The sequence below is a fragment of the Scomber japonicus genome, chromosome 7 (genome assembly GCF_027409825.1).
Source record: "Scomber japonicus isolate fScoJap1 chromosome 7, fScoJap1.pri, whole genome shotgun sequence".
Taxonomy (NCBI): Eukaryota; Metazoa; Chordata; class Actinopteri; order Scombriformes; family Scombridae; genus Scomber; species Scomber japonicus.
In genome coordinates this window covers 20,016,196-20,088,284 of record NC_070584.1, presented here as the reverse complement: position 1 = coordinate 20,088,284, position 72,089 = coordinate 20,016,196, and the positions used below count along the sequence as shown (strand labels likewise).

Genomic DNA, 72,089 nt, shown 5'->3' with positions numbered 1-72,089 from the left:
CACGCCTATCCCAGCCTCGCAAACTGTTGGCAGTTTGTTTGTTTGTATACAAAACACGGAGATGATGTAAACAGGCGATAGGCCGTCTCACAAACTGTGATTAAAACCCAACTGAGATACACATTCTGAATGCGCTGTGTACAATGAATGCTCCTAAAACCTGAATAATCAGCATATCTCACATGGAAGGAGGTCTAATCTGTAATATCCAAATGTATTATACTGTTTTACAATCCATTTTAAATTTGGAGTATTAGTATTCATGTAGGAGTCAGTGTAACACACTTGAGATTTGACTTGATATTTGGGCTCTTTTTCTATTATTTCTGCCTGTTGGCTTATTTTTCCTGACTGGTTTGTCCACAGCAGGATTTTAAACAAGTAAAATAATAGTGCACTAATAGTTTTAAGTTTCAAATTTGCTCACCATTAAGACGCATGATTATCCATCACGAGGGATCCATATTTTCTGTTACCAAAAGCACACAGTCCTACAGTCAGCATTTTAAAATGTAAAGGTTGTATGTAGCTTTTATAAACCAGACCTGTTAGATGTGCGTGCTGTCGTACAGAGGACGTAAAATCAGTGTCAGAGTCCCAAATTTTAACTGTTTGACTCACCTGATGAAAACATCAGGCCAAATATATTTTACTACCAGTGAAAAAAATCAAATGTTTTTCTGTGACACATAAACGTTTGTTTGAATATATTTAGTTGGGATTGAGGTTTTACCGAGGGCCAAATGATGTATGGATATTTTCAGTTTGGTGACTTAATCACATTTACTCTATTCAATCCTTTTCTGGTTTTCTCACCAAGTGCAAAAAGACATTATAGACATTAGTTTAGAACACATTTCTTAAGTGAACATCTTCAGTGCAACACTTCAAAGAACACAATATTCTCATCACAGTCAAATCACAGTAATGAACGTCAGCATTGTTTATACATTCAACTTTTTATTTATTTATTTGCTTGTTTTTCTCTTCAGGTGATCACAAACTTGTTTTTAGTAAAGCTTGAAAACCAAAACAAACTCCTGAGTGTCAGAGCTGCTGTAGCATCCAGAGGAATTGACTTTGCTCAGCATCCGCAACCAAATGAAACGATTTATTGACCAACCTCAGCGTGCGTGTGTGTGTGTGTGTGTGTGTGTGTGTGTGTCAGTGTTCCCTGCGGGTACTGAAGTGTTGAAGGGCGATGCTACCTTCCTGTATAAAAAATTGATTTTGTGGAAAAAAAGAAAAAAAAAAGTTTGGAGAACAGTTTGTCACAAATAATATGAAGAATTGAAAACGTATTCTTTAGATGGCAGCTCATCTTGTGATGTTAGGATTCTCTTCAACAGCTTAATGAGGACACAGCGGATGATTTAGTGTATCTGCAAAGTCTTAAATGGCTTGGGTCTGTTTGTAAGAGGCACAGAGCAGCATGGAGGAGGCGTACAACAGCAGGTAATGGATTGAACATCTCTCTCCTCTCCGGTTCCTTGTGCATCTCCTCTGATACACTACCCTTTGTTCATGAACAAGGTCAAGATTGAGTCTTGATTTGCTCTCAGTTGTCAAAGACTCAACAACCCTGTGTATCAAACTGAAGCTCTTTATGTTTTTCAATTTAAAAATGCTGCCTCTCCGTAAGACAAGTACACAATCACATAGATTTTAACACTATAGTTATTATTTAGACACTTTTATACTCCGCATGTTAGACGACCAATATGGTGCAACTCAGTTAGCACATGCAGCTTTTCTGGCACCAATATTTTAACAAAGCAACCTCGAATAACACAATTGGCGCTTTTCCACTATACAGTTCAAGCACTACTCTGCTAGACTCGGTTTGGTACAAGGAACAACCTTTTCCATTACAATAGTACCTACTCAACGTGGGCGGGGTCGTCATAGCACGGCTGCGCGAAACTGCCGTGACTTTGTTTTATACGCCACACAAACACATAAACAATGGAGGACATGGAGGCAGTGGTGTACTTGCTGCTCCGCTTGTGCTTTTTGTCACACACAAAGCAAGAAAATTGAGCCGTATGGCTGTAACGCTGTTGCCAACATTTAAAAATGCCGGGTTTGATTCTTGTGTGGGACAGCTCATGACTCTTCCAGTGAAGACTTTCTGACCAATCAGTGGCCGGCAGTCTGTTGATGTCACACAGTATCGGCTCGGCTCGCTTGGAACCTCACCAGAGCAGGTACTGAAAAAGTACCAGGTACTAGGCACTATCCCTAATCAGGGCTCTAGACTAACTTTTTTCACTGGTTGCACTGGTGTGCCTAACTTTTTTTCTTAGGTCTAAAAGTTAGGTGCACCCTTTTTCAGAGTTTCAATGTGAAATGTATTAGAACCAGTCACAAATGCACTATTGCCGGCCATGGTCTTCCCACACTCTTTACAGTAAATGCAGTGCATCTTATTATCGGTTTTACTGTAGTATCTTACCCAAGGAAACTGGTCAAGCCACTCTCTTCGAAATGTATAAACTTTCCTCCTTTTAATTTCGACGGGCTGTGGCTCGGAGTCAATCTTATGTGGCTCATTATCTGATGCCGTCTCCTTGACGAGGGCTTGACATAGCCTGGGAGGTTGATGGCTCCGTGTCAGAGCATTTTTAACATTTTTACAGTGTTCATTTCTACACAGAGCCAAATGTTTCAAACCTCACTCTGCTTACCCAAGGTGCAACATACGAAGGAAACAGACTCTACTGCCCTCAGATTTAGCAATGATAGCGTGATGTATAAACCCTCTCTGAGCTAAAAATAGCACAAAGATGCAACACAACAAATACTGTCCCTGAATTGTCCCAGACGCCATATCTTTGTGTCCCAGGTGCTATTTGTATTGTCTCCAGGGGATGGGGCATCTTTTAATGTCGAGCGCTTTGCAGAGTAAGTTGCAGGAGAGCTCAATGAAATCAGAGGTGGTTTTACCCAAACCAGATAACTCCCTGCACCACCTGAAAGTACAGCTTCAGGGTTTGGCTCAGTTTGTTGTAGTCCAGAGGATCACAGTAAATTAGTCGCAGTGGAACCATGCGTGTTTATCTGCCAGTTAAAGCAAATGCCTCACCTCCCTGAACTAGAACGGCTGGTGTTTGTCTTCATTCAGTCTTTGTTGCTGTCTACTTCCCCCAGAGGATTTGACGGAGCAGCGAGTATTACTGGGTCTAACTTTGTGTTTATTTTGTCTAGTGTAAAAAGATCTGATGGTTGTACAGACATCAGGGGGATCAGGAGCGGGTGTGTCGCAGGAAGGACGGACGAAATAAATATCAGCTCTTGGAAAAAGCAAATGATATCATAGGATACCTTATTCGCTCACAGCTTATCAGCGCTCCCTCAGACCCTCTCTCATCCCTGGTGGTTTACCTCGACACAAAAGCAAACACCAGGTCACTTCTCAAAAGTAGTCAGCAGCCTTATTTGGTCCAGATGACATTTTGGGGCTCTTATGTCTGCGTGATCCCAAAATAATGCAGCCTGAGTGTAAACTGGGGCACGTTCAGTCCTAGATTAAATCTGGTTGCTCTTCTCCCCAGAGTAATCTATGGGAGGTGGTGATGGGTGGGGTGGGGGTGGGGGGGTGGATAGTGGGTGGTGGTCTGTCCATTTAGCCCTCATTTACTTCTCACTGCTTTTTTTCTTTGACTGTCTTACAGCAAGAAATCTCAGAAATGGGACGAGATGAACATCCTGGCCACTTACCATCCTGCCGACAAAGACTACGGCCTGATGAAGATCGATGAACCCAGCACGCCTTACAACAGGTCAGACTCTAATCTTTATCTAATTAATAACATTAATTTACAAGTATAGATTGTAACTCTACAGTATTTACACTTTAAAATCATTACGTAGCCAGTTTGGAGCCCTGGGAGTTGATTTAGTGTGTTTTGGTGTCGCAGTGTCTCAGCAGGTTTGTAATCCAACACGTCATGGTGCTGCAGGGAAGGTCACCCTTTATGGCTCTCTTTCCTGTCCTCTTTTCCCTCTCCCCTCTCTCCGCTCTCCTGCCTCCTCATCCTCTCTGTCAACTCGTCTGTGAGGCAGCGGTTTCTGTTTGTCTGTGCTTCATGCCTCGCCCAATCTTTTTTTACTCATTTAAAATCTCTCCCTTTTTAGGATGGTTGGGGACGACGAAGATGAAGGGGCGCTGAGCGACTCGGATGGCCACACCTCACTCGCAGCTGATGACCTGGCATCAAAGTAAGGGTTAAACGTGAATGGAGGGAGACGAGAAGATTTTTATCAGGCACAGACACCTTTTATTTGACAGTTGACAGACAGGACATAATGGGAGAGAGGGGGGGGGTGTGACATGCAGCAAAGGTCCTCCGGGTCCAGGGTCCGCTGTGTACGTGGCAATCTGCTCTTAACCACCCGACCACCTGCACACCACTTTTTAAATTTTTTTTTATTACCTGTAGGTACTGGTACAGCGTGAGCAAAGAAAGGCACAGTACTGGGAAAAATGTGTGCTCTCAGGTGTAGCTGAGATTAGCCACACCTGAACACACACTTCATGGTTCTTTCCCACCAGACTTTGGTCTAGTAGAAAACTGATATGGACTACTAATGGACTACTAATGCAGTCCATTAGAGTCTCATTGGCTTCAAAGAAAGAGTTTGGGCAACACAACATATCAATCATTTTTAATCTTATTTATTTATTATATCTGGAGTATCACAATCCTGCATGTTACATATCTTAATGTCAGTAGTGGACTAAAGAGAAGCAGATAGCTAGTGCTAGAATCCACTCATAATCTCCCAGTTAGTGACTGTGTTAAGCCAAAATATACACATCTGCGTGTACTCGAGGGTCCGCGTGACATAAATTTTGTCGTCAGAGGGTTTACATATCTGTGACCACAAACATCCATGTACCTCCAGTTTGTTCGGCCACTACTGCTGTCGTCCTGTAGATACTGATCTACTGCACGTGTTAACACCAATTTGTCATATCTAAAGCATCTGTATCAGTATGAACAAATAGAGATACGATTGAAATTCTTGATTCCCATGCTTTACAATAATTTTTGGAGAATGCAAACACTCAAAGCCACAACACAGGTAACAAAAGAAGAATAAATGTGCTTTGCTGAGATGTTTAACCTCTTTTTAAAAAACTATTTTAGTTGCAAAATGCTGTCATTGTTTGTTTGAGGCTGTATTGTCAGTTAGAGAAATGTATTTATTTACCTTTCACAGAGACCAGTTACAAAAAATCAACAATAAATATAACAACAAGTAAAAACATAAAATACAACATGCATGCCTCGAGAAAAGTTGAGTTTTTAGTTTTTGTCTATGTTACAGAAATGTGTTGGTTAACAATTAAATGTGTTAACTTTTACATTTAATTACTACAGCCACAAAGCACGAGCATGACATTTGTATCATATGTCATTTACGTCTAATTGTCTCTATATTATGTGTATGAAACTCGAACATTAAATTTGGATGCAGCAGGGTCACACCTCATGTCTGAGTTTTTCAAAGGTTTCATGTAAAAAAGAAAGTATGAACTGAAACTTGAGGAACAATTAGTTAATGACAAAACAAAATATTACCAATATATCACCACAAGCGGAGGCAAATAAGGTCTTAATCATCTCTGATGGTTCCAACGTAACTTTACAGGTGTTGTGGTGTTAATAAACGTTTGTCTATCAGCGCTGTCTTCTGGGTGGTAGTGGAGCCTAAGAAGTGTATGTGCTGCTTATGTAACGGGATTGGATGAGCAAGATGAAGTGTTTGAGTGCGTGCGCCACAGAGAGGATAGTGATTAGCTGCAGGCCTGCGAGTCAATTAACCGCCTTTGTTTACTCCCACACAGAGTGCTTTCCATTGTTGTACGCTAAAGCCTCCAGATACAGTACAACAGCTGCTCTTTTCCTCCTCCTCCTATTGTTGTATCTCTACAACTTAGAGAGCTTGCTTAAGAACATATCCAGAGTGAAGGGTTTTATGTCTCAAACAGACCAGGAGAAGTTGATTCATGCTTTCATCTCAAGTAGACTCGACTACTGTAACGGTCTTCTGACTGGACTCCCACAAAAAAGCATTAAACAGCTGCAGCTCATTCAGAACGCTGCAGCTGGAGTTTTAACCAGAACAAAGAGATCAGAGCACATTACTCCAGTTCTAAAGTCTTTACACTGGCTCCCAGTCAGCTATAGAATAGATTTTAAAGTTCTGATACTGGTCTACAAATCACTGAATGGTTCAGGTCCAGAATACATAAATGACATGTTAGTAGAATATAAACCCAGTAGAGCTCTGAGATCTACTGACTCAGGTCAGATAGTTGAGCCCAGAGTTCAAACTAAACATGGTGAAGCAGCTTTTAGCTGTTATGCTGCACACAACTGGAACAAACTACCAGCAGAACTGAAATCAGCCCCAACTGTGAACATTTTTAAATCCAGGTTAAAAACACTTCTCTTCTCCTGTGCTTATGATTGAGCTCTTTTAAAGCACTTTACATTTTAATCTTTCATTTGCACTCTATGTCCTTTTAATGATTTTAAAGATGTTTTAATGTTTCCATATGTTTACTATTATTGGGTTTTATTTTTATTTGTCAAATTGCATGTTTTTATGTTTTTTTTATTTTATTTCCAATTCTTACTGTTAAATGTTAGTTTCATGTAAAGCATATTGAGTTGCCATTGTGTATGAAATGCACTATATAAATAAATCTGCCTTGCCTCGCCTTACAACATCCACTCTCACACTCTCCTTTCATCTATCACTTATCCAACTTAGCTTTTTTTAAAATCTTCACTCATCTCTAATTCCTTGCATCACTTACACTCACTCCCTTCCTTCCTGTCTCTGTCCTCTCCAGTTTTGGATGTCTGATGCTGTTATTGGTGCATTTTGAAGCAGTAGAGAAATCGACTAAGTCTTCTCTCGTGGTGAATCAGTTAGTTGGAGTACAGTAAATGGGATCTACCCCGGGGCAGTTCCAGCGCTCAGCCATAAACCATTATTCATTTTGTCCCGTGCTGGTAAAGCTCTTTGTGAGTGTGAAAGATGGGGATAGTTACTTGGTTATTTTTGTCTCACGCCTGAGCACTTGCACACACTCTACTCACTCTCACTGTGCCTATTCTCTCCTCCCCCTCGCCTAATATCACATCTCTCCATCTGTGTTCCTCCCATGTCTTTTTCAGAAGTTTCCTTTATCTCTCCAAATTTACTTCAGGAGAATCTATTGAACCTATCTCCTGTTCATGTTTTCATTTAAAACGTTCAAATGAAAATCTGGTGAAAAAAACACAAAAACTAAAAAGGCAGAAAGGAAACTAAAATATTCTTAAGAAGTGGCTAATTGAAATTTCTCATCACCTTTTTTTCCTCTTTACATTCAAGGCTGTCGGCGGCAGAGGGCTCAGAGCCTCGCTTCATGAAAGAAGCAGAAGAGGAAGAGAGCAGTGAGGAAGAAGAAGAGGAGCTGACTCCTGAAGAACAAGGTGAACTAAGATATATTTTTATATATTGATCCACATCCATCCCTACTAGGGCCGGACCCCAATCCAGTGTTATCAAGAATCGTCTTGGAGTGCAATCATGTGTATTTGATGTCGGGCCAGGTGATAAAATGATCTCAAGCGGGAGAGCAGTAAAAGTTATGATAACTTTTTTTGCTCAATATGGACTGATCTAACAGCCTCATACACAGCAGAAATAAACTTTCCATTTTTTGGTTTTCACATCACAGCTCACACCCATTTCTTAGCACAAAGCATTTATTGAGCTACTGGTGAAGAAAGTGGGTGTCCTCTATGTCTGTGTCCGACGAGGCTACACTAGCAGGACAGGGTAAAGTCTAAAGGAACCCTCACAAAACAATCTGCTCTAACTCATGGACACGTCTCTCTAATAAAGACTTTCTGTCTGCAACTGAGGAACAGTCATCACCCACCATTGTTTTATAACGAGGCTACTTTCACTGTGGACTCACAAAGCTAAACTGCTAAGCTAGGTTAAGGACAAAGCTAAGTAAACCTCTGTTTGGCAACAAAATGCTGGTTACCCACCAACACCAGTGTCGTTTCATGAAGAAAATTGAACAAGATGAAGCATATTATTGCTGGATTTTAATTTTGCACTTTTTACTGCCTCTAAAAGTTGAGAGATGTCCAAAGGAATTAGATGCGATAGTCGTCACAGCTTTTAGTTTTATTTACATGATTCTAATAAAGGGAAGCTAACTTGTATTGTTTTTTTTAGGCAGATAAAACATGTCTGCAAAGCGAAATGTTTACATGGTTCATCATTCTCTTTATGTTAATAAAATATTTTAAAGTGAAACTGAGGAACCTTCCAGTTTCTTCAGGCTTATCAAATCATATATCGTGATCAATATCTATCGATCAATATGGAAAAAATGATTGTGATAATATTTGTTGCCATATCGCCCAGCTCTAGTGTGGTCTGTGTTTATCAGTATCCATGGTAACAGCTGTTTTTTTGGTCCATGGTGCATCACACAGTTCACCTGTGTATTTTGATACCGTGTCCTCTGCAATTGTGAGGGGGACTCGTTGCAAAGTGACACTCTGGAAGTGCTGCTGGACGGATCGTTTCTTTTGACCTTTCACTGACTTTCCTCAAGACCCACACACGCACGGACACACACACACACACACACACACACACACAGTGTCGTTATGCTTTCGACCTGGCTCTGACCGTGCTCTTCAGTGTCTTTCCGGCAGGATTCATTTTGGCTGCAGAGTTTTCAAGCTTGCCTGTTTATTATTTATATTTCGCTGTGTAGGTAAAAGCAGGACGACAGTGGATCGATACGATCCAACTGCAGAGCTGCGGCATCTAGATATGCCAACTTATGCCACCTACAGGAAGAGTGTTGGATTTTTCTTTACTTTCCCAAAGGTAGATTTTTGTTGGGTCAACACAAAAATGCTCTGCAAATACTCACACAGTCAAATTACTGAGGGAAGGAAGATAGTTAAAATAATTATAATAAACAATTAAATGTGGTCTCTCAAGTCTCCATTTACAAATAATTTAAACCTGTAAATCTTCTCCTGTGGCTCTGAATCTGGCATCTGTAGGACTGTGATCAGTACTAGTTCTGTATTCATCCAAAGTGATGTGAAATTTTCTTTCTCTGCAGCCAAAAAGAAGCATTTTCAGATGATGAGGAAGATGCATTACAACGAGGGCCTGAACATCAAGCTGGCCCGTCAGCTCATCGCCAGCGAGCTCGAGGAGGACGAAGATGCAGACGAAGAGATGAGGGATGACACGGAGGAGACGGAGGAGATCAGTGTTGATCCACCACAGGAAGGTAAGGAGAGAGCGACTGTGGTCCTGCGCACATCTAGATGCATCATTTGGACAGTTTCCAGTTCAGCAGTTTTTCAGAGGGTGGGGTAAAAGCGCAGTGGTTCATAACGAGAGCCACTCAGATTTTTTAAAACTCAGCCAATAAAGATGATTTAGATTGTTTGTGCGCCGTCAGTGAGGATGTGATGAAATTAAACTGCATGCTGCCGTTTGTTCTGTAACTCAGATCAGGAATTGGTTCTAACAGCTGGATTACATGAACACAACGGCAGATAATTAGGGATTGGGTTTATAGTGTTTAAAAAAACACCGTAATCTGATTTGATGCTAATCTAGTAAATCTGCCTACTTATATTTAATAAGGAACATCAAAATTATAAAATGTTATCAGGCTGTCTTGAGAATGAAATACTGATGTCAAACTCTTTTTTTATTCATGACCTTGATCAGTTCAGTGTTTGTTTGCAGGATCAAAGTACGAAAAACAGTAAAGAAATGATGAAAATACGACACTTGCTTTTTTTTTTTTTCTTTCCCGTATATCTTTGTAATCTGAAATGTTTGTCTCTCGTTCGTCCTCCAGCTGATTCTCTGGACTCGTAGACGAGGCCTCTCTCCCGCCTACAGTACCTGTGTGTCGGCTCAAGATCCAAACAGACAACGCCGCCGTGCTCTGTGTTTCAATGCCGGGCCGAACAGCAGACCCCGCTTCATCACCCATATAACAACCCAGCCAATAACCTCCCAGTCACCTGTCTGTCTCTACTATTCCTTAGAGTGCAATATAACCTTCAAACACACTGGTTTTTAATCTTCCAAACTCAGAACAACACACAAGCGAAGACTGTCGGTCCCCTCCTCGTCTCCCCTCCTGTTGCCAAGAAACTCCCCTATCCCCTCCGACCCCTCCCCTTCCCCTCGCCACCTCTTCCGGACTGGCGTCGCACTGAGGAACATGTGATTCTGACCGTGAAAAGAGGATTGAGGCCTGTTTAAAAAAAAAAACAACAAACTGCCGAATAACCAGGATTCCTGTGGGGCTGCTCCTCAGTACTTCTGCAGGCCACAGAGCCAGTACGTCAGCCCTGAAGGAGGCCACGGGAAACCCCACGGCCTCGGAAAAAAGGCAAATCTGAGAAACGACGACGGTGCTTGTACTGGCTGCAGCTCGGATGGCCTTCGTTTTCGTTTTAGCTTTGTGACTCACCACTTTGTTGCAGTTTCTCTTCACCTTCAGTACGATTCGTGATCAAAGTCGGGAACCTTGACGATCAGTTAGGTTGTTTGTTGTTGATTTTTATTCATATCTTAAAGGGTTAAAGTGGTCTGTCAGGTGACGATGCGCCATCAGAACAGAATTGAGTGATACATGAGGTGCGATATTACTTTAAAACAGTTGATATAGACAAAAGATAACTAAGCACTGAACTGAATGCTCTCTTACAGAAATACACAGATAAGTGTTTTATTGCACCAGTACTTCACAGCTACTTTCTGTCTTTATGAGAAAAAGCACAGCACCAAACGTCATTTAAAAATCTGGCAGTTTCATAAACATGCATACCTCATAGAATTTGAATTAAAGGCCTTTTCCAATAAGGAGTCCACTGATTAATTTGGCATTTCGGTTTTCCATCGAGAAGAACCAGTAACGAATATTCTGTTGCACATCACAGTAGCCGGTAATCAGTTCTGAAATGATCAAAACTATTTAAAAAAAAAAAAAAAAGGAGTCACGGCCCCTGTGTTCTTCCTGTACGGAGCAGTACGGTATTTTTATCGGCACTTAAAACATTTTAGCTCTTTGAGATGGTCGGAGGGGCAGTATTTAAGTCTCACAACCTAGGTAAAGCACTGATGCTACTGATGAACAGGACACTGAAAGCTCTCCAGTCTTAAACAAGTTACAGCTCAAAAAAACAACGCTTCACTGTGTTCACGCTTACATCACCTCTGAGGAAGGTACAATCACCTAGTTTGAGTCTGACCTCTCACTCGGCTGATACGTCACAATGCTTTTTTTAATTTAACGTCTGATCTACTTGAGTGTCTCGTGTGGGAATGTCAAAGAAAGACGTCGATGCTACTGAGGCAGCTTTTAACAGCTGTGAGGAATGCAGGATGTCGGCAGCAGAGTTTAACCACTAAGGTTTATGGAGCGGGTTCAAGAATTTTTGTAATGTTTAGGGTTCCTACAAGTGTCAAATCTTAAAATATTGTTGAAACAGATTAAAAGTATTTAAAGGGGGAGAAGAGAAAAAAAAAAAAAAAAAAAGGTCCTAGTGCACACTTTAATTGCACATTTGTTTTCAGATACTTCACACTGTACACCGTCACATTTAAGGAGAAGATTGCAAGAAAAAGTGTGCAGGAACTCCATCTTGTGTTGTGATTTTTCTTTTTCTCTTGTTTGTTTCTGACCCTTTAAAATTTCTCACTGTGATCAGATGTTTTGAGCTCTGTCATGAAAATACAAAAAAGATCTCTGACCAACCGTTTGACTTCTGCAGACTTCATTTCCCCCTTTTGATGTTTTTTTTTAGTGTTTGTTGGTGTTTTCTCTCCACGATAAAGGTAAAAGAAATCGTTTCCAACCACCAACAACAACTCAACAAACATCCGAGCAGTGAATTATCACTATCATTGTAAAAAGAAAGACGTATATGTCTTGTCTGGAAATACAGATTTTTGATATCATCGTTTTCTTTCTATTTTGGCCGTTGAGTTATTAAAGACACACAGCTGCGGAGAAGCTGAAGCTTAAGAATTGGTTTGAGACTGACGTGATCACCTGTTTGGTGGTTAATACCTGTCGAATGTGCCTCTAATGTATTTATGTACATGTGTGTAATATGAAGAGGTGATGCTCCATATTACTCATTTTCTTTTTCTTTTTTAACTTCTCCAGAGTTGTTTTGCCTCATGTTTCCACCATCTTGCTTTTTGTTTGTTTTTTAGTTTTTAAAGGATGATAGATGATTATTAAACAGTCCCGACGACTCTGCACTGTGTGTCTGTCTCAACATGACGTGGATCTTTAAAAGTCGTTTTTTTGCATTTCCAGTTTGCATGTTCTTTAATCATAAGATGGTGTGTGTTCGGTTTTTGTTTCTGTCTCCCATCATTAATAAAGTTGCTAGGAACTGTTTGTGTGCGGTGGCTTCTGTTCATACTGAAAGATGCAGAAAATCAACACTTCACATGTGCAAATCTCTGAAGGAGAAACATTTGAAGGCGTCTTTCTCATGATGTCATATACACTGTACATTTGCAACTTATTCATTTATTTCAGCATTCTGTCAAATCATACAGCCAACATAAATATATAAATAAGTATATTTGTAGTTTAGCTTATCCTCATAAAAATGGTGAAGGGAAAACTTAACTTAGTGGAAAATACTCCTTTTCATATTATACGGCAATGTTTTTATTTCAGTGTTTGAAGTAATGACTTAATTTTACTACAATATGAGAATACTCTGTCAGAGGTATGAACACTGCTGTAGTTAATCCATCACAACTAACCTCAGATCTGCCTTGTTAAGATATTAACTTGCTTTAAATTGTGATTTGAGAAGGTTTTCTTTATTATAATTATATATCAATTGATCACAAATTATAAGTATATACAGATACCAGTGTTGTGGAGTAACTAGTTACATTAACAGTGTTACATAATTGAATTACAAAATAAATGTAACTAATCTGTTACAGCTACTGAGAAAAATAATTAAATTACAGTTACTTATGAAAATGTTGACGATTACAAAGGGGGTTACATCTGAAGTAAGATCTTTACGATTTGGCTCAGGAGGAGGGTTTTTCCCCTCATTTTTTAAATATTTAACATGTTATTGAACACATATATTGATGTTTTTAGTTCTTTGAAATCAATATTTTTTATATTTTGTAAATAAATCATGGCGTGAACTTAAATGGTGTCACAGTACCAATTTAGCCAATGCCAGACTTTTGACTTTTTTCATAAAATATCTTTTCTATTCCAAAATCTACATAAACTAATGATTACATTTTCAGTCTTGTTTTATAAGAACATTTAAATTGTCAGAAAATTAGAAAAGTAATCAACTGTAATAAATTACATGACTTAAGTAATTGAAATATTTACATTATGCTTATTACATTTTAGATAGGGTAACTAGTAATCTGTAACGTATTACATTTCCAAAATAACCTTCCCAACCCTGGATATAATTAATATTACACTATTACACTCTGGTCTAATCTTGTAACTCTTAATCTATTCATAGACTAGTTTGTGTCATTTGACTCGACAATGACTCTATGATACCACCTGATGGCGCTGTTAAATAACATACCCGAGTACATTCCCGTTGGATTTCTAGTAACGATAATAGGCTAAAGGCTGGACTGTGTTTATGTAAGGATTATCCTGCATGTTTGGTCAAGTGTTGATTTTACGGCTAAATTTGAACGCATCATTTGCTGTTTCATTCAAACGTAAAAAAAGAGCGTCAATGGATTTATTTCACCCTTTAATAAAATGACAGCCTGATGACCTCTTCGTCTTGTTAACGTGCTAACGCAGAGGAAATATATTTTAAGGGCGGTTATGTAAAGAAATATATAACATAAAAGACGGAGGAGTAAGAAATCATAGTAAGAAATGACGGATTGTCCCAGCAGCGTCAGCTTCAATCCCAATGAATCAGGAAGCTCCCGTCAAATCAGACAAAGATTGTGGAGACAGAAACAGAGGGATCACTCTTTTCTCATTTTCATCGCCTTTCCTCCCCGGTTTTTTTAATATGGCTAATACAGTTTAATACTATCCTTTTTTCAAACAATTATTTATTCTTTGTTGAGCACAATATACAACAGAATAAACAAAATATTATTATTTTTTATATTTATTGTAGAGACTCAAAATAATATATTATTTCAATTAAAAATAATGTAAATGACGATACCCTAACAAAATAAAAAGGTTTATTTACAATGCTAAAAATATTGATAATATTTGTATACACAAAACAGGAAATAATACTTATTTCCCCCTTTACTTCATGTATATGTTTTCACAATCGAAAAATAAACATTATATATATGTACAGAAATACAGGAGAAAAAAAATCAAAGAAACAAGCAGGAAAAAAACACAAGTAAGAGTAAAACAAATTCTGGCAAATATTGAAACTCAAGCAGACATGTTATAAAAGGTTGCCATACACTGCTAAAATGAGCATTTTAAGTGTATTTCACTAGAAGAAATGGCCACAAAACTTAAAGCACCTTCGATTCGGATGTTTGAGCTTCACTGTGCAGAATACAGCAGTAACATAGAGAAAGATAGATAATAAAGGTTCATGGTACTTCACTGCTTGAAGAGTGTGACATCCATCACATCATCATGAAGATTTGGTAAAAGTTTCTCTCACGTTCTGCCTTTGTTTCTCTATGTATGTATCTTCATATATCTATCTATGCTTATCTATGAAATTCAGACATCTTCATATTTAACCAATGATCATTCTGCTTTCATTCCTCCAGTCAATCTGTCTTTGGATGCTGTTCTTTTAAATCCCCCTCCACTCAAAAATGAGTTTTACTTCCTGTTCCTATGGTTGACTGTTTGTGCTTCACTGTGCAGAAAGATGAATGTGCCGAATTTGACACTTAAAGCTTGTTTTCATATTGATCCATTTAAAGAGGAGAATGTTTCTCTGCAAATTAAAGGGAGCAGATATATGAGCACATGATCAGATCTCTGACACAACTAGTTTAGAAAACAATCATGGTCAAATATCAATTGGTTTTGGTACTTTTAAGCAACATGGGTCCTAAAAGCAACAGCTGGTTATACTGTAGTCCTAAAAGTTCTATGATGGGCACAGGGCTGTTTTTAAGTCTATTGATCCTAGTCCAAGAGAACATGCACAAAATATACAACAAAGACAAGAAGTCCCTAAAAGTGCTGACATGGACTGGATTTCATTTCTTTCTATAATTTCTATCAACAGTCACTGAGTCAGTGGACCTGTCTCCATGACAACTGAGCAAACAACACCTGCTGATGCAGAAGGGTGATACTGTTGGACAAATCAACAAGGTTATGGTTGTTTTGTCAAGCAACTATTTCCAGGACTGCAACTAACAATTATTTTTACCATCACTCCATCTGTTGATTTGATTTTTCAATTGATTAGTCATTTGCTCTGTTAAATGTCAGAAAATGGTGAAGAATTGTGACTACTGTTTCTTAAAGTCCAAAATGGAACCTAAAATGTCTTGTCTGTCTGTCTGTCAATCAGTCTATCTATCTATCTATCTATCTATCTATCTATCTATCTATCTTTCTATCTTTCTATCTATCTATCTATCTATCTTTCTATAAGCAAATACTGTGAAAAACAAAAGTATATATATATATACACACACACCTTAAAATATGCCCTGAGCCAAACTTGTATTTATATTATTTCATTACTTAATTTTCTTAATAAAATGTGTATCTACTACTTTTGTTGCCAGTATTGTTTTTATCCTATATGAGGTCATTGGTTTGATTAGGGGTCATGCAGCAGTTATGGCGAAATAACTAACTATAACTAACTGGGTTTTTTTTTGGAGAAGGGACTGTGTCACCATTTACAAACAAGCAATTTAAAAAAAAGAATGGCTGTGCAAAAGCACATTGGCAGTGTTGGGGATTAACTAGTTACATGCAACAGTGTTACGTGCTAATTACAAAATTGTAGAAATGTAATCCATTACAGTTACTGAGATAAATGTGTAATTAAATTACAGTTACTTGTGAACATATTGATGGTTACAAAGGGGGTTACATCTAAAGTCAGATCTTTAAGATTTTGCTCAGGAGGGTTTTTTGCCTAATTTTTAATATTTAACATGTTACTGAATACATATATTGAGAATTAAAAACAATATATTTTATATATATTTTGTAAATAAATCATCATGACGGGGCTTAAATGGTGTCACAGTACCAATTAAGCCATTGCCAGACTTTTTAATAAAATATGTTATATTCCAAAATGTACATGAATTAATGAATACATGTTCAAATGAGAGCTAAATCTTGCTTCATAAGAAATGATCTCCTTTATATATCATGTCAGTATTCATGAAAACACCTGAATTTAGATTTTCGTGCTTAATAGGTAGCTACACTTACCCTAACAGCTGAAAATATCTGCTCGAAAAATAGAAAAGTAATCAAATGTAATAAGTTACTTTACTTTTTAAGTAAATAAAATACATTACATTTTATATAGGGTAACTAGTAATCTGTAACCTATTATATTTCAAAGGTAACCTTCCCAACCCTGGGCAATCATCCTGTGTTTTGAGTGGGCGGCCCATCCACTGCTCTTATAGAGGATCTTTGTGTGGGTCTGTAGTATCTGCGTTGAAGAAAGCTCCTCTCCCACTGGCTGCTATGACCTAGCTACCCGGACGACACTTTTTCCTCTCCAACCCTGACCGCTGCCTCTCCAAATAGTTTTTGTTGCGTTTTTTTTTTGGGACAAATCTCACATTGAAACAATACGCTCGTTTATGGTCTCATTGCTGACACTTTTTACTCGTCGCTGCTGTCCTCTCAGGGCTAGCTGGCGGTGACAGAGAGGAGCCAGCTGGTCGGGATAGAGAGGCACAGGAGGAGAGTTAGCAGACGAGCTAATTAGCCCCAGAGACTCAGCCTGGATTACTGCCTGTAATCAAACAGCAAGTCTGTGGGTTTACTCACACTGCGGCAACATGAAGATAACTGTGGATTTCGAGGAATGCTTGAAGGACTCTCCAAGATTCAGGTGAGTGATGATGACCATCCCTGCACCCCTCTTTTTTTTGGGGGGTTTTGGTTGTGCGTTCATTTTTAGTTATCCTCAAAGAAAAAGTGTCCAGCTAGCCGTGTGCTAACCTGAGCTAATCAGCTGTTTGTTTGCCTGCCACTTTTTCTATTTTCGTCTCTAAGAAAAGCTGGGGCCGGCCGAGGAGGGAAACCAAACTCATTGACCGTACCTCACAGCTTTATATGAGCTGGGGCAAGATTTTCAGCTCTTGTTTTCTGTAGATAAGTGATATAAAGATGGAGAATGCAGGGATGCCTGTAGCCTTGTTTTTAATTGCATGTCATCCCCAGTTTTTTATGATTATGGAGTGTAATAGTTGGTAGTGGACAGGAAACAAGGGTTTATAGCTAAAGTTATTGTCAGTATCTTTTCATTTATTAGTTATTTTCTCTATAAAGAAAATGCCAAAAAGTAGTTACCAATCAGAATTTCAAAGCCCAAGTTGACATGTGGTAGATGACATATAAAATGGTTTGACTGCCCAACTAACAAAACCAAAACCCAAAGATAGTTAGTTTTATTTCATGAGACAAAACCAGCAAATAGTCACATTCAAGAAGGTAAAAGCGGGGATGCCCTAAAATGATTTGATCAGTAACTAATTGTTTAGTGAAGTAATGGTTTCGCCCTATCAGCCATAATAGATCCCTAAAGTCACCACCCATGGTCATCATGTCATCATCTTATTTAAATAAGGGCTGGAGACGCTCCGCACTGTAGATGAGCTCTATCCTGCATTTGTCAGGTAGTCGGCATTCATCTTGTTGTATTCCCGTTGCCAATGTCGCCTCTGACATCATCACTCAAAAACCTATTTTTAATTTTTTCCTTTTCTTCAATACATCACGCCTAAAAGCGCCATTCAGAATGGGATGTTTGCTCTCAACTTCCTCCTCACTCGCCCTCTGTGTTTTCTAAGAGATTTTGAAGAAGAGTCTTTCTCCACCCCCCCCCCCCCCCCCCCCCCCCCCCACTCCTCCTCTCTGCTGTCCTTCTCCCTCGGCCCCCTGCTCCCTCTGCTGCTGCTGCTGCAACATCCTCTCTCACAATAACGAGGAACAGATGTTAGAAAATTGTTTGCGGGAGAAAGATACGTTTATTTTCTTAATCAGAGAATTTCCTTTATTGTCTGAAGAAAAGGAAAATTTGCAGTCAGTTGTGTGTTTGCAGTCGGCCGGTCTAACACTCTGACGCACTCCTCTGTGTGCTGCCAGGACTGGTGAAGGAGAGAAGAGGGTCCACGTCATTATATTATTTTAATAAATTGGGTAAATTCAGCCAAACAGTCTGATTCCTTAAATATTCACAAGTGTTTCTTTAAAGCACTGACAGTGTTTTAGATGCCAGCTCCTAGTTTGTAATGTGTCATTCAGCCTGTGACCTTTCTTTCTCCCTTCCTTTGCATCGTCATCACGCTCATATTTTTTGATCGATTTGTTTTTAGCAGAGAGCGCTGAGTCACGGCAGACAGTTTTGAAGTCATCAGGGATGTACAGTTTATCATAGCGGAGCTCGGAAACGACCTCAGCCGAGCCGCAGATGGGTTGTGGTTGTGGTGGTCACATATTGTCAGAAACTGAAACCTTTTTAAACCTCTTTTTTTTTTCCAGCAGGCTCCACATAATATCTCTTCTGTATTGAAAGTAATTCATCTGTAACATCCTGATCATTAACAGTGAAAAAAACAAGTCACCAATTATAGCCACCTCCCAAAATCTTGAGTGAATTTAGGAAACTTTATAGAGAAGATTTATATCAGTGATCAGAAGGAAGTTTGCAGTAGTATTAAAAGGTCCAACACGCCCTTGTTACACCCACACATTAAAAATAGTAATTATAACTCACTGTGTGTCTTACCTCAGTCTGGACTTGACTGACACTTCCTGATGCTCCAGCAAGTCTGACAAACCCGTTCAGGTGGAGAAGTTACACCTCTGTTATTCGTGTTTGGAGTCTGATGACCTTGTCTGACCCCAGCACAGCTCCCACCCTTTCTACCTGAGTAGATGTGTAATTAGCTCTAAGATATAGGTGCAGCATCAGTCAGATTATTGTAGACAACTTGGAGCTGAAATGCCTATTAATCAATTAGTTCTGTAACTGTTTTTTATTATAATTGATCAATTGTTTAAGTAGTTTTTACAGCAAAAATCCCCAACTTTAGCTAGCCTGATTTATGAGGATTCTCTGGGGTTTTTTCCTGTCTCGTGATAAATTGGGAAACTTTGGTGTTTTTAACTGTTGGGTTGACACATGACTGATATCAGGGGGAGTTTTTTTACATCGTGTGGGGAGTTTTCACCATTTTCTGAAACATACATTTAATATATCAAATGATTCATTAATGAATTGAGAAAATATGCAGATTAATAATGAAAATAATGAGTTGCGAGTTGACCATTTACTCCTGCCGCCTCTTTCTCTTTTCTACCTCACTCACTCTACCACGTGACTCACTCAAATGATTAAGCCTTCAGCAAAAATATTTGTAACAATAACAAAAGTCGCTGTATCAAAAACTCAGTTTGATACGCAGCTTCTTGCATAGAGGAAGGGCTCAGATGTTTTCTTTACTGATACTTTACTGTCAGATTTACTGCACTCATCAGATTGATTGAGATTTAGACTGTAAAGTAAGAATATGGTCTTGAAAATGATCATCATTGATAAGTTTGTTCACTCTCAGGTCTTAACACAAATCATAATATTCTGCAAAAGCGATCATGGTATCAGGATGTGTTTGATATTATGTCCTGCGTGTCTGTAACATTTAGCTTTTGCCTCCTAAATATCAACCTAATGTACACTCTCTGGTCTCTGCTCAAGCTGTTACATTTCACCCCATGTGTCTCTAGGTCTTTAGTGGCCTTTACCCTTCAGGAGCGTCATCTGATCACTGAGGGGTTTTTCTTTTTGCAGCACAGTTTTTCCACTTCGATCATCATCGCTTTACTCATTTTTCCAACCCCCGCTCGTTATGTTTGGCCAGAGAGGGAGGACATAGCGGGAGAGAAAGACAAAGAGAGAGAATGGATGAAAACATGGAATATACAGCAGCGTGAGCGTGGAACAGCTTCTCACTCGCTCAACATCTGTTTCCATTTTGGTGTTTTTGCTTTCAACTTAATGCCAGAGAATATGGAGCCCCCAAATGTGGAGAGGGTTGTTTTCAAGTGGTAATCTGGCACACCCCACTTTTTTTTTGTTGCTCTCATCCTCATTTTAGTCAGGAAGCTGTCTTTGGTCATAAACCATACTTTCAGCCCGGAGGAGAGATGCACTAGTGCAAAAATTCTGTATTTTTGGCAGTAAACCCGAGTAGCCTAGTTTTCCACTTGAGAGTAGATGTTAGACCGGAGCTTTCCTGGCTCCTCTTCAACTATGAGAGTTGAACATTCCCTTAAGAGGATCATTACTTTGCTCCTCCCTTGTATAGGAAATAATATTTCACATATCTAATATACATTTTTTTAAATCATCCTGCTGTGTAGTCCGTAATTTATGGATTATATTTTTTATAATGAAATCTATAATATGTGGTTTGTAGGTATAGTTTAAGTACAACAGTGATGAGTTGAGTTGAGTGATGTGTTCACTCAAATTTTCATTTTGACCAAAATCTAAAGTGTGAAGCTGTAATGTAGTGATACTAGTTCTTATAGGCTGCACAATGACATATAACATTAATAGATTTAAAAAAAAAAAAGGAAATCACAAGAGTAGAACTGATGTGTTTTTATAGTCGCCTCAAGTAGACATGATGAACTGCCCAGAAGTGAGCAAATTTCTGTAATTAGCAGCTCCATAGCAGCTCCATTTTTCCCTGTCTTCACTCTCTCGTTAATCATTATAACGTGATGGCTCGCTCCTGATTGGTTTTTCTTATTCCGAGCTTGGCGGAGTGCCACGATGTGAAGTCATTGGACCAGCAGCCCCAGTTGAAGTTTCCCTGAGTCACTGACAGCTGTAGAGTCAGCAGATCACTGGCAGTCTCTGCGAATACAGAACCCAGAGCCCAGAGTCTGATGATGAGCGCTCGTACTGTGATACACCCAGATTAGTTTTCCCGTGGGAGTCCAGCTGGAGGTTTGTTAGCATGCTGGGCTTGTTGCAGTTAAATTTAATTGAGCTGTGGTCCATTTCCTTTTTAGTGATTATTAATAATGGCAATTAACAGCTAATGAAATGAGGACTGACAGTACTTCTGCTGTAATGCTACTGCTCTGAGGAATAAGGCAGCAGAGCAACTAAAAAATGAAATGTCTTACTTACCTAATATGAATTATTTTAAAATGTAATTTATACGCCTGTCAATCTTAATTGAAGGTGTTACATGATTGACTCCTGTTTGTACTAATACTATGTTAGTCATTCATCTTTAAACATGACTCTAAAAATATACTTTAAATACTTATAAAATGATCTTCTTAACACCTACCTCATTGTCAGTCTTTGTTTCCATCCCATGACATAAGAAGGATCAGGATGTTGGTTATAAGAGCTCCCAGAAATTCCCCAAGAGTCAGTGTGTAAGTGTTTATCTTTTCAAGTAATGACCTCATCTTATTGATGTTGTTGAAACTCGTGCGTCTAATGGTGGGTTTTTACCACAGCGGGGACCCCCTCCCCCCCCTCCACCTCCCACCTCCCACCTACCTCCATATCACCACTGCTCCACTCTCTAACAATAACAGGATCTACGTCACGGCACTGAACTAATCCCATTCTTCTTCACGTCTCCATCCACACTAACAGATTCAAAGTGTTGGATTGTTTTGTCACACACACTGTCAACATGTATGATCTTCTTCCCATACATGGAAACACATTAAGGAAGAGGAGAGAGAGGCATCAGGGGAGAGATGAGGTGATAAAACTCTGCCGGACGCTGTGGAGAACATTGTGTGAAAAACATGAAAGAAAAGCTGTAGTGTAGAGTATTCAGCTGTCAGTGTCTACATTTGATTTGGCTCTGGGCTGTGTGGAAGTCTTGTAGCCTTGTTATGTAGGAAATGTGAGATAAGACTCAATTTTAGCTGGGACACTTATTGGCTTTTTTGATTAGTATGTTTGTGATTTTCTTGATGAATTGATAACGATTGTGAAAAATGCCCATCAAAATTGCTCCAAATGATGCCATTTATATTACCTATCCATAACCAAACTATATTAGTTTATATAGAGATGCAAAAAAGCAGCAAATCCTCACAATTGAACTGCTGAAACTAGATTATATATATTTTCTATATTAATGAATATATATTTTCTACATTAATCAATTATGAATGTTGTTTCTTATGAATTTTCTGTCAGTCGACTAATAGTTTCAGTTCTATATGACATTCTTAATAGATGATGAGCAAATACTGTACATAGGAAATAGTGTCCCAAAGTGTTTCTGCTTTAGAGAAGATCTTCCGGTGGGCTGGAAAATATGTGAGGGGCAGATGGTCTTTGAAGTGCTGAGGTCTATACACCAGGCACACAGAAGGCTCTATTGTGTTGGCAGCGTGGATGACAAACCTGTTAAACGGCCTCGCTCCTGCATGACACAGTCTACACACACATGAGAGCATGACAGGCAGCTGTGTGTGTGTGTGTGTGTGTGTGTGTGTGTGTGTGTGTGTGTGTGTGTGTCTTTTTTGGTACTATGGTCATTGACTCAGTGGAAACGATGAGTTCTCTCTGTTTTTTAGGTTTTACTATCTAGTCAGAGCCGTGACTAACAGACGAGGGTCATATAGCTCAGAGAGAATTGAAGACTGTGTCTGTTGTTAATGTTGTTTGGTCGTTTGGCAGTGTCCGAACCTCAGTCACCCGCTGCTAAAATAAGATGACTTTATGTGGATGTTTACTCAAAGTAGCTGCAGTAACACGAGCACACACATTTTAGAGGAAACCTCTGGCAAACTTTTGAAGTGTTGGTGTCTCGTTGACTCGTCATGCCACATAAAAAAACATACAGTAGTACAGTTTCTATACACAGTACCGTGCCTATTAAGACGCCTGTTGGCACCTACACATTATCAAATTAAAATGTAGCTTCATGGCACATACTCGTGATGTTCTCTCCTGACTAGATCCTTGCTTGTGTTGTATCAGCTCTCAGATGTACGTTATTTTGGGTAAAAGTGTCTGCTAAATGAAATTATAAATTGTAAGATTTTCAGTAGTGTGTGTCTGTTTTGTGCTAGAACTATTACTAAATTGATGATTTGATTATACAATTGGCAGAAAGTTAATTGTCAAAAGGCCTAGGTGTTGCTAATGTCAGCTTCTCAAATGTGTGTATTTGCTACTTTTCTCTCTTTATATAATTGTAAGTGGAATATCTTGACTTTTGGACAGTTTATTAACAAAACGGGTATTTATTTTACCATTTACTGACATTTAATAGACTATAGGATTCATTTATTGAAAGAAATCACAGTCACAGTTCCAAAATCAGAAGTAACTTTGCTCTAAAAATGGCAAACTTAATTTACTAGACCATCACAATCCCAGCAGCTGTCTTATTTTCTATATGTTTAGTATTGTGGAGTCCACATTGTGGACTCCTATGTGGCACAAACTGTGGATCAGTGACTCTGTGCGTGATCTTGGTCGACTCAAAGAGAACGAGGACCTAAACATTCCCTCAGTGATGCTGAATTGGCCTCTTTCTCAATGATGTGGTTTACATGGCAGCCTTTTTTTCTTTTCTTCTTCGTGGGCTGTAGTCTCGTTCATACCACACATCTCTCTATATTCAGCCCCAGCTTCACCATCACACCCAAACAGCATTTAAAACAGGATGTCTTAGATCCCTAATTTATATTGTTTCATTTGGTGAGAAAGCTCGTGATTATATGTTGCAGTTTCTCCTTACTTTTCTGCTGGAATCTAATCTTTCCACCCCAGCTTTGTGGCACAGGGAGAGTGCTGACTTTACTGTGAAGGTGAATGTGCTACCACCAGACATTAGACGGTCACAGCAAATTAACTCTGAGCTGCTCACTTGATCTCTGGAGCTTTTATGTTTTAATGAGGATAAAAATCAACCCCTGAAAGCAACATTTAAAGATACATATAGGAGAGCAATTTGAAGATATCACATTAGACTTTTGAACTTTTGATAGACATTCATCTGTATCCTCTGACTTTGATCAAGAAAACAATAAGCAGATTAATGGTTAATTAATAATTCAATAGTAATGATAGATAGAAACTTAATGAACTAGTGATATGGTACAATCTGACTGATAATCATATTCAGCTATTTATTCATGTGCTCTTAGTCAGCATGAAGACCAGGGAAAGTAAATCATTCAGATATCCTAACCTATACTTATATGTTCAAAATATTTTTGCTTCATTGATGGTTCGCTAACAAATTTCTAGACTCAGTCGCTAAACTTCTGTCCAAAGCTTTTACTCATGAAGCACTTGTCCACATTTTCGTGCACACAAAATACTTCCAGGATTCAGAAAAGATGCACTAATGATGCTACAAAACACTTCAAATAAAGCTTGGACCCAAACATCATATTATGGCTATTGTCTGGTCCAGTAGAGTTCAGTGTGATGAGATTAGTGAGATTGGCCACTGATTACATCTTCTCCACATAAAGTCTGGTATTACTTGTCCCCCTCAGTGACAAAAGGCTGTTTCCTTTTTAGTTTGCAGGAGCCATATATCAGATGTTTGCCCAGAAGCTTTTTGCACTGAAAGCAAAATACCAGTATGATCCAGGCTGTGTGCTTATCATCATCTGTCCTGCTTTATAGCACTATGTGGGCTCTTGAGACTTTCAAGCTTATTGATGCCATAATGCAGTGTCGAGATAACATTGTATAGTCCTATTGAGAATGTGGAAGAAAACTTAATGCCCCCTACTTACTCTTTTCTCTGTCTATTACTAGTAGAACACTCTAACACTGAGCCTTTAGCTGAAGTTAGGAAAATGTTTGATGTAAATCTATTATCAAAGGATTTTACTTGTCTAATAGTGTTCACAAAATCTCTGCCCTGACTGACAGAGAGCATAAAAGTGATTTGTCATCGCCTTCAGCAGATTCCTGGCTGTCTTTACCCAAAAAAGTATCAGTGCCCTTAATAACACTCAGCTTTTACTGCAGATCTCCTCCTAACTAAAGATTAAAGTCAGCGATGCTGCACTTTTCTGTCAATCAACAAAGATACAAACTATGTTCACTCATAATATCTGCATGTTATTATGATCTGTGCATCCCTCTCAGATCTACCTATGAGCTGAAAATAAACTGTTACTGTGTAGCATTATCAGGTCTGATAACTTGGGATAAGAAGATTTAAAAGTTGTTTATCTCAAAGATTTGTACAAACCGTGTGATATCCCTTTATGTATGTGTGCTGTTTTGCACTGACTGAAGGAGACTGTAGTGTAAATACTGAAGCAAGTATGCCCTTGTTTGACTTGCAGAAGCTCATTTGATAGTTCCAAATAGTTGAAGATAAACTGTTATATAACATGAATTAAATGAAACAGCATCAGAGCAGCCTTGGTTGACATTGCAATGGTTTCCCTGTTATCCTGTTTAACTTGGCCCTAAAGTGCACAAGCTTTTATTTTCACATGTGCCACAGCCGATACATGTTATATATATGTGACTGTGAGGAGATCTGGATGAGAGTGTTTCCCTTGATTTTCTTTAACATAAATAACCCACGGGGCTCTGGGATGATTCATACTTCATGTGAAGTAAGTGCAGGCGTCATACATATACTCACTTCCTTTGTTTTCTAATAACTGCCAAGTCTTAGACAACATATGCAGCACTGTGTGTATAATGAACTCTATAACCCAACGTTGTACCAGTTCTTGTTTTTGCTAATCCTGGATTTATTCCCTGCTGATTTAGTTATCCGGTGGTTTGTGGTGTCACACTTTTTACCATTATTGAAATTACATGGAAGGACATTTTAAAATAATCATGAGCCCAAAAGGAAAGTTTGTATCAAAAATGAATCTTGCACACGGTTAAACTCCGACCTGAATCCTCCAGCCCTCGTTGGGAACCGTTCCATAGGCCATCTAGAAACTATAGATATGCTATACAGATATACTGATATGTGTTAGACTGACTGAAGTTTCCTCTCTCTGTTTTATGTCTCTGTATGCTGGATACAGTATGTGGAATTTGCAGCATGGAGGTCTGTAACTGTATATTTTTCTTGCACAAGAATCATGTTTTATTGCAGTTTTTATCACCACATTTTTCCAGTGAAAAAGAGGTATATTAGAATTAAAAGCCTGTGTCTCTGGTTCTCATGCCTTTTTCTTCTGCTCATTATCCAGACTAAGGCTGCCTGGACATGCTCCAAGGTCAGAGCTGTGAGGCAATGGCCCAGATTTTCATTTGGCCCAGGCCCCTCCTTTTCTTATCCTCTGTCAGCACTTTCACAAGTTCACCCTGCAGGCCCAAGTTGCAAGATTAAAAAGGAAATAGTTATTTTCATGGTTGCATAGAAAGCTAGAGAGTAACTGACTGACAAAGCTTTGAGTTAGATTTCCAAGGCTAGTTTTTTCTAAAGCACTTTAAATCCAAGGAAAGTTGGTTTAATGTGCGTGACCTTTTCCGGGCTACCCTTTATTCAAACACATTCACATTCAGAGTTAGTGCCACAGCAGGTGTACTGCTGTTTGCCCTCGAGCAGCCACTCCGGAGCAGGTGGGGTCATGTGACTTTTTATCAAGGACGTGACAGGCGTTGTTTTACAGCATGTATTTAAAATAATAAAATGGTATTGACAGAAAAATTGGTAGTTTGGTGGAGTTTTTACTTGATCATCTAAAGGGTTGTTGGGTTTTTGTGGTGCTAATATCAGTATAAATATCCCACCCCCTTATGATTTTTTCTTTCTTACACACCCATGTCATGTTCCTCTTTTTAAATTTGGAGAATCTGGTTGTAGCTTGTAGAAAAATTGAATAAAAGCCAAATCCTCTTGAAGCTAGACACTAGAGCCTGTCAGCATAACACTTATGATTGTGGGTGGTTCATCATAGAAATGAACTTTGCCTGTAGCCACTGACAAAGGCAAACAGGGCTCGCTGTATCATGCTCTTTACCTTTTGACCAGTGTTTATATGTCTCCATGAGAGAAGCAGGCTCTTTATTGCTTATGACCCTGTTTCTGTCCTCCTCATTCTACTTAAGTCCCTAAATCATTCCACAGGGTTTGGTTGCTAACTAAATCTCTTAAAACCACAGACTACTGTGATGAAACTCAGTGACACGGTTTCCATGTTGCAGACAGTAATCAAGACTGAAGCTATTCTCTATATGTTAAATTACAAGGTACAGAAGACAAAACCAAAAGTAAAGGTTGATGTCACACATGCTATTCCAGTTTAGTCTTCAGTTATTAGTGAAAAGTAAACAAGATGAGTGAAGTCACTTTTGCTGTACAATACGCTTACACAATGTAGGTTTACTGCCTGGAGGATTCACACTTAACATATATGGCAGAAGAACTGGGATCTTGAAACTTGCTGATTGATGGAGTTGCTGTCTGTGCTTGCTGTTCTGATTAATGACACTTAACAGCAGTAATACCAGATTGTTTCCCTCTCTTGGTGGCAAAGACAGTAACTGAACAACTACTGTGTATCATTTTTAGTCTCAGCAAGCTCAAACAGGTCTGAGCTTAGATTTAGTAATGGAGCTTCACTCCTGAATCTAGCAGGGATTTAGTATTTTGGTCAAGGATTTAAGAAAGGCAGATGCTTGGTGGCATTGAGGCCACACTGGCATACCACCAGATATTGTTTTTTTCCACCAATCAGCATTATGCCACTTGCGATTTAGTCTTTTGTCATCAATGATAGAGCTGTTTGAAAGTTTGGAAGAGCTTTAAAACCTTCAGTCCAGTTCAAGCAGTTACTTTCTGATTCAGCAGTTTATCAAATGGCTTAAAGGTTATATGTAGCTCCGTCATTGTTACTGGCTGATGAAGCACAATTGTAAAAGTTTGTTTTGGCCACAAACAGTGCTTCATATTACAACTCTTGTCATATAAAAGACCAGACCCTTCTATCTACACTACGTTCAGAATATACATGTTGATAGAGAAAACTATTTTTATGTGATTACTGTAGATGAAGCACTTAAAGGGCAACATAAAGGGTCATTATTTTCCATGATTGAAGCAGTTATTCTTTTACACTTCATAAGAGACATCAGTATAGTACCTAAACACTTTTATGATGACAAATCAAATTAAATCATAATTTGCTATTTGATGAATGAATAAAAAAGACTTTAATAAAGCGTTTTTGATCCTCAGTTCTATAGACACAATTTGCTCAGTGTCCCTGTTCTAAAAGTTCTGTTACACATACAGTAAAAAACTGTGTCCATGTTAATCCTTCATCCATGCATTGCTTGATGAAAGCACTCATACTGATAATGATATTGGATATTGGTCTGATACTGACCCAAATAGCTGGATCGGGTATCAGTGACTATAGCAACTCAATATATTTATATCTGTGTATTTATTTGTTACATTTTGTTTTACAAAATTAGGAAAGCATTAAAGTCGAGCCTGATTTTTCCTTAACACATTAAAGAATGATCCTAGTCTTCCACACAGTGAGGCATAGAGCTTATTAATGAAACACTAGTATCAGATCGGTACTTGGTATCAGCCAATACCCAAAACTGAGGTATCGGTAACGTACTGAAGACATTGGATCAGTGCACCTCTAAGTCAGATAGCCCAGTCACCAGATGTTGGTGGCTGTCAGTGTTGCACCATGCGGAAGAACAAACAGCTGGAGGGGGTTTGGCAAATGCCCATCTGCTGCTGCAGTGGGTGTCACTTTTAATCCTAGCTTGCTTAATACTGACAAATGTGATGCACAAACACACACACACACACACACACAGATTGCTGCATATCTTTTCCCTTGAATAGAAAAATGACATGTACATTCAAGCATTAAACTAATGTTCTTATCTGAGTGATTTATACTGAGGGCTACAGTGTAATAAGCCTAAAATCTAGTTAAATGACTTTAAAAGAAAATATTCCTCAGGTTATAGTTCTTCAGCTGCATTAAAATATGTATTTCAGTTTTCACTTTGTCTAGAGAATAAACATTTCTGCAGATTATTACGGCTAAACCGGTGTAGATGAAAATCCTGGTTCATCTAAAGGCCACATATGAGCCATGGGGCCTAACTGCTGACACAAGAGTAAAGAGCGGAGAAAAGTGAACAAATCTTTTCTTTCTTGGCTCTGCCGTTCAGTGTTTATCTCTCAATTGTTCCTGTTGCTGATGTTTTACTCATAGACAGTAATCAATGCTAACAGCAGTGCAAAAGCAGCTAAAACTTTGAGTTTATTAAACTATAATAAACTTTGTCCAATTTCTAATACTTGTCGTTGAACATAAACTGCCCTGGTTTAATTACAGTAGGTAGTACACATGAGTTTAAGCCCTAGTAAGCATCTTAGCTGCTAATGTGCCATGAAGTAGAGCAATAGGTATTAAGTATCTTCATATAACATCCTGAGTTCTGATCTTACTTGTCTTATTTATTGTATTTTTACTCAATAAGTTAACGGTATTCTCAGACGTATAACCTCTCCTACAGTAAATCAAAATTAATCAAGCCTGTGCTGGGCTGAGGTCTTTCAGTGTCTTCTCTCCCCACCGTGACACTCTGAGGCTCGTAGGCTGTTGATCCTGTGGAGAACCAAGCTGTGCTTTGTCACGTTTTTAAAAGGCACGATGCCAGACCTGACTCTGTCCCTGCGGCTTTACCCAAAATGGCAGCTCTCAGTTTGGCTGCCTCTGATGGTGTGAGTGTCTGCACGTGCTTGTGTCAGTACTGTACAAGCATGAACAGTGATCCTCATGTAGCTTTTTAAGTGTTTAATTGTAGAGTTTGGAAATGTTGGTGAAATTGATTCGTTAGAAGGCGTTCGACATATTGAGGATGCAGTTTGGCACATTTTTGCAAATACGTTATTAAGAAATCATGTCACTCACAGTGTGCTACTCTCAGTCAGTTATTGCTTCCTTTTTGCTCAAGATCAGTATGAGTCATTTGGACCCTTTGTATTGTGATATTTGTAAGGGTAATCTTAAAATGTTAACCTGACTAGTCTGTGTACAGTAGACACGGGACAGGTGGTGAAAGGGAAAAGCGTGATGACGTGCTAATCCAAGTTGGCACAAAATAATTCCACGTGCTTCACATATAGATGCCTCCGCAGTGTGTCTTCCCATCATCTAGCTTTACGTCTCTAAATGTCAGTGAAGTTGATATAGTACTGAGTCGTGGTCACAGTTGATTTCAAAAATCTTTTTCTTCTTTCTGTCTCTGCAGAGCCACCATAGAGGAAGTGGAGGGGGATGTGTGTGAGTTGGAATCCAAGCTCGACAAAGTGAGTACCGCCCATCAAAAACATTTCTTAATTGTTCATTTGTTCTCTTGTGTGAACTTGCAGCTACAGAGGTCATCCTGTAAAGTGGAAAGTTGCAGGTTCATCCCAGGCCTCGTCCCCAGTATGTCCCCCCGCCCCTGGCAGATAACTTTATAAAATAAGACTCTGATGTAGAAATTGTACATCTGGCTTGCACTTAAATCAAAAATGTGCATTTCTTAAAGGGATATGTGAAGACATGCTTTATTCATTATACTCTAATACTGTCTATTATTGGGTATATTGTTGGCATAACTCCTAAAAATAATGAGTTGCTTTACACAGTCACAGATGGAACAGAGATTGTGAAGCGGAGGCAGTTCACATCTCTATTTAAAGCAAGCACAGTGGGGAATTAACACTGCTAGACAAATAGTGATTTACCTGTACCTGTACCTGAATTCACTCTTTGTGTTAAGTATCTTGTAATCATGTCTTCATTTAATTTTGTTGATTAAAATGATAAAGATGGTAACTGTTGGCATCTATCGTGACCATGACCAGTGAAAGGAAAAATGTTTGGGTGCCATCACACTTCATATGGTTTGTGTTTTTTGTTGAAAACCATGATGGAAAACAAAGATTTAGATCTCAAAACAAAAACAGATTTCAGTCTTGGCAACTTACAGTAACTTACATTTGGATGATGCATTTTTTTGTTTTCTTTATCATACTTCTACCATCTGCACTGTGGCTTTCTGAATATGAACACAACTCCAGAGTGTATTTTAACTCCTCCCTTTTTTGAATGCCAACAGTTTGTTTCGTTTTTAGTTTCTTTTAGCTTGTTCAGATTGCATTGCAGTTCATCTCACTCACTCTGCTCTGTTGAATTTGAACATTTGAATAACTAAACCAATGTAATAAATCAGCCAAACTGAGGAGTGTTAAATCCTTAATAGTACTCGGCCCTGATAGTGAACCAGTCTCTCCTCCCTGCTGGTCCCTGCAGAGCTGAAAGTATGTTCACTGAGGGAGACCTCGAGCTTGGACAATCCCATTTCATTGTTCCTGGACGTACAGTCTTACAGGGTCCCACCCTCCTCGTCACCCCACCTCTGTGACTCAGTCCCGCCCGGCCGCACTTCCCCTCTTGCTCTAAAGAGGAAGGATCTGCCGAAGAGTGGGAGTTTTTGCGATAGTGCGTGTTTGTGAGTGGCAACTGGTGATTCAAAAAATTGGGGAAGACAGGAGAAAAAGAAACCCGTGGAGTCATGTCATTTTAAACTAGTACTTATCTCTGTTTGTCTTATGTTCGAGATATATCCTCATGTTCACATGCAGGCCTGTGCAGAGACCTGAGAGGGGTGGGCTGTCAAAGTTAAAAAGACAGCACATTGAACAAGATTTTAAAACACAGTATACTATGTATCAGTATGTATCACAGTATCATATGTAGCATAATCTGTTGAAATATAGCAACCCATGTTCAAACAGAATGTAACATGGAGTCTTACAACAAACCACATCATACTACTACTACTATACTTTCTTATGCAGTTCACTGAATAGAATACAAAACAATTTGCTTCCAAAAACAGAAAACCCCCATGTGGCGGCTTTAAAGACATTCAGCACATTTTGTTTCTAAACAAAGAAGTGCTCATTTTAGCTCTGGAGTGGTTCAGATGTGTCATTTCACCAACAAAGCTAACTTCAGATTCATAGTATTGTTCTATTGTGACAATAGACTACAGGTTTCATGAAGAGCAGATTTTAATTGAACTGTGGTAGTGTGTGTGTGTGTGTGTGTATGTGTATGTGTATGTGTATGTGTATGTGTATGTGTATGTGTGTATGTGTGTATGTGTGTATGTGTGTATGTGTGTATGTGTGTATGTGTGTGTGTGTGTGTGTGTGTGTGTGTGTGTGTGTGATAATTACTCTCATAAAAGACAAACATCTAAAGGGTCACTTATCTTCTGACCTTTGCTACTGAGATGATTATATGTTTGGGCCTCAATTTATGTATTTTTAAAATGTGAAAAATGTGGGTTTTGTTGGCTTTTGGGGTATTACAATTTGTAAGTAATTTACAGATTAATTAATAAAATAAATGTCAAATTTTATTAATGATTAACTTATTCATATCATAAATGTATTAGGTTTTGCAAAAATACCCATTCATAAAAAAATACCCACACAAATAAAACTTTTCTGGAGGATACACGAGCATTTTTACACACAACTACACAAGGTGTTATTGGTTATTATCTTATCAATTCATTATTACGATCAACATTATGAATTCTAAGCAAAGATCTTTTGCCGTTTTGGCTGCAGAGGCACACTAAGGCTGTGTGTCATCTCCCGTGTGGGAATGGATGGAGAACGGCCCGGGTTTGTTTATGAGTTTACATAACGTGGAATTATCTTTGACCTCAATGAGTCAGAAGGGAAAGAAGTGCCTGTTGTTAATTACCAAGAAACTGATGAAGAATCTTGTTTTTCAGTGTTAGTCTCACACTCTGCAGCACCATCTTTCACCAGATTTGTGATTCTTGAATTGATTTTCAGCAGCAAATGTCAAATGTTTTTAATAAGAGAGAAGGCCCTGAAGGAATGACAAACACTGTTTCTAGTTTCTACTCACTCATGTGTTATCTTTCCCTCTCTCTGTTGCATTTTATCCCTCTTTGCTCTCCCTATCCTCTCTCTTTGTAGTTGGTGAAGTTGTGTATTGGGATGATTGATGCAGGAAAAGCCTACAATGCAGCCAACAAGCAGTTTGTTAGTGGGATCCGGGAGCTAGCCCAGCAGTCCACCAAAGATGAGGTCATCGAGGTAAGCAAAGAAAAATCTGGCATGATCGGATGCGTGTGTGGGGACAGGCTAATTTAGACATTTTTTAAGATTATGTAATATTCACAGCAATTCAACGTTTGTTTGTTTGTTTGTTTTTAAAGAAGAGTAAAGTAAAAAAAGCCAATAAAAGTTTGACATGGCACAGCAAAAAAAACCATGACTGACTTCTTCGAGATCCCTGGATGTTTAGAGGCCTCTACTTCCTCTCTGTTTGCACGCACCCACTTGTTGTCTCTCTTGAGTGTTTTCATCCTTGATGACATTACCAGATAAAATCTAAGTTTAAAAAAATGAGGCCCAGTAAAACCTTGTAATGTCCACTGGGTCTTATAGAGGTCAGATGCTTTGTTTTGTTTTGTTTTCTCACATGAATTTTGCGTGGCAAGGCAAGCACTTCCTGTCTGCCTTTGTGTAATTCGCTTCAGTGCCTCTCCCTTGGGTTTGAAGTATTTGGAGAGGATACATTAACCAAAGAAATTCTTTCCCAAAGTGCTATTGTGTCTCCAAAAAAGACCACACTGTCCTTGTAGCCCAACATGTTTGACAGAAGAGTTTGTGTCAGTGATGCAGTATTTGGATGTAGAAATTTCATCCTTCTACTTCCAGTTATTTGTTTTTTATTGTTATATCATTTGCCTACAGTACATGGTGCTAGCTGGTTATCATTAGTGTTGTTTGTCTCACTCTGCCTGCTTTAGTTTCATGCCTGTCCCTGTTTTTTTTTTCCCTCCACAGTCCAGTCTCACAAAGTTTGCCGAGAGCCTGCAGGAGATGATCAACTATCACACGGTATGCTATCACTGCCATGTGAAACCGGATGTATAGTCATTATTTTCCTCCAGTTGACAGCTGGGTGATGATAGAACTCAGCTGGGATGACAGTCTGAAACAGCTCTTTACTGTCGGGATTTTATTTACTGCTGGGAAGGACAACAGCAGATTAGAATATTAGAGTAAGTGGGTCTGTTAATGGAAAGTTGTAAGACCCATTTTGTAGCGATTTAGAAATAATATGCCTGTGTAAAAGGCATCTAAATTTCCGCTGGTTTAGTGGGGCTATTCAGAATTAGAAGAACATGCCTATAAGCAGCTTCCAGGTGGGATTTTGTATTACTGTAAAAATGCGAAATAGCTGGAAATCCACGTCCACCCGCTCCCTCTTTCATTCTGTAACCATAACTCAAATGTCAACATATTTTGGGGGATTTCTTGTCATTTAAAACAAAAGTTACTTCTGCTCGCACCGCATTAAAGTCCACAATTTAGAGAAGTGCTTCTTGTCTCGTAAAATCCATTCTGTCTCCCATGTTGAAGTGTTTATCTGTTGGAATAAATCACGCGTTACAGAGGTAAACACAGTTGTGGTCAACTTTTCATGATGAGGTTTGCCTGGAGTCAGCTGAAATACAAGAAAGAGCATCGCTAGGCTCCAGTTAGTAATGTAGGTGTAGGTGCAGATTTTTACTGACTAGCAGTGCATAAATATAATGCTGTATCCCGGGAGTTTTATGATGCTTTGTCCCTCACAAAACTGTCTTAAGAGCTCTGGTCCCTGTACTAGGATGCAACCGCAACATACCCAGGATATCTTTTTGTTAGCTGGCTTCACTGAGCTCTTAACATTGACCGTCCAGATAAGCAGAACTACGTAGCTGGCTATCAACTAGCTCAGTCAGCTCTGGGTTTTTCTATTCAGCTAGAAAGACTTTTGTCCATGTGTAGGAATGATGCCTCTCTTTTTATCCATTGATCTGATTGGTCAGTGGTTGAGGTATTGATAAGTTGTGATTCGATCCTCGGAAGTTGAACTGCTCAGCATAAGTTACCATGACGATGTTGCCTGAAGTGAACAACCACTGTAACCTAAAAAAAATCCAGAGTTAAACCTGAAAGTTACCTCACTAACTCCAAATCCTGCTTTGTAGTACAGGCCTCAGCACAGCTCTGATTATGTGGCTGTTCTTTACCAGTGTCACCTAGTTAGCCTCCTCGGTTGTCAGTCTTTGATAAAGATGGCACGAACATTTAAAAATAGAAACACAACTCTCTTCTGTTTGCCCTATCATTAATGTCCTGTCTCCTGAGCTGGAGGCTCTCACTCTGCAGTGAAAGTTCTTCTTGATCCCATGCCTTGTTACCATTATCTCTGAGTAGCATGTTCACGTTTCCAACTAGCATCTCATGGTCTGCAACATGTTTTGTTAGAATGAACAACCAAGCCAAAAGTACTGTTATGAAGAATTAAAGTCTGTGTCTATCTGATGGTGGATGAACTTTACCACTGCACCACCGGTGTGCCACAAAATGTATTGTTTTGATCGTGAACTCGATAAAGGTAAATTTGAATGTGATTTTCATAGCAGACATATTGACACGTCAAAGCAGGAAAGGCACAGATGTAATTACCGGTAATGACATTAATAAGGACTTTCCAGCTTTAAATCGTGGTTAGTGAAAATTAGATAAATGCTTTCTTAACGAGGATCCCAAATTCCAAAGGAGCAGCAATTAGGACAAGGTACAACGATTCAACAGTGGCGTCTCTCTTTACTGAGTCCTGTTCAGGCCAGAGTGCAGGCCTGAGACTGTGACTCATCGGTGCAGACTGTGGTCACATCAGCTGACTGTCAGATAGGTTTTTTTGCCACTCAGCAATCTTTTACCACATGATCCACTCAAACACAGTGCTCAATCTGTTTGTCACTGGCAGCCTCTCCCAGCCACACTGCTCATATTGTCTTGTCTGGCTACAAAATCACACTGAAAACCTCTTTTAGGGGAAAGTGTTTGTGGTGGCATTTTGCTTGGTAGCTCATTTAAGGAAGCATGCAGGTTAATGAGGGTCTGAGTCATTACTGAAAATAAGCTAATCACGTCATTTCTCATGTGTACGTCTTTATGAGGGGAGTTTACAAAGTCAGCTTGTTTGTGTAAATTAGGTTGCTTAATTGCAGCTTGTGATGTTGACAAAATCAGCCTAAACGTGCAGAATGCTGACTTCAAAACATCCTGTGGCCTAGAAAATGAAAACATTAACAGCATCAGATTTTTGTTGCTGTCTTGGTGAAGTTTAACACCTTCAGATGTTAAACACTGGCGTTTTTTAACTACCTGTAGGTAAGATCTTTTGCAGAGAGGAGCAATGATTTCTTTCTTTCTTTCTTCACAGATATTATTCGATCAGGCCCAGAGATCAATCAAGACCCAACTTCAAACATTTGTCAAAGAGTGAGTATTAACTCAAAAAATATGGACAAAACTGTTTCGACTTCTGAATGCCAAGAATGGCACACACAGCACATTTACATTTTTAGTCATACTTCCAGATCCTCTTAACATGAGGAACATATTTGAGGTTTACATAAAATGCAGTACTTGCAATTCAAATCCATGTAAGAGGAATGACGTGATCAATGTGGAACAGAGAAAGCATCTTCTTAATCTTCGTAAAATGAAGAATATAAAGTAGAAGTTGAAGCAGTGACGTGAGGAGAAGTGGCATATTGATGTGCAGATGGGGCATATGAAGACATAAAATTATATTAGTGTATATATAATAAGATTTAGCTTTTGAAATCCAGTCTTTCTCTCTTTGAGGTCTCCTAAAATAGCCCTGAATTCCAGATGGCTAGTAAACTTGCAGGAAGCAGTGGGAGCGTCTGGTTTACTTCATTATTAAGGATTAGCAGTTTTTGCCGGTGGCACACCAGGGCTAAACGGCCACATCGGCTGCACCCACACTTGTCAGAGAAAGCCAGGAAACATGTTCCCTAATAAGTACTCACCTTGTGCACTCAAATATGAATTAATGTCATTTAGGAGAAACACACCAGAGAACAAATAAAGGGCACAAAGCTCGAGGACTCACATTTTGTCCTCCTCCTCAAAATAAGTGGCACTGCTGAGTCACTTACACTGATACAGCCTCATTAATATACACAAGACCTGGGTCAAATAGTTGTGGCAAATCATCCTGTTTGTTTTTCCCCCCTTGGATTAAGTCACCTTTGACCCTTCTGTGTTCCTGTTGCCTCAAACAAGTTGAGGTAACAGGAACACATGACAAGAGATAAGTGCTTCCTCCAACATTGCTCCTTTCACCTCTAAAGACTGTTGAAAACAAAGGGACGTGTCTTATTTAACCTTGAACCCGTGAAACTTCATCCCTATACAGTGTCAAAATGCCACTGTACTACTTAATCTCATTTATTGCTGATTTGTTTTTTACACTTTGTACTCAACACTTGACATGATTTATACTTCCACACATTTAATAAATACATTATTAAAGCATTAAATAAATACTTTGTGTGTTTGTCTTAATGAAGCTCTGTCCTCTCTGTTGCCAGTGACCTTCGGAAGTTCAAAGAAGCCAAGAAACAATTTGATAAAGTGAGCGAGGAAAAAGAGGCTGCGCTGATCAAGAACGCCCAGGCTCCACGCAACAAGCAGCATGAAGTGGAGGAGGCCACCAACATCCTCACTGCCACACGCAAATGTTTCAGACACATCGTCCTCGACTACGTTTTACAGGTACAACGGCCTAGAAGATCGTTGATAGTAGTTTGTCAGTACAGAGCTTCATTTAAAATGTACTCTTGGCTTAAAACATGCTGAAAAACAAAAAATAGAAAAGCTGTGTCCATATTAGAGTTAATGCACATCACTGTCTATATCGTGCTGCCCATCAAACAATACATTGTTTCCAGAAGAGATACAGTTGTCAACAAGAGTTACGAGAGTTACGTGCCGTCACAACTGCTGTTACATATATTCATCTGTGCATCGTAGCCAACGTGGATTTTGATGTGAAATATTATATGCTGAGTCAGGTTGAAAAAAACTGCTGTGGCACAGAGAAGAATGAACCACAGCGGTGGATGATTCTATTACATTCAGAGCTCATCTAACAGTCATGTTTCAGGCTACAACATCATAGTGAATTTAGCTCAAAAATCTATGTAGCAGCACATGCATTAACAAGACACAGACTTGCTGAGAAAGCCCAAATAAATGGAGATAACATAGTGACGCTGATATGATAGTAGACGGTGGTGTATAGTTTATTCTTATCTTGAAGAATCCTTAACTTATAGATCTTTAAGTTTTATAAGTTATTGTCAATGTGCAAAATCTTTCACATTGAGTTAACCATCAATCGACCATCATGTTTAATACATTACCATGACATTTGAGAACATGCAAAAAAGGAAGAAAGCAGAAAGAGGAAGCAACACAGAAACGATCTTTATGCAGTATAAAATACCTCCACAGTATGAAGATTCTTGCACTATACATAACATTTGAGGAAAAACTTTCGGCTTCAAAATGAGTCATGATTTTCCATTTCAGTAATGTGCTATCTTACTCTTTGCTTGCAAAATAGTTCCCTTTTTTACAGTCTATGCTGTAGAGAATGACCCTTCAGTTTTTCTTGGTTTTTTGTCAAGGCCACACAGCTCATGTATCTTTGAATACATCATCTGAGCCCTTGGCCTCCCCTCGGCCACACTAGCACTGTTAAATGCTTCATGTTTCTGATAAGACAGCTGCCAGCTCTGTCATTGAATCTGCCTCCAAAAGAACAGACATTGCTGTATGTGCACAGTTTGCTTAAGAAAAAAAACCCCCAAGTGTAGGTTTTAAAATAGGTCTTGCAGTCTGCTCCAATGGCCCATTGCATAATTGCTCTCATAAAATGAGGCCTTGCTGTGAGAAATTAGTTGAGTTTTTATCTGGCCTGCTGGTCTGCTTATAGGAAATCTATAAGCCTATCAGCTAGCACAGCTGATTTTAAATGGGTCTCCTTTAAAGTTTCACATGTGGGTATCACTGTCAGCACTTTAAAAAGAAGCTAACTTCTACAGCTGTGCTTGCAGGAAACACTTGAGACAGATTTTAGCTTTATTTTTTTGTTGTTTTTAGATTGTTTTTGTGGCATTTTTGCTTAATTATACAGTGTACAGTTTACAGTGACATGCAAGATGGTAGAGGGAGAGGAAAATATACGAGAGAGGTTGTAAGCCAGACTTGCATTCAAGACATTTTAAGAATGGAGCATGTCTCTTTTACCCTGCTGTGCCACGTTGTGCTAGATCTTAAAATGCTAAATGTTTAAACTTTTGTGTGTGCTTTATTGATTGTTGGTCAAGCTTAGAAATAAACAACATGCAAAAATGTAATAAGATGAGGAAGACAATATGCAGTAAAACAGATAATACAGCCATCTGACCCTCACCCTCACAAAGATGTCACCACCCTGACATGCAAACCAGTTTCTAAAATCAGAAAGCAGAAGCACCGTTCACACTTGAATGGGAGTTGTGTTCTACGAAACCTAACGAACCAGACATTTTGCCCAAATAATGAATAATTTGAACCTTAAATAATCACAGTTTTACACATTATCACCCATTACCAACCAAGTGCTAGTCAATTTTGCTGATGGCTGTTTATGTTATACTTACTACATGATATACTTTGCTAGTAAAATAACCACCCTTTTAGAGGTGCTGCTCCAGTCTAAACTACTAATTGACTGTAATCAAGCAGCTTGTAAAACTTGGGATGCTCCAGTGACTGTGGTTGGAAGATGGAAAAATAAGTTTCCCACCCCGGGTGGGAGTTACATCTGTGTATGTGTGGTTAGTGTTGCTAGGGAAGAGGGCCTTACAACCTTCAGCCATGAAGTTATTGCAAGTCACCACACAGATTTGAACTTTTGTTTTCCACTTGGATGGAAGTATGTTTTCCCTCCTTCACCAAACACAGAACTGTAAAACTATTGGACACAAGTTTCTCCATAAGCCTGAGTCAGAGTGTGAAATTCATTCAGAAGCTTTCCTGCATTTCATAGTAGCTGCATGTATTTACCAGACTCACTGGGCGTCGCTCAGTCAGTGACTCTGATGTTTGACACAGCAGATATTAGTTCCTGTCAGTCACAATGAATACAGCGAGCATCAGAATTTGTATTTACAGCCTGCCGTAACTCACCTCTACACATTGACCTAAGATAACTTTCCTGTCTGTGTCAGTTGAGCAGCACAATAATAATTAGCTCTGGAGGGAAGGAAGAGTCTGCTACACACACACACACACACACACACACATACACATGCACACAAAAGCAGAAAACGGAGGAGTACAGCAGGCTTTCTAGATTAGGTGAGACAGACTGCAACACCATCTCTAGTGAAGCATGAGACGCAGGGCGCCCCCTGGTGCCAGTATGACGAACATCTGTCAAGGTGATGATATTATTATTCAGCTTCAGTTCAACACATTATTCTTTTTTTTGGCATTTTGCATTTATTTGAGAGTCAGTGTAGTGAGACAGGAAACAAAGGAAGAGAGAGGGGTGTGATGTGCAGCAATTGTCCCTCAACCTGGAAAAACATTAGATGTTGCAGTTATTTAGTATAAGCCTTAACTATTAGGACACCAGGGTGCATCAGTGCAACTCATTTTCAAATGTGTCTGCTTTCTTTCATCTGTCTTCTTCTCAAACAGTATTTTTGTCTCATCTTCAGTATCTTACCTCATCCCTCCCACTGTTTATATTCTTTCTCTGTCTTTTTGTCTGTCATTTTTACTCTACCACTTTCTTTCTCTGTGCATCTTTCTCTCAGATAATTATATTGTCACCATAAATTTTGTATCATTTAGTTTGGTGATTTTTCTTATTGACCTTCTTTCGTTCGTTTTTGTTCATCACAGATAAATGTTCTACAATCCAAAAGAAGATCGGAAATCCTGAAATCTGTAAGAATACTTTTCTACCACATCAAATGACCTAGACATCAGCCCTGTTGGAGCTCTTAATAATTGCTGCCATCTCCACAGATGCTGTCCTTCATGTACGCCCACCTGACATTCTTCCACCAAGGTTATGACCTCTTCAGCGAACTGCAGCCTCTCATGAAACAGCTTGGGGGACAGGTACGGCCTACAGGATACACATGTGAATACATACACGCACACGTTTACAGTACCTGGCTGCATTAAAGCAGTCAGTTGAACCTAAAATCTATAGAGGAGCAGTTTCAGAGAGCTTTTATTTTAGTTTTAAATGGCATTAAAGCTTTCTTCTTAGTGTAATGTCATTTCATTACATCATCCAGAAAGCTATTTTAGTAACAGGTTTTAATGCAGTTTTGAACTATTAAAAGAGCTTCACCACAGTACAGTGTGTCAAGATATTACATAATCTGCCTCTGCTTTCAGTTTTTTGTTAAGGTGTTACACTCTGTGGGAAATAATTCAAATTGCTCCAAGTTTCACTTTTTTTAATTTTAATCTAATCTAATAGATGTTGTAAAAACACACAGTGCTGGCCCTCGACTATATGCAGTATAAACTCCTGCAGCATAAGCAAACATGAATCTATTTCAGTAGAGTGGCGGAATAACTGTAAGCTGGGTTTACATACCAGTGCACTTTCATGGATAAACACTCTTTATTATGTAGTCGTGGACGATATTGTTTGATTATTCAAGCAGCATTCCTATTTAAGGACTCATTTATAGTTTGGAGCGATTGTTTCAGGTAATGTCACTAAAATATAACTCTTGGCATTCTTCTTAGTTTGTACACAAGTGGTTCTGGGTTTACATTGGCGTTATTACGGAGCACTGCGACTGCACTTTGACTTTCTGCCTTCACCTTCGAACGACCTCTCTTTCCTCTCCAAGTGTTTGTATTCCTATCTTGTGTATGCATCCTCTGATAAACAGAGTCTTCCCGCTGAGTTACAGCAAAGCCTGAGTGTGACTTTAAGATTATAATCACAGAGGAGCTGCTGTTACAGTGAGCAAGAATGAGGAAGAAAGCTGCTAGAAGGCTGGAAATGGGTTTTCCCACAGACAGTCTCACAAGGTTGACAGTCAGCTGAGGGATCACAGCAAAGAAACCCAAGAATGCTGCTGAAGGTTGTGGAATATAAACCGATGGCTCGCATGCTGGAGCAACCGAACAGATGAATGAGAGGACAACAACGAAGAAAGGAGTATCTAAGGAGTTATGAGTTAGAGAGGAGCAGAATAGTAGACAGCACTTTTGAGGAGAAAAGTGTAGTTTGTAAACATGTTTTTCTGATTTTTGATTGGCAGGAAGGAACCAAACGAAAGAGAGTCAGATCTGAACAGTCAGGACAGTTGTCTACTTAATTGGATTGGAGAGAAGAGTGTGGTTTTTAACCCATGTGTCCTGAAGTTGAAACCATCTTTTAAGAAATTCTCAAGAAAATAACGTTAGAGTGGGGGGAAAAGAAGCAGGGAAGATAGGACCAATTTTCAAAAGCAGATTTTAGGAAGGGTTAAGAGGCAGAATGTAATCTTCTCAAAGAAAAAAAGTGATTGAAGCCAAATGGAAAGGCATGGACTGTAAACCTATGGCTTCAACACTCAAAGAATGAAGAAGAGCAAAGTAAGGATTGTGTGAAGAAAGAGTGCGAGAGATCCTGAGTAGGGAGGGAAAAAAGAGATAGAGGGTTGGTCTCAAGCCGATGAACAACTGAAGTATAACTCCGTTGTGTGGATTGTAAGCCTGTCATACTGAATTTGGAGCAGTACAAAACTGAAAGGAGAGAAAGATCAGCATCCGAGCTGTTGGAAGCGGCGACAAAAGGACTGTGGATTATTTATTTTCCTCTCTCCATCATGAAGCTGAAGAAGGTGGAGAGGCTGTGCAGGGAGGTGTGGAGGAGCTGTCAACAGGTCTGATAATATGACTTGATGCTGGCAACCAATGAAAATGTAATCAATGGTGGAAAAATTAATAGCAAGAGAGCAACACAATGCTACTACAATGTTGTCTTTATTCTATAATTTGGGTTTGGTGAGAATAACTGATAGAGGTAGAAGTGTGAAGGTAGTGTTAAGTGGTTTTGCATGGTATTGCCACTACTGTTGTTGGTTTTGCTTAAGAACAGCAACTTTTAGGAACCAAAATGACCAAAAAGATGTTAAAAATAGTGGTCAGACAAAAATAGGAAGATGTGTTACACACAGCAGATGCAAAAAACCAAAGACTGTAATAATAATGTTGTTGTGGTTTTTAGAAGATGAGTTACTAAACTCCAACAGACCACAGTTCATGAACTGATGGGGTGGACGAAAAGGCACCTCAATGGTGAAATACTATCCAGGGTGATGTTAATCATATGAGTTGATATTGCTAAACTTCCGCTTTTGAATATGTTTGTATGACAACTTTATGATTCAAGTCAAATATAATTATTTTTCCAACTAAGCCTTCGGAAACAGCTTGACCGTTTCTAAATATAAAATATCATGCTGAGTGCATCTTTCCATGATACAGACCTCAGAACTGAACACACTCATTCAAAGCAACGTTTTGTATCTTTTCCATGAATCACGCAGCTTGACATCATAGTTACATGTCAGGGCAGATTTAAGCAGAAGGACAAGTGATTGACCAAACAATGTGCTGCTGTGGTCTGTAAGCGATAAACAGGCAGAATGAAACATCTGAGAGTGTGCAGTTAGATAAAAAAGGAAAAGGTAAGGTGATTCACTGTCACAGAATATGTTGGGATCTACACACACATACAGGTTTGTGGACAGATACAAAGCAGATAGACAGCTCAGACTGGATTGGACTAGTTCATGTGGTTTGACGTCGGAAAACATTTCCCATCTGATGTTATCAGCTTGCCGCTTTGTCGTCCACCCATTTCCTCTCTAAACAAAACAAAAGGCCTGCCTCACTCACATGCTTTCTCTTCTCTGAATTGGTCAGTCAATAGTTGCATACTCTTCATTGTTTCCAAACTAATATATTATATGAAAAAAAGCGCACTGAGTCTGAGTTAATAAGTAGTTTATCGTTTTGCTGAACATTGGAGCCATATTATTGGATCTATTAAAAGCTACAATATAAAAGTTTATGCCTCCAGAAAGGAAGTGAAAAGCTGGTCCCTCCCTCCTCTATCTCATTTGTGAGTGGTTTCTCTGTAACTCATTTGTATGAATTTCCCTTGAACCTAACACAACGTGAAGTTGTGGTGTAAATGACGTCTGTAAAGTCACAACAGGCATTAGAAAGCAGATGATGAACCCAAATCAACTGTATATGCCGAAACAACTAATAAGCCAGTTTAAGGGATTCAGGGACTTGAATGCTTGCATGAAAAGCGTCAGATTCACTCATAATAAATAACAAATACTAATTTATTGTTATTTCAATAACAGTTGAAGTCACAAGTTAAATATTGTAGCTTTAGGAGTACGAGGTGTCTCAATGAAAACTATTGAGAATTTCTTCAAGCCACAGCTTATTAATATATGTCGAAGAAACAGCAATTAATTTAGGCAATTTGTTAAACTGAATTTTGAATCCTTCTCATCCCTTATTCACATGTATTCTGCACCCCCTCCCCTCTGTCATTGAGCTATAATCAGACACTAATGCTTCTGCATCAGGGGCTTGAAACATGCTGATTTGGGTCACATTGAGAAAACAAAATATCAAGAGGCAGATCCAGGCATATCTGAAGAATTACACTGCTTTAAGGCAAACTGGCACATTTTTAACATCATGTTATGACCTCCAGCACTTCATTTAAAATCCTTTTTTTAATTTGTTGGTTTCTTCTCTGCTCAAAAGAGCCTTTGTTTGCCTCTCTACATGCGATCGTTACTCGCAGGGATGAGGAGAATCAATCATCCCCCCATTCAATTTCACACATGATGAAGCCTCCCTAGCACAGTCCATTTTTATTTAGAGGAGAAGGCATGTCTTGTCTCAATATGAACCATGGAAAAGTTGTTTATTTGCTGGAATCGTTTATGCTGTCAAGATTGGAAAGGGAAATAAAGACGCATCGGTGCACATGCACTCACATACACCTTTCAAGTGCAGTTTGAAAGAAGCATCTTTCATTTTAATGGTCCAGTATTAGATTTAATGACTGTCACCCCACTTTTATCTTTTCACCTGCTTTCGTTGTAATTGTAAGGGAAGTTAAATCAAAAGCAAGAGTGCAACAAGTTCATATTTAGTCTTGAATAAGACCTTTAAAGGTTGGTGTATGCTAATTTGAATGAACTGCATGTGACCAGGTGGTTGTATAAGCTTGACTAATCACGTCTGTCTCTTGCAGTTGGACCAGCTGGTGGTGGATGCTGCCAAAGAGAAGAGGGACATGGAGCAGAAACACTCCACCATCCAGCAAAAGGTACACACACACACCCCCATTCCCAATATGTTACCTTCTTTACGCAGTTTTACACAAATAAATGAAACCCATGCAAAGTAAAATGGTATTCACACAATTCAAAACATAATTAGGTGAATAATATCATGAATGACAACTTTTTCCTCTTTGTCTCGGCCAAGCAACTCGAAAAAAACACAGAAACATAAGCACACACGCTCACTTACTCAATATGTGCCCATCATGCCAAGTTACTCCGAGCTAAGGTTTCAGTCTTATAAGTGTTGTGACTTTATGGTTGTTAGATCATCTTGCCCCTGGTCACAAAGCTTTTCTTATTGCACTTAAGCCTCTATCCATTAAAAGTAAACCTTCAGTACTCTGTTGGGATCTTGTAGGACTTACCTTCTACCCCACAGCAAGGTGCCCTTAGCCCCCTAATCACAATGTCTTTTGCCTTCATCACAGCTCACCTGCACTGGACTCACTGACTTGCTTGTGCTACTGTAAAGCAGAGAGAAAAAAAATCTAAGTACACTAACTACTAATTATTAATCACTTTGGGCTATTTAAGCTATAATTAAAAGTTATGTTTAAGCCCATTTTACCCAAGGGTGCATTGATATACTCAAGCTATTTATTTCAACCATTTATTGTTCATTTTGTCATTTGAGTGAATGGAGGTAGTACTCCGCCCTCAGGTGTTAAGTGATCTCTGAGAATGATCTCAGCCACACGCCCATGCATTATTGACGGCTGACGGAAACCCATTTCCACACAAACAAGGTTGAGTTTCAGTATGCTCAAGCTCTGCTCAGCATGCCTGTCAGCCACTATGTATACCCAGTGAGTCACATTTTTGTATACTGTGAAAGTATGTTGCATTCCAGGGTGCACCAGAAGTTTTGGCAGGAAATAAAAGGTAAACAGAAAACGGCAGAAATAGGTTACTTAAAATTAGGTCTCCGTAAATTGTCGAAATCAATCTATGAACCTTCAAAAGAATCAAAAGTTAAGTAGGATATGGGTGGTAAATTGCCCTTAGCTTTCATTGTACATCACACAGCATCATTAACTCTAGACAACATCTGCTAGTTCTACACCCAGCTGTTGTCTGCTCGGCTTCTATTAATTCGTCTGCCTGTCAGTGACGTTCATTTCAGTCTCCAACTGTGTACGAATATGTTACCATCAGTTCTTCTGTGCTTTCTTTGATTTTCTGTTTTTTTTTTTTTTTTTTTAATTAATTAATTTTGCGTGTCTGCCTTCTCTATCTGCATTTTTTCTGCCCCCCCGCCCCCCCGCCCCTTCTCTCCTCTCTCTGCTTGGATGGTACTCGAGCCAATTTCCACTTGTCCTTGAGCACCTATCCTCCACCTCCCCTCCCTCAGTTTATCTGGACGGCTATTTTTATGTTGTCTCGCTTCCACTGCTCTCCCTGTCCTAGCTGTTAATACATGCTCCTAACCAGCTGTCTCTTCTCTCTTCTTCTTCTTCTTCCTCTTTTTTCCCCCCTCTCTTCTTCTTCTTCCCGCTTCAGGCTGCTCTGCAGGTAAGCTGTGTTACTCTTCCTTTTTCCCCCATGCCTGTTATTTCTGGCATGCCTGCTTGCTTGAATAGATACTATACACTTTGCTTTAACTACTTGGGCTCTACCTCTGCAGCATATGCTATTTGTTGAGAGATGAGTGAGCTGGTTAATCACAAGATTAAGCTGACAACATGCGTGATATGATGCAGTGTAATAGATTCATGTTGTCATGCGTGCCCTTGTGCAATTTGCACATTCATTAATCAGATTAAGGCTGTTTTGATACCATAGTGCCTTATAGCACGTGACTCTCCACACTGTTTCCACGACTTGATTTGTGCTCTGTTGAGTTAATTTCCCCACAGATGTTAAATAAAATGAAGTGGCTTACTTAAGGAAGGACAGTCTTCATCACATTTCTCTTCAGTTACTCCGTAAAGGTTTCCAGATGACTGAAGTGAAGCATGCAGATAGATGTCAGTATGGAATATGTTACAGATTGTGCTTGCATATTTAAATATATAGTTTCCCAAGTCAAAGTGCCCAAATATAATTGAATCAGATATTAGACTGCCACTCTTCCCTGGCGGGCTTAAAGTGAATGACCAGTTTCAGGGTTCAGTATCACATGCTCACTTTGCCAAGGATTGAATGTGTGCCTTTTGGGTTACAAGACTCTCTGGCTCTCTGACCCATTACACTGCCCCACTATATTACTACATTGCATACACCAATTAAATGTAGTATATTTCTTTCTCTTGGTCTTTTTGCAGCAACATTGACTGAATCACTCCCCTTCTACCCAAATTTCATTGTTGGTAGTCACATTATTTTGTGATCTAGGTCATGTACTCTTGGTGTCATCCTCATTACTGAGAGGGAGGGGTGTTGTATTGAAATGTTAAAACCAGCCATCTGCGAAAACGCTGAATTGTTGCTATTAATTTACATATTTTTGCACATCGTACATAAATCCCTCCTTCTTTTTCTTTTTTTTTTTTTGGCCCGCCACCACCATAAACCCCTCCTTCTATCATTGCATTGTATTGTATCGTTGTAACTGTACTCTACAGTTAAGGCGGGGTCCTGCAGTTATGTTTAGTATGCTATCTATCTGCTTGTGTGCATTATTCAGCAGTAACATTGTGACCACAGGGCATGGCAGTGGCAGTGTCACAGTGCTGCAGGGACAGAGACGAGCTGCTGACATGAATATTTTCACGTCTTACAGTTGTCCACACTTAATGCTTTTTTTCCTATTTATTTTAATTTTTAGACAGTGTGATTAAAGGATTGGTTAGTTAAGTACGATAGAGACAGATGAGAGAGTGAGGGGAAAAGCCGAGGACGCATCTGTTACATTGAAGTCAGTATAAATGTTTGATGCTTGAGCTCCTCTACATGATCTGCTTGTTTATTCTAACACACACACACACACACACACACACACACACACACACACACACACACACACACACACAGGTGACCTTCGCTTTAGAGCATGAGGCCTCGGGAGGAGGAGCAGCAGCAGCAGAGGCTGTGACGAAACTTTTGACAGGCACAGGCAGATGAGCTGTGAGTTTGTTTAGAAGACAAGCCTACGCTGCTTAGAGTATGGTCATTGAGATGCTGCACGGGGAGACTTTGAGATAGCGAAGACCATCAGCCTCACGGGGAAACACACACACACACACATACACACACATACAAGGTCGCACATGCTCCGCATAATTGTCAGAAAATGAAGATTTTCAGCCGTTTCCACTACGTTTGGTATCTGGTGAGTGAACCTAAGATTGAAAGATGGAGATAGAATGTGTGTGTCCATGTGCTCGACTGTGTCTCTGTGTCCATGGCTATTTATAGAATGTAATAGTCTGCGTTATTGTTTGTGCTTCTTCGGGGTGAGCATTTTCTTGTGTGTATACAACTTTTTTTATTTTGACAGATCCATGATATCTAAAATTCCTTTTGTTACAACAAGGAAGTACGTATTTCTTTTCTCTCTTATGTTGTTCTTTTGGTGTGTGTGTGACGTTTTAGGAGGTGACGGAGATCCAATCTTTACCAGACTACCGCAACTTTTGTGCTTGGAGGTCGACCTCCGTACGTAGAGTCACCGCATTGATTTCTATCTGACTTCCGTTTTGTAACCCTACCATCTTTCATCTCCTTTCCTTTCCTGCACACGCTAAGAGACTGCATTGCAGTGGTTGTGTAGATGATTGCACCTATGTCTGTTATCCTCATTTTAGAGTGGTACACATGCATTAATGTTGATGTGTCCTGATTATGCTGCATGATTTATTTTGATGCCTCATTGTTGATGCCAGTGTCTGCTACAGTGTACGCTGGTTGTTGGTTTGATGTCAGTGAGTGTTTTGCTGCTCTGCAGATGATTGTCACTTTTTGGCTTGATGGTTGATATATCATCATTTCTCTGTTGTCAGGTGAAAACCTTCTGTCTCTAAAATGTATCAGGAACCAACAACTAAGAAAACAGCCCACTGATAGTTTTACCAATACCTCTTTCAACACAATGAGAATGGTTTCCCAGGCCCAGCTGCTCACAGACATTTCTCAACCCACATTTGAAACAAGACACCAAGAAAGGTTTTCACATGACAGCAACAGTGTGGCACTGTATGTGTTTGAGTCTTCCTCGGTCTTAATTAGGGACTGTTTATGGTTGTTTGGATATTTGTGCTTGTGTCTGTGTGTATACATGTGTGAGTAAATGCACACATGCATCAAAGTGGTTGGTGTCGTGTTTTCCTGGCCTAAGCTGAGTAAGGGACAGTTTTCTTAATTAGTCATCAATCACATCATTGCTGAGGTTTTAACATACATTGAATCAGACTATTTTTCTGTACATTGTTAGCTCAAATATTGTAGTAATTAGGACAGTTGTGAGAGTAGTGAGGCTACTGAGGTTAATTTTATACAGTAGGTGATTTGTTGAATGTCCAGACGGTAGTTTCCATTGTCTTTCTATTCAGAAGGTTAGAGACACATTTTGTTCCTCTTGTGCAACCAAAATAACCCCAGTTGTCCCTGTGTATGTCATGCTGGAAAATTGTGTTTGCCTCAGTGTGTGAGTGTGTGTGTGTGTGTGTGTGTGTGTGTGTGTGTGTGTGTGTGTGTGTGTGTGTGTGTGTGTGTGTGTGTGTGTGTGTGTGTGTGTGTGTGTGTGTGTGTGTGTGTGTGTGTGTGTGTGTGTGTGTGTGTGTGTGTGTGTGTATTAAACTATGGTATCATAGGGCTTAGGGGATTTAATTTGTGAAGTTCTTGCTCAGGTTACACTTTAAGGTCCAAGCAATGAGAGGGGATGTGTATGCACAGAAGTTAATCCTTCTTGAAGTTATGATGAAGCAGACATTGTTCACACTTGAAGACACTTGGTTTAACTTTTTTATATAAATGAACATCTGTTACATTCAAGCCCTCGATACACATGTTCACACAACATTGACTAAGCCTATCACCACCAGATGAATCTTTCTGTATATCACTGTATATCCAAGTTTTTATTGTCTGTGTCAGGTTTGACGTTCCTGTGCTAGCCAGATGAATGCGTGACTGCGGACTTCTACCAGCTGAGCTGGCTAATTTCTGTTTAGCTCTCTTCTAACTTGAAAAAGGATCCACCGCCACAACATTAGTGATGGAGTAGGCTATGGTGGAGGCCTATGATGTAAGCACGTGTCAACAGTGTTTTTGTAATTACTGTCATTGCCAGAAGGGGGAGAAAAAAGTCTCACAGTCCTGCTTTAAGATTTTTTATGTCAAACTACTATTTCCAATATTGTATGTTTGAGTACACTGAGAGAGTGGTGTCATACCCAGTTGCAAAAACATCTTTGTCTGAAAAGGAAAATGAATGTTTCAAAATACAACTTGTAAAACATCACACAGAGGAACCTTTTTATAGTTTCCTCCACTGAGAATAAAAATATGTAGAGTCCATAGATTTCCAATCTGTCTGCTCTTTAGTACATGGACAGCATGGTTGCTTTCCAGTGAGAAAACAGGAAATAGTCATTGTCACCACCTGCTGAAACACTGAGGTCATTTCCTGTCAGCACACAGAACTATCAATGTTGACATACTTTACTTTACTTAGTGCACTGTAGGTTAATCTGTGGTGTGTTTTTGTTATTGTGTAGTCTGTGCAATGCTTTGGTCACAAAAGTAGTTTGAATCGAGATTGAAAACATACTTTATAATTTTACTACATAATCCTAAACATTTTAAAATGTGTTATAAACTAATATCTAACAATGACAATGACATAATGACAAGATGTTGGTTAACTTATATGCTTATAAATGCTTGTGAAAAAACTGCACAGCATACAGTAAATAAACACTGCTCTGAAGATTGGAGCTCATTTTAATGTAACTGTTGGGGTGATGCAGCCATTTGATCAGAGCACTATGTCTGATTGGTTTCACAGTGGAGGATCAGATGAGTGAGTCTTGTCAGAGGAAGACTCTGGATGTTTCTAGAAGGACAGCGGAGAAGCTGAATCCACAGCTCGTTGCTGTAACCGACCTAGATATTGAGCTGTAATTGGTTGAGGAGACGGTGACTCTCAGTGTAAATTGACTACAGAAGGACGTACACACACACACACACGCGCACATGTATGCATCACGGTGTTCAATGTCACTTGAAGCCACGAAAGCTTGGAGGGTGCTGGAAAGTGTGGCAGCGGCTCAGGTAGTTAAAGCTAGACTGGCCACAGGGACAGTCCCATGACAACACTTCAGATTGAGTTACAGCAGTGGGCGTTACTATGAGCTATGAGTTTTCTATGGTTGATGTTAAGAGAGAAAGACAGGGAGTATGAAAGCTCAACTAACTCTTTGTAGGACAATAACGGGTGTAGACAAGCAAATCAAAACTTTATAATGCTATTTCTCAGTGCAATTTTTCTTAATTAACGTTGTTAACGTAGCAACAGTGATTTGCCCTGAGGATTATGGGTTCAAAAATGAAAAATAATAATTCATTAGAGAAGTAAGGTTACTAGACCTCTGCAGCCCAGTCCTCATCTGTGCTTGAGACTAACAGCTCTGAAGCCCTACATTGGCCGTGACTAGCATAACACACCCGAATCAACCAAATTATGCCCAGTCGAGTTAAATTGTGAGTGATGTAAGCACAAAAGCACAAAAAATTATATCACTGCTGCATCAATTTTTATTTGTTAACCTGTTCATTGTAAATCCAACAATCTTATAGAAGTACAATGATAGATTTAGATTAGTGAAGCGCTTTTTTAAGGATTGTTTATAGTTGTATAATTTTGTGCTAGCAAACCAATAATGGAAAAATGGGTATTTAATGCTAAATATATAGCCTTTGAGTATTTTCATTATTCCTTTTATTACATCTTGCATTCCATTTATATTGTTGTGTCCCATTGTTTATTGTAAGGTGACCTTGAGTGCCCTGAAAGGCGCCTTAAATAAAAATGTATTATTATTATTATTATTATCTTATGTTTAGGTCTTGCTCACAGAAACACAGAAACAAAGTGTTGGATGTTCATGTTGTTGGCTGTGTATTGTATTGTGTATATGAAAAAAACAGGTAAGTCCTCCTTGGATATGTTAATTGTCCTTGTTTGTTACAGTTGTAATTTGACTTAGAACTGAATTACCTTCAAAGACAGAGAGAAATGAAAGCGATGTTGAGGCCTTGAAACCCTCAAGACAAATCTCATTAAATATAACTCAACATTAGAGGGTTCTCCACTGTTTGGTTTGATGTTCTGTGTATTTAATCTTCCTTCTTGGGGCATGCATACAATCTATTGAAATAGATTATAACTCTGCAAACATCAGATGTGCCTGTTTGCATCTTGTGTGGTTCTTGGTGTGAAACATTATTCATGTCAGCGTGAGCAGCAGCTGTGCAGCATTGCTCAGTGTAAGGTCACTTAACACAACTTATGTTACCTGGCTTTGGAGAAAAGTACAGAGTCACTCATCACCCCGGAAAAAAAATCAGTAGGACCAAAAGATTGTGTAGAAAAAAATAGATTTTAACACTGTCATTGTTTTCTTTCTTTTTCCGTTTTTTTCTTTCTCTCTCTTCTTTTTTGTCTTGTCTGTCACTGTCGTGTTCAGGACTTTTCGAATGACGACACCAAGCTGGAGTACAATGTGGATGCAGACAATGGCATCGCCATGGAGGGTTATCTGTTTAAGAGGGCCAGCAATGCCTTTAAGACATGGAATAGGTACGACAGAACCAGTTCAAATAACATAGTTATGAACACAATAGAAATGACTTTAGTGAACTGATTATGGATTTAAGAAGGAAGGTACGATAATTTAAATTTAGAATAGAGATATCAATTGTGCAGTTATTTTAATACCTCAGCAAGTACCTTCAAATTTGTTTTGATAAGGAATTTCCTTTCAGAATTTCCGAAGCGTGTAATTGTTAAATATCATACTTATTAATTTAAACTTTAATTAAGGCCTCTGTTTCTTTTGTGAAGAGTTTCTAAGAAAGCAGTGTCTGCTCTGACACAAGCTGTTGCACAGTCACCTCTTAAAGCAGTTAATCTATTCATCAGCTCTCTGTCTCTCATTCACACTAAAAGAATGTGAAAGCTAAGTTATTTTAGGAGCGTTGCTGGCAAATTGCATGTGACTTTTTTGTTTTCCAACGAACTTGTGATCTCCTTTCAGGCGTTGGTTCTCCATCCAAAACAATCAGCTAGTTTACCAGAAGAAATTTAAGGTATGTCAAGTGACTCCCTGACACCGACCACGATCAAATATGCATGTGTTTGCCCTCCAGCACAAATATCCCAACATGTATTTTTAACAGGATGTCTTCTCCTCAAGTAGTGGAAGTGGTAACCCTCAAAACAGAATTTTAGTGCAGGACAAACCACAGCTGTATGTGACTATGTGTTTTTTTGTGTTAATGGCTTCACATACCTGGCATAATATAGAGATATATCTGTAGTGCCACATATAATTTTTTTCAAGAGCAGTTGAGCAACAACAGCTTGCAGCTCTATCATGCATCTTTGCACTGGCGCTAGGACAGTATTGAAAACATATTTGTACAAACTGTGGTGAAATATCATTGATTTAAGCATACTTAAGCCCCCACTGAGTCATGCCTCTCATTTAGCATTTCTGCTGAGCTCTCATAGCAGGGAATAACCACATTGACCCATCAAAAAATCTGCATTGTTAGTGAGAAACCTGTTACGGTTAGCAACCAACTGACTATTTGATTAAAAACACATGGTCAGCATTTAGATATGGAGATTTTTTGATGCTTGTTTCGTCTGTGAATTCACTTCAGTACTGTCAAAGATGTGAACAGCTGCAGAAGAAAGATGCTTATTGCTGTTCACGCAAACCTCAAAAGACATCAGGCACAGATGTTTACACGTTTCAACTGGATAGGAATTGAGCATTTGTGTGGTAATTATTGTTTTTAACCAAAGCTGCTGTTATTTCCCCCCAGGACAACCCTACAGTGGTGGTAGAAGACCTGAGGCTATGTACAGTCAAACATTGTGAGGATATAGAGCGTCGCTTCTGTTTCGAGGTGGTGTCACCTACTAAGTAAGTACACAAACACACACACACACACACACACACACACTTTTGGGTCATTAAAACATCTTTTTCTGTCTAACGAGCAGTGGAATATGTAAAAGATGGTAGGAAGGTGGAGTAGAAGTGTACCTGCCTCCTACTGCATGCTCAGACACAAACATACATACACTCACACAGTCATACACCCACTTACATTCAACAGATGGCAGCGGTGTGATGCATGTTTGTCCCATCAGGAGCTGTATGATGCAAGCGGACTCAGAGAAGCTGCGACAGGCCTGGATCAAAGCAGTCCAGAACAGCATCGCCACCGCCTTCCGTGACAAGGGAGATGAGGGCGAGGTAAAAACCAAACACAGTGACTCTGCATGGATGGTTTGACAGATTCACATACATAGATAAGAAACAAATGATAGGTAATACACAGACAAATCAGGAGGCGGCAAACTGAGATGTCATTAAAATGTAAAAAAAAGAGAAAATCAGGGAAACAAAGTATGAGCAAACTCTAAGAACTACTTGCGTCGTCTAGGACACCATTAGACTTATTGTTTTAGCAATGCTATAATGACCATATATATAATTATTTTCCAGTGTCTTTAATAGAATACAACCAGAAAATACAGGAAGTGTGTATGCAGTATTAAAAAAAACGGAAAGAAAAAAAAAAATAGAAGAGAAACAGCTTTTATTGGCTGTGTGACCTCCCCTTACACTTGAGCAATAGCAGGAACCTGGCTGTCTTACTAACCTAAATGCAATGGAACCTTAATTAATAATAATATTTGCTATACTCTTGTGTACATTCAATTGTGCTGCTTATTTTTCACTAAATTATCCTGTTACTGTGCAGTGACCCTAATCAGACCCCCAAAAGTGTTATGTTCATATATCCGTTCTTCATTATTCTTTATCATCATGTTTTTGGATTTCTGCATTTCCCTGTGTCTGTCTCTCATGTCAGAAGCTGGACCGGAAATCTTCCACATCAACAGGCAGTTTGGACTCCGGTGGGGAGCCGAAGGAGAAATCACTGAAAGGAGAGAGCGCCCTGCAGAAAGTCTTGGCTATCCCAGGCAACACCTGCTGCTGCGACTGTGGCCAACCGGACCCCCGCTGGGCCAGCATCAATCTGGGCATCACCCTCTGTATACAGTGCTCTGGTATTCACAGGTAAAATACTGGGATGTCTAGTGACTGTTTTCAAACTGAGATGACAAATTGCTACATACAAAGAAAACAAGACAAAAACAGGATTGGCAGAAGGAAACAGAAGAAAAATTACAAATGAAGACACAGAGTTGGTTAACTTTTAAATATAAAAAACATGTACATTAAGGTGCCAATAAAAATTTAAAAATTACATTCAATAAAGGAAAAGTTCAAATGAACCATCATTAGTATATTTGATGTTCTCATTTATCACTTTACAGGAACACAGCAGATGCTTTTGTTCTCCACAACAAGCTCAACTGTATTTACTTTTAACTTTTCTAAACTGAAAACCAACATACTAAAAAAGTGAAAAGTGTAAGGAATAAAAACAGTCATTGGATGATGACTTATATAAAATCATTTCACTCAAGACCACGGTGTGAATATCATCTATAAAGCATTCGTCTTTGGGGATTTGTGAAATGTAAACTCACCCAGTCTGCTTGAGATGTCATGGCGACCTTTAATTACTTGGCAAAGGAAAATATTTAATTAAAATTAAGACCAAGTTTAATTTCCATTCAACTTTCAGGTCAGTTCCCACGCTTTAAATATTGAAAAAAAAATGATCATGAGGGATTTAGGCTATATTCATCACTCTAATCTAAAAACAACTTAAGTAATTATGATCCTTAAACTGGTCCTCATTTGACATCTGTAAATCTGAGACACTTTCCCATAGTTCAGTACCACAGTAACATATAGAGCTGTCAGATTACTGCACATTTATTTGACGGCTACATTCTGTCTTATGGCTAAAAGCTAAAATGCACTCTGTTGTAAAGTACCATGGACTTTAGGACATCCCAGCGTTCAGCCTAACAGCTCGCTGACAACTGAAGAATAATGAGTTTTTTAATGCTTCCTTCTTCTCTGCAGGAGCCTGGGAGTGCATTTCTCAAAGGTCCGGTCTTTGACTTTGGATACATGGGAACCAGAACTACTTAAGGTCAGTGAGGGAAAGCAGATGTACATGAACCTTCCAACACAGACTGAAAGTTACTTTTACCTTCTGCACATTTGATTACTCTTATTTATTTTCTGTTTATCTTATTTATATTTGACAAATACTGTAAGGTCCATTTAGTGGGTGTAATTGTAGCTGAAATATATTCAACTGACTGGTTGATTATCGATTGTTTAAAAACATATTTTATTGTGCACCTTTCACAGTTGATGTGCGAACTGGGGAACAAAGAAATTAACCAGATTTACGAGGCTCGACGAGAGGAGCTGGGAGCCAGAAAACCACAGCCAGGAGACCCGAGGTACAAAACTATTAGAGAAGCATTTTTTGTTTATTTATATATATTTCTAAGACCCAGATTTATTGTGAATTCTGTAGCAAAATAAATAAACATTCATTTCCTCAGTTAAGCAATTTCTTACTGAATTTATTTTTTGGTATTCATTTTTTTTTTGGTTTGTGATATTGACTTTAAGAAAGGTCGAAGTAAATATGATATTCTTACACGAAATGAGAATGTATTTAAATAAAAGACAATAGAGACCTTACTGTCTTTCAAATGCACAACTTGATTTTAGCCTCATTGATGCACTCTGCAGTAATTAGCTGCATTTTGGAAAGATTGTAATCATTTCTCTATCCTGTGCATCTCTTTTGAACCAGACATGAGGTCGAGGCCTATATCAAAGCTAAGTACGTTGATCGCCGATTTGTAAGGCGGCCGTCAGATGAAGAGCTTCGCACCAAAGTGGTTTCCCTCAGCAAGCAGGAGAAGAGGCTGAGCAGCAGCTCTGAGCATCTTCCCCCAAGAGCACCTCCACCTACCCCCAAACTTCGACCTGGTTCAAACGTCTCTGGTCAGTCAGGTCAGTAGAACAAACATAAAGTACCACTTCAAATTAAAATGATGTGTTTCCTGTCATCTCTCTTTGGTCTAGGATGACAGTTGAAGTCTAACAAGCTGTTGGCTGTAGGGAGTAAATATTTGCCAGTAATGTTTGAAAATCTGCTGTTGAAAATGTCACTGAAGTACATTTTAGCAACTGAAATAACAAGATGCCATAATCCAAGTCTGTCAGTTGGATGGTTGATGGTCAATTTATGACTCCAAATTATTTGATATGTCTCTTTAGATTTTTCATTTATGGATCTGATATGTGACTGCTGTATATACATATCTCATTTTAACTCAAAAATTATTATAGCTCTATATAAATTCCTCTTTAATTTTTCATAGGAATTTTCCAAAACTCCAACTGGTTATTAAAGGGATACAACAGTATCAGGTGTTTCTGTTTCTGTTATATAGAAACTCCAGAAACATAACTTTGAGTGTATCTGAAGACACAAAATATCACAGCATCAGGACGGGAAAAGCAAATGTTTGCAGCCCCCTGTACTGCACCTGTACGCTCTATGTGGTTTTTGTACTGTAGCGAAGAAGAGTCCGACCATTGGCATACTGTCTGTTCACTGTGAACAGTATATGTCTAAGCCCTCCTTGCCTCCCATTGCTTCTCGTAGTCTGTCTTTTCCAGTGTCGACCATGCTGGTAGTCTAACTATCTGTGCTTCCACTCTGCCTTCCTCTCTCTCCTCTTCCTCAACCTCTCTGTCCTTCTTTCACCCTCTCTCTTTTCTTTCCTCCCCTGGCTGTTTTGTGCTTCTGGATTAATCCCTGCTCTCACCGCCTACCTTACCACCCCTGCCAATCAATTTAAACCCTTTTGCCCTTCAAAATGTCCAAACTTCCATCATCCCTTGCGTAGCTGTTGCCAGTGGCTTGGAGGCCCGCCGTGACTCTCTCTTCTGTCCTGACGAGCTTGACTCGCTCTTCTCCTACTTTGACAACTCCTCCAAGCTCAGGAGCAGTAAGTACTAAACGCTTAGTGTTTCGCTTGCTTCTCCATCAACCCTGTCCATTTGTGTTTCCTGCTTCGGGGCTGTGGACTAACAAGCCATCACCCACTCCTCTGTTCCCCCCTCATCCAGACCTTCCCAATGGACCATCCCTTCATGTTCAGAGCAAACCATGTTTTGTTTTTCCCGGGGGTGGGAACTGTTTCTCACATATGGTTGTGGTCAGCGTCTGGTATTTTGCATTTGTGTCTGTTTCATTATATCATTGCTGTTTAGGGACCTGAAGCATAAGGTGATATTGGGTCATCCAGTTCTTATTTCTGTTGATTTCAGCGGGGCACTTGTCTACACGTAAAGTACAAAATATTTGGACCACCTGCTGTTTGTTATAATCAAACTGGAAAAAATATTAGCTACAGTCATGACATGGAAATATAAATTAAAAGCAGTGCAGGTATATGCACAATTCAGTTCTTGTGCTGTGCAATGAAAATATATAAAAGCAAATCAGCATGAAGGTGTTCCTTTTATTTTGTACACTCAGTGAGTGTCATCTCTGTGTTGATCCAAAAGTAGTGATCCAGACTCTTTGATTTACAGTAAAAAGTGCAGACAGCGGTATCCAGAACAGCGCTGATGGGAGCAGGGAGATGCTGGCCACCACCCCCTCCAATAACAGCCTGACAGATGCAGGTAAGACATATACACACACACACACACACACACACACACACACACACACACACACACACACACACACACACACCCCTCTGTCATCACGTAGATCAACCACCGCTTTGAAACAACAACACTGAGCATCATGATGTTAAAGTGCTGCTGGTGAACAAGAATGACATAAGAGATGGAATGAAGTGCTTATTACACTCTGGCATAGCCTCAAACCTTCAACACACATAATCACAATAAGTGCTGCCTTCTCCTGTGCCATTGCTTCAGTGTCATGATACAAGCATGCAGCTTCCACTTAGAGACAACTGTAGATGAGTTAATGCACACCTTCAGACAAAAATGCACTTGGACAGAAACCCTGTGACAGCGCACAGACATTTACTAAAAAGTATTTTCTGTCATAGTAGTAGAATTGTCGAGACAAGAAGGTGAAATTTTGGTTATAGGAAAGGAATTTTTCCAGTTTTGCATTTTGTTTTCTCCAGTTATTTTCATTGTTCTGGAAAAGTTTGAAATTTGTGCAAGGAGTTTTAAAATCATAGGGGAAAGCCGATGTTGCAACACAATATGCAGATTAGATTTAATCTATTTATAAAATCTAGTTTACACATTTTTTCTAAGCTGAAAAACATGAATGTTGGGAATTCATAACATTTTGTCCTTTTAGACTGTCAGGGGTAAAATAGTTTCCACCCATTTAACAATCATCTCTTTCCTTCCATTTTTCAGACGCTGCTGAGACTCCACCCATGGCCATGCCTGCCACACTGCCTCCTCCGTCACCCTGTAAGGAGATGGTCTTCTACGAGCCCAAGGAGTACAGCCCGGGTCTGCAGCTTTATTGGGCCTCATGTGCCCGCAGCCTGCCGGACATGGCTGAGGCACTGGCCCACGGAGCTGAAGTCAACTGGGTCAACACAGAGGACGAAAAGAGAACGCCACTTATCATGGCGGTGCAAGGGGTGAGCATGACTACACATCATCCAGTCAGCAAAGTGTACTGTTTACTGTCCATACAGGATAATAATAATACATTTTAAAAAAAGCAGTGAGGAAATGATGTTCATTCACTTCTAACACTTTTGTTAATTTAATAATATACTAATAACATGTAGTTTTTAAAATGTGTTTGCCAAAAAAGGATTGCCAAGCACATTATTCCTCAAATATCAGTGATAACATGAACATCCATGCAAATCAAATGACACTGTGTATATATTTTGTCCCTTGAAAGTAATGTATTGTGTTCCATTCATGTTTAATTTCAGGGTTCGCTGGTCACCTGTGAGTTTCTGCTACAAAATGCAGCTAATGTAAACCAGCAGGACGCTCAGGGGCGAGGACCCCTGCACCATGCCACCATGCTGGGACACACAGGGTTCGTCTAGTTCCACATCTCTCTACTGCCATTACTACAGTAACAACTTTAACCCCAGAGAATACTGATTTGGCATTTTAATGAGATCATGTCTAACTTTTATCTTCTATCTCTGTTTTAGGCAAGTGTGTTTATTTTTGAAAAGAGGAGCAAATCAAAATGCTGCGGACATTGATGAGAAAACACCCCTGGCCATAGCAGTGGAGGCAGCCAATGCAGATATTGTCACATTGTGAGTGTAATTCTTCCATTATTAGTATTATTATTATCTGACTTTTGGCATGAATTAGCGTTTTTATGATTGTATTACAAGTTCAAGCAACTTACAAGCTCCTTTCAAAACCCACTAAACTGTCTGCATTCACAAAGAAATAACAACTTTCTACCACAAGGTGTCACCATATGATCAGATAAGGGACAAAAAAGAGGCAGAAGACTGATTATACTACTAACAGTAGTACAATCAGAACAAACCACGTTTAACCATTGGCAGTACATCTGTTGTCTGAAAACTAAGTTACGAGAATGGAAAAAATACAACATTGATAAGAACCTCTCAGTGTCCTGGCTAATCTGTGACAACCTTTTACTTTTTATTTCCTCCTCAGGTTGCGACTGGCCAAGATGAACGAGGAGATGCGAGAGGCGGAGGGGCCCTACAGCCAGTCAGGTCAATATAACACCAACAGCCCCACCGAGATGCAGTACAGGAAATGCATGCAGGAGTTTATTAGCCTGCACCTGGACGAAACCTAATAACTGTCCACTGGTTGAAATAAAAACCAGGCTCATCGGAAGAAATGTGAAGCTCAGGTTTTAGAGTTGGGTTCAGTTGACTTTAAACTGCTGATTAACAAGATTATTACTTCATCACCCAAACCATTCAGACTCAGTGGTCAAGAGACTTGACTGCACTGGTCGATTTAGAGTGAACTGAACCCAAATCTTGTCAGCTGTGCTCCTGTGTCTCTCTGTGCAACTTCCGCTTTAACATCTCAGCTGTTGGCAGGCGGCTGTTCAAGCTGCACCTTGGTGTGGTTCAGTGTCAGGTGCTAGACTGTATTAATGTGACAGGGTTAAAGCCATCAAGTCTGGACATTACAGAGGAGTTTTATTCCAAAGTGGAATATCTTCTTTTTCAGTTCAGTGACTGTTAATCGTGCAAATGTATTGATAGCACAAAATTACCATCAGTACTTAGATAGATAGTTGCTACTTCCTCCCTTTACTTTAAAAAGATTTGCTGACTCTGTGTTTTAGAGGTGTTCAGGAATTTATAGCAGCTAATGAAAAAAATGTTTTGGGGCTAAAATATTTTTCAGTTTTTAAATCTTGGAGGATTCATTAAAAAAAAAAAAAAATCATGTCTCTGCTACCTGCTACCAGTCTCAGTATCTCTGCAAAAAAATAGCTATCCAGACACTGCCACTAATATTCAGTGACCTCAAAATGAAGGCAGTTGTCATTATCTGGCAATAATTATGACTTTTGAATGACATTTTATATCATCTGACCAGTCTAGAGTAGTTAAGTGTGCGTTCATAAAGCACCAAGATTAATTTTAAACTTTCTGAAGTAATTTATGCACATTCCTATCAATGTTTATGCAACTGCTGTATCTTTTTCCTGTGATTTTATGGCTCTTATTTGAAGTCTTAACCATTTTCAAGGCCTGTTTACTTATTTGAACTGTTGTCTAAACATGATGCATCTTGTTGTCAACATGCCTGGTCAGAAAAAAATATATATTTTAGAACAGTTTTTTTTTTTAAGAAAATAGTAGGAAAAGTATAAGATGTATACATACTGTACATGTTGTAAATGATGTGCTTTTCTTTATAGTCTGGATTTAAGCAGAGTTACGTTTTGACACTAGAACTATTTATGTTGTTGGACAGGAGCGAGTGCCATGAGCAGCTCTCTGTTCACATCCTTACTTTTCTTTATTTTTAAAAATGTTTTATTGTGTAGTATTTACTTCTTGTTGTGTCTTGGTTTATAGTCAGTACAATTAAGTGTGCTTGCTCATTGACATTGTCCGTCATCGCGGGAAATCCAGAATTGTAAGATGAAAGGCCTTTTGGTGCAGTTGCGTTGATCGTTTCGAATGTTTGTGGGTTTTTACTCAAATTTAGACAACCCATCTTAGGATGGTACATCGTCGAGCAACAAGTGCAATAGTCTAGAAAAATATTCACATGTAACCGTGTATAGCTTTTTATCACCTGCTAATCCTAGCATATATTTATCTTAATCATATGGGAGCTTTACAAAGAAAAAAAAGTTGATATTCACAAAGAATGTGCTTAGAGAATTGTGTGAAGCTCAGCTGAGTTTTGTTGATAATGAACGAATAATCAAAACATACCCCAGTTTCATCCCATGTCTCCGTTCCACACAGCCTCAAATATCTGGAGGCCATACAAGCACTTTGATGAGATAGTCATTTCTGTCCATTCATGTTCACAGAGCTGCGCTCTCTGCTGCTGACAAAATGTGATGTTTTTGAATGGGGGACTTTGCTGGGGGTGCGTTCAACAGTTAGAAAAGCAATAGTTACTGGCTGTGATTGTTTTTACAAGCAAATGGAGTTGTTGTGTTGTTCAGAGTAGATCATGTGGGGTTTTTACAGAGTTTTAAGATTGTAGGGTAAAGGGACTTTGTGTGCTGAACACACAGAAATTTTAATTTGTCCTTTAAGAATTGAGGGCTAGATGAGCTGCTGTGGTAGCTGGATTGTTATTAGCATGAATGCTGCTTCTTTTTTTTTTTTTAAAGTGGTCACTTTTGTAAAGATAGGACAGAAATGTTTTGGACCTATAACAAGAATGAAAAGAAGCTTTTAGTTTTTTTAGTGTATGCACCGGTTGTTTAAAAGGGAATGATACAGAAGTTATTGCTGACTGTCACTGCCTTAAAGGTCAACAGCAGATGCACCAGTAATGATCACAGGAGGAGCAGATGCAGGCTTGTCTTTCATAGAGAAGCAGAGTGGAGTTTGAAATGTGTGCTTCCAGTCGATGTTTGAGCCCAATGTCGTTTTGCTTTGCGAGAGGATTCGCCTCGTTGCCAGCATTAGCTCGCCCGTCCAGAGGGCCTCTTCATCAGCACTTCCAATCAACTGATGAATGACGGGACTGATGAAAGATTTTCAGGGGTTATGGATGTGAGAGAAAACCAACCTCATCAATCCTCCCTCCCCCTTTTTATTAAAGTTACCGTTCCTTCAGCAAGTTTTACTAGCTGATGAAGTGCAGAGCACTGGTTCTCAGCCTGCACGTTGCTCTCTGATTTTTTTCTAGGCATTCAAATAATTTACAGAATCCTTATTTGGGGAAAGCTATACATTTTCTATAACATAGAATAATAATGATTTAAACTTTTTTTGAAAAATATTTTATTGAATTAATATTAGTTTCTAAAAATTGAAAGAAAAAAAGGCTTTACAAGTTGCAACAGTGACAGACTGAGAACCACTGTTCTGGTGTAATGGAGACTCTTTCTCTCTTCTAAAACACTCTTCTTCTTCTTACTGCTCTCATCCTCTTCTCTGTAAATTCACTCTCTCAGATCTGTATTTTGCTTTGCGTTTCTCACTCTCTTCCCCAGAGTTTGTGCCTTTCTTCTGTTCTCTTTTTTTCTTTGGGGTGCTGAGGCCAACACAACTGTATTTTTGTACATAAAAATCCTGCACTTTAAACACAATACAGTTGTTAAAAAAACCTGATCTCTGTGGGCTTGTCTTTTCTTTCTGAGTTGGGTCTCCAGTTGCTGATGAAAAAGCTCTCAAACATTTGCCTTTTGCTTCTTCTGTTGTGTCCCATCTTTTCTGCCTGTCCATTATTCTGTTTCATATTTCGAGCCACGCTGACACTCTGACAGGTATGGCTGACTTTTTCTTTTTCCTTTCTTGTTCTGATGATTCTTTTACTGTGCATGAGCTCTTCAATTTTAAAACACTGTTGATATTTTATTCTGCTGCTGAGTGCGTAAATTATTTCTTTATTATTTGGTCTTGAGTTTTTTGTAGCAGGGTGGCGCAGTGGGCAGAGAGACGGGCTTAGTCTCTGGGTGGAGAGGACTCATAAACACTGAATGACCCGCTAAAAGGAAATGACCCAGTTTGTGGCAAAAGTTCAGCTTTTAGTAGCAAAAATCATTTATAACAGCTGTTAAATGATTCATTGTTATGCTCCTGTGCCATAGCAGGAGATAAACTTTGTTATGAAACACATAGTTACTGTTGTTAGGATTTGTTAAATCATGTAGCTCTATTCTCTGTCTCAGTGCTTCCCAACATTTTTAGCCTGTGACGCCTTTAAAATGAGCCAAAATCTACTTGTGACCCTTCTTTGAGCAGTTAAACAAAAGACACGTTTTTTTACCTCACAGATTGTTTGATTTAAAGGATGTTTGCAGGCTTGAAAAGTCAAAATTATTCAGTGATTGACAAAAAAAACAGAAATTAGGGGAAAGTCAGAAAATTCATATAAATTTGAGCAACAAATAATAATAATGATGATGATGACATTAATAATATATGTATATAGAAGTTTCTATAAACATTAAGTGCTTAATGTCATCTGCGTGTTTATGAACACAAACATATAGCAAAAGCAGATATTAATAATGAATGCAATTTTAAATTGTGGCATTAATATTAAAAACAATTAAACCCACAGAATGAGGTGAAGTGAAGAAAAAGGGGAAATAAACCATGAATAATAAACAATAAAATAATCAAAGACTACATCACGTAAAAGCACATCTGTAAAAGTATGTTTTTAGAAGTCTGTAGCCTCAGATCCTCTGGCAGACTTTTCTATAATTTTGGGGCCCGGACTAAGAGGCTCTGGTCCCCCTTTATTATAAATTTGGATTTTGGAAGAGTAAATAAAGAGCTGCCAGAGGATGTAAGGGAACCACTGCTCTGTCTGCCTGTTTTTTTATTTTGTGCCATTGTTGATGTCTCGTGTTCTTGTTGCTCTTGCAGGAGATGAAACCTACCAGGACATTTTCCAGGACTTCACCCACATGGCCTCCAACGACCCGGACAAGCTGAACCGCTACCAGCAGTACGACCCGCAGAGACCCTGACACAGCAGAAACGCCGTCCACTAACACACAGAGAGACTGAACCTTAGAGAGAGACAGAAAGATGTCTGCCTCCTCCTGGAAAGATTTCCACTTCAAAAACAATCAGTCAGAAATCTGCATTAAAGCTGGTTAGTGCTGCCACAGCTGGACAGCTGTCACCATATCTAACACGTCCGAAGCTCCCTTTCATCAAAATGTATCAAACTGACCTGCAGCTGTGATTACAGCCCCGGTTGAAAATAAAGCACTTCACTCGAGTGAAGGGGAACATCTGTGAACAGATAACCACACTTTTTAAACATTTTAAAAAACTGTGCTTCTCAGTAGGACCTGTTAGAATAAGTGAATGGTACAGTATTAGAGCCTTTAAAAGGATTTGCAAAGATCAAATGAAAATTAAACTTGGTCTGAATGTAGAGCTGCCATCAAGGCTGCATGTTATTTTGAGCGAGCTTAATATTTTGTCACACTTCCTGACAGAATCAAATCTTTAAAAAAAAGAAAATTGAAAGTGTGCTGCAACAGAGTTGTAAAGAGAGGTTAGTGCATGGCAGACCATTTCAACATTTTAAAGCTGCCTCTTCAATAGGATTCTCTTTATGAACATAGGCAAATGCTACAGGACCTTTTTTTATATCAAAGTTTTGCTTTAGTGAACTCTCAGCAGTGTATAAATGGCAATATGCTTTTTCTTATTTGCACAGATCTTTTTCCTAAATCACCACTGGTGTTTGCTAGTTTTGATGGTAAGACGTGTTCAAACATGTACAGAGATTTTTGGAAGTAAACATGTTATTGACACGTCTTTAATGTTAAATCGATAAATAGTTTTTTTGATTTTTAAATGCTAGTTATTTTTTGTTCCACTGAATGATTTTAATTTTCTACGTGGTGGCATCTGTACCTGCCGTACATGTGAGCGAGGCAGTCAGCCTGGCAGCGTCACCTTGCTTGTGATTGTGTAGAATTAAAATAGTTTCAGTCTCATCTCAGTATGAGATGAACAAGTCAAGAAGAGGAGCTAATGAACTGTGCAACAGTATGAACCACAGAGTATAAACAGTGATTTTATTCCCACTGATTTTAGAAATACTGGTCAGTAACTTCCTTATCATTTCCTAGGAAATTTCCTATGTCTCATTTTCAATTCATTTCTTATTAATTACAGGGAATACATGATTTTCCTTGACAGAATGGCTCCATTCAGGCCCAAATAAATACTCTTTTTTTCATTAATTTTCTACTGGAAACTTTATTCTCCAATTATGTTAAACTGTATTCTTGTCTGTAGACATTTAGCATATTTTACGTATTCAGCTGACCTGCTCTGCACTGAAGAAAAGACTCTACTGGAGGTTACGTAGGCAATTCATTAGAAGTTTACCAAATGAACACAGTCTTTAATTCTCGCTAATTATTACCACATTTCATAATCTCTTTTGGAAAATTTCTTAAGAAAACTACAGTGAAAGTAAAAGGAAATTATGCACCTGTAAAATGAAGTCTTACCTAAGAACTAAACATAGTTGTTTTTGTATCACGTTGTTAGAGAATCAGTTTCACCTACAGAGTGATACTGTGTGACTCTAAGAAGTCTTAGAAATAAGTTTTCTATACTGGACTATAGTTTCTGTGATTTTCTTTATGTTCCTGGAAACTGTAAAAACTTGTCTTTGACATTTACAGTAAATGATGATATGAATGAATACAGCGCAGAGGAAACCGTTGGCCAACACAACATGGGATACAGTTCTTGTACATTTTGTACAGATGCTTTTGAAATTCTTTTGAGAATTGAAGTATGAAGTTAGTGGTACTTGAATCATTAAATAGCTTTTGTACATTGCTGTTCTTTGTATCCTTTGGTAATTTTAGCCCGTTTTGTAATGCATTTCTGTATACCAATATACATGTACTGTATATTATACCTGTAATATGTACGGACTTCAATACATATGGACTGAGGATTCATTTCTGATTGTTGATTCTTTTTTTATTTGTTTTGTCCCAATGTTTAATTTGAATCCTTTTGCCTCGTTTGGCTTCAATTACACCATTACAGGAACAGAGAGGGAAACACTTATCCCACAAATATGTACTTCACATTTTAAATGGTTTTATTTAAAGTACACAACTCACAACTTTACATCTTAATTCACAGTTTGTTCAGGTGAAAACAAATCTCTTGCTGCTGTCCCATGATATTTTTCAAGCACTCACAGGGATTTAAAAAAAATCTACTAATTTGTTTTCAAATATTACATTTTTAAAGTTATCAATTCAGAGTACTGCTTGTACTTGTACAGTTATTTTCCAGGAAGGTATTAAAATAATATGAAACAAAGTTAATAGGTACTTAATGCACAAAATACAGTTTAATTTGTACCTCCTTGCAAAAAGATAAACTCCCACATTATCTCAAAGGAAGAGAAAAGTGTTTTAAAACTGGCCTGTTGAATTTTTATAGTCAATATAATTTTCTAATTTAACCTAATGAAAAGAATGTAAAAAAACACAGTAAGTAAGTTAGTTTAATTTGCACCTTCATCACACTGAATGAGAACATCAGTGTAAGACTGCATATCCTCATTTTTTGGATATGTTTTTTTTAAGTACTGTTTGTACTGAACAAGTTGACAGTTTGCAGAGAAACAGAACATGTAAATCTCCCTCAGTGAAGGTGTCCCACATGATGGTGTCACTCCTGCAGAAATGTAGGTGAGCAATCTGATCTGTCCAGCAGAGGGAGGGCTGATTTCACTTTAATGCTTCTTAACCATATGAAGTGAAAATGAAGGGTGGCATCATCAATGGCAACTTTAAGTCTGAGTTTCTTAGGATTCATTATTTAAGTTGGTTTTAAGCCTCCCCTGAATACTGATGTGTGTTTTCCTTCAAAGATTAATATATCTATTCTGAGTGTTTATTGTAGTTCATAATTTTTAAAAACTCCACCTGTTTAATCCTCAACTTAATTTACAAAGCTCCAACATTAAACTCATCTGAGACTTTGTGTTCAACATAATCTGAGAGAGAAAACCCTTTTTTATTATCCATGCCCTCTTAGTTGTTCTTGAATGCACACTAGTGATCCTAGTGTTGAGACACATCTATGGATTTATTGCCCAGTCCAATTCCACCTCAAATAATAGTAACTTGTTTATTTCTGCTGCTGTTTTAAATGAGAGGCACACAGGCCAGTAGTGCCCGCCACTTCACATGAGTTATTGTCATCTGTGTGTGTGTGTGTGTGTGTGTGTACAGTAGACCAATGTGTGTGTTTAGTCTGCTGCTCTTGAAAACACATTGCTTTTTCAACAGGGTTAACACAATCATTATTCACACTAATACTACAGTACAACTGCTGGAGTACTGAGGAGAGAGAGTGTGTGAAATTGTGATGTGACACAAAATAAACTTCATTGCTTTTTATTCCCATTCTGGCTTTTTCAACACTTGCATTTAACTTTCAATGAACACAAGGAAAACTTCACCTCACACATTTTTAGCCAGAAGTCACATCAGAAACACAGCCTGAATGATACTGACACTGATCATAAAATCACATAACAATATTTCTGCCAAAAGTCATTTTTGTTGTAAATGCAAAGCAAAACATTTTGGGTAAGAGAGGAAGACACATTTGTATATTTCACCACATCTCAGTCAGGCATTGTAAATTAAAGTCAATAAAAGTCAGAAACACACAAAATGCGAGAACACTTTATGGGCTGATGCGTCAGATCGTAAGCTGTGACTATAAAAGGTAAAAGAATAAGAACTAATGTGAATGTAGGTAATCAACAGTGTGCAGGATTTTTAAGATAAGAAGTACTTTATTAATCCCTTGGAAGGGAAATTGAATGTCACCTTCTCACAAAAACAGCCAACATACAGCAAGGAAACATACAAGCACCACATCAACATCAATCAAACAATCCACAATACTCAGCAGTCAACAGAAATGTTCATTAAAAAACCTCACTGCACCAGTATGGTCCTTTCACAATTAATCAGCAAGTATTCTGACATGTGTTGGATGTGTAAGCTGAGTGTGTTTGTCTCACCACACATTTTGCTTAGACAAAATATGGGCTCTAAAAACATCTGTTTGGGATTGTCAGGACATTTTTCAACATTTTTCATATTTTACTGGCAGAATGATTAATGAAAAAAATAAACAACTACATAAAAAAATTGTGAGAATCAGAAGTTAATTAATGACAGTGGTGGACATTAAATAAGCTGCAGTCAGCGTCCTGTTGGTCACAGCAGTGCTTATATTAGCCAGCTGAGTCACAAGTCCTCCACATAGAATATCAGTCTACATGCTGAAGCAACTGAGTAAATCAGGGAAGGTCTCATTTTAAAGATACATTACATTACAGTCCATTCACTCATTAGCAACAGAAGGTGGTTGATAGATGTACATTGCTTCACAATTCTTACACAGCACCTTTAATCGATGATGTAAATAACTGATAAATTAATTAATAGTAGCGAGCCTAAATAAAATGTAACTGGTGTCAGTGGAAAACCTCCTTCTAGTCTGTTAAGTGCATATAGTCATTTCAACATATTCTAATAGTAATACAAATATATACTTTGACATACAACTAAATGTATATAGTGTTCAGACCCTTGTGGGGGATTAGTATAAACATTCATTCAGACACATGAAATGAATCAATGGCAATTATAAGTGAAAGAAAATACAAATAAAGATAAAAAGCTAAATGACTTCAAACACCTATGAGACTGATAAAGCATAATTAAATTATATAGTTAACCCCCCCCCCCCCCCCCCCTCCACCCCAGAGGGACCACTAGTAGGTGATAACACATGTGATCTCTTCAGCTATGAGCAGCTTCACTGAGGTTTTAGCACCGTGTGTTTTGGCAGCTGAGTCTTTAAGAGATATTTCATATGTCCATATATGCCAGTTTCATATGATTTTAGTTTAAAGGTCATCTGATGCCGCTGTACCCGGTTCAAGGGCCTGCTCCATGACCAGGCCTTTTCCAGGAAGTCTGCGGTCAGCTCGCCTGTGGAGAAATGAAGGGTCGCCGCTGGAAACGTTTCCCTCCATAAAAACACCATGTGAACAAACGCTGAGAGGGCCAAGCCCCATTAATGCCGCTCAGACTGCCAGCAACCGAACTACAGAACATACTGGTGTTAATATTTAGTCACAGAGTCCAGTGGTGACTGAAGTCTTATTTTCTTAAAACAAATAAAAAGCACCAGAGGGATGAGATCATCTCACTTGCTTCCAATGCAAATCCTGCTCTACATTTTCATCTTGTGATTTGCTTTGCTTCAACAGATTTTTCAGGATGTTTTATGCATTGTGAGCAAGTTGAATCACACTTACTGGCAGGCATTTTAATTATTTTATATCGTGCTTGTTTAAAAAATGTAAGTCAATATTTGACTATCTGTCCAGACCTGATGGAGGAGACTCATTCACTCCTTCTGACTGCTGCTGGCTGAGCACATAAGAAATGACGATGTGTGAATTATTGCAAATAGTTTTGATATAAAATCTATTTGAAAAATGAAGCTGAACTGTGAAGTAATTTACATCTGTTTGATTTCAATGGAGAAGCATCATTTTTCAACAAGTACAGACAAAACTAGCTCTCAGCAGAAAAGGTCATAAGTCATTAAAGATAAACAAAGGAGTGTGTGTGCTGTTAGCAGGCCACAGGAACAGGACACTACTAATCTTCCTGCTGGATTCACACGTGTCCTCCATAGACCAGACTCAGTTTTTCAAAGTACAGGAGTTGTAGCATTGTAGTATCGACATATCAAAATAATTGCATTCATACATTACTGCTTAAGACTTGAGTTTACAACACATCTCTAAACCCAGTACCAAAACTTTCAGATGTGGGTTTCTGATTCTATTGCTTGCGAAGGGAAATGTGTCAGAGGCACACATCTCTGTCAGTGACCCACAGACAGATGATAGAAAAGTTCTTACACATATCTACACACACTCAGGTTTAGAAAAACAATCCTAACTCTCTCCACCACTGAAGCTTTTCACTGAATATTTTGAGTTATCCATATTCATTCAATTAGCAAATATTGATATAGTTTTGAATTTG

General features: G+C 38.8%; 2 protein-coding genes across 3 annotated transcripts in view; both read left to right on the top strand.

The window, feature by feature from the left end:
- ppp1r2 (protein phosphatase 1, regulatory (inhibitor) subunit 2) overlaps positions 1-10,915 on the top strand; it is a 17,199-nt gene extending 6,284 nt beyond the window's left edge. The window contains exons 2-6 of the mRNA XM_053321946.1: positions 3,675-3,782; positions 4,138-4,221; positions 7,396-7,496; positions 9,167-9,340; positions 9,923-10,915. Coding sequence (XP_053177921.1) covers positions 3,675-3,782; positions 4,138-4,221; positions 7,396-7,496; positions 9,167-9,340; positions 9,923-9,942 — 487 coding nt within the window. The 3' untranslated portion in view covers positions 9,943-10,915. The remainder of the gene's footprint in view (positions 1-3,674; positions 3,783-4,137; positions 4,222-7,395; positions 7,497-9,166; positions 9,341-9,922) is intronic.
- Positions 10,916-16,816: 5,901 nt separating this feature from the next.
- On the top strand, positions 16,817-66,477 carry LOC128361536 (arf-GAP with coiled-coil, ANK repeat and PH domain-containing protein 2-like). 2 transcript variants are annotated; one of them, XM_053322033.1, is made up of 24 exons: positions 16,817-17,153; positions 30,558-30,615; positions 33,319-33,438; positions 34,195-34,248; positions 36,629-36,687; positions 37,809-37,992; positions 41,179-41,223; positions 41,305-41,400; positions 45,584-45,658; positions 53,306-53,418; positions 53,876-53,927; positions 54,672-54,772; positions 55,003-55,108; positions 55,731-55,939; positions 56,861-56,930; positions 57,155-57,249; positions 57,612-57,814; positions 58,717-58,818; positions 59,408-59,500; positions 60,227-60,459; positions 60,766-60,875; positions 60,997-61,107; positions 61,484-61,545; positions 65,869-66,477. In XM_053322033.1, exons 1-24 carry the CDS (start codon positions 17,101-17,103, stop codon positions 65,970-65,972), a joined length of 2,508 nt encoding a protein of 835 aa, XP_053178008.1. In that variant the 5' UTR covers positions 16,817-17,100; the 3' UTR covers positions 65,973-66,477. The 2 variants fall into 2 exon arrangements, with proteins under 2 accessions (XP_053178008.1, XP_053178007.1); XM_053322032.1 differs by lacking the exon at positions 58,717-58,818.
- The last annotated feature ends 5,612 nt before the right edge of the window (positions 66,478-72,089 follow it).

What these genes read in the sequence shown, in the direction of transcription:
- LOC128361536 (XM_053322033.1), top strand. Translation starts at nt 17,101, where the DNA reads ATGAAGATAACTGTGGATTTCGAGGAATGCTTGAAGGACTCTCCAAGA. An exon ending in AGATGATCAACTATCACACG is followed by an intron (nt 34,249 to 36,628) that starts GTATGCTATCAC and finishes CTTTCTTCACAG; the next exon opens with ATATTATTCGATCAGGCCCA. An exon ending in TAACAGCCTGACAGATGCAG is followed by an intron (nt 59,501 to 60,226) that starts GTAAGACATATA and finishes TCCATTTTTCAG; the next exon opens with ACGCTGCTGAGACTCCACCC.